The 58,709-nt window shown below is 41.6% G+C and overlaps 7 protein-coding genes and 2 long non-coding RNA genes across 13 annotated transcripts; 7 read left to right on the top strand and 2 right to left on the bottom strand.

Annotated features, from left to right (window-relative positions):
* The first annotated feature begins 4,916 nt into the window (after positions 1-4,916).
* LOC144529069 (homeobox protein Hox-A10-like) lies at positions 4,917-6,968 on the top strand. The gene is made up of 2 exons (XM_078268006.1): positions 4,917-5,778; positions 6,694-6,968. The coding sequence occupies exons 1-2, from the start codon at positions 4,917-4,919 to the stop codon at positions 6,966-6,968; spliced, it is 1,137 nt and encodes a 378-aa protein (XP_078124132.1).
* Positions 6,969-11,242: 4,274 nt separating this feature from the next.
* On the top strand, positions 11,243-12,404 carry hoxa9a (homeobox A9a). Its single transcript, XM_078267849.1, has 2 exons — positions 11,243-11,795; positions 12,160-12,404. Exons 1-2 carry the CDS (start codon positions 11,243-11,245, stop codon positions 12,402-12,404), a joined length of 798 nt encoding a protein of 265 aa, XP_078123975.1.
* A 3,712-nt stretch (positions 12,405-16,116) lies between these two features.
* LOC144528978 (homeobox protein Hox-A7-like) lies at positions 16,117-17,797 on the top strand. Its single transcript, XM_078267884.1, has 2 exons — positions 16,117-16,562; positions 17,479-17,797. Exons 1-2 carry the CDS (start codon positions 16,193-16,195, stop codon positions 17,790-17,792), a joined length of 684 nt encoding a protein of 227 aa, XP_078124010.1. The 5' UTR covers positions 16,117-16,192; the 3' UTR covers positions 17,793-17,797.
* Positions 17,798-22,641: 4,844 nt separating this feature from the next.
* On the top strand, positions 22,642-25,138 carry hoxa5a (homeobox A5a). The gene is made up of 2 exons (XM_078267549.1): positions 22,642-23,392; positions 24,016-25,138. Exons 1-2 carry the CDS (start codon positions 22,798-22,800, stop codon positions 24,264-24,266), a joined length of 846 nt encoding a protein of 281 aa, XP_078123675.1. The 5' UTR covers positions 22,642-22,797; the 3' UTR covers positions 24,267-25,138.
* Positions 25,139-32,532: 7,394 nt separating this feature from the next.
* On the top strand, positions 32,533-34,731 carry hoxa4a (homeobox A4a). The gene is made up of 2 exons (XM_078267845.1): positions 32,533-33,057; positions 33,591-34,731. The coding sequence occupies exons 1-2, from the start codon at positions 32,640-32,642 to the stop codon at positions 33,917-33,919; spliced, it is 747 nt and encodes a 248-aa protein (XP_078123971.1). The 5' UTR covers positions 32,533-32,639; the 3' UTR covers positions 33,920-34,731.
* Positions 34,732-37,427: 2,696 nt separating this feature from the next.
* Positions 37,428-42,344, bottom strand: LOC144528949 (uncharacterized). The gene is made up of 2 exons (XR_013502946.1): positions 41,842-42,344; positions 37,428-38,033 (listed from the first exon to the last, which is right to left on the bottom strand). It is a non-coding gene; the product is annotated as an uncharacterized LOC144528949 (long non-coding RNA).
* Positions 38,720-49,606, top strand: hoxa3a (homeobox A3a). 3 transcript variants are annotated; one of them, XM_078267841.1, is made up of 4 exons: positions 38,720-38,802; positions 41,028-41,088; positions 44,892-45,468; positions 48,223-49,606. In XM_078267841.1, exons 3-4 carry the CDS (start codon positions 45,009-45,011, stop codon positions 49,011-49,013), a joined length of 1,251 nt encoding a protein of 416 aa, XP_078123967.1. In that variant the 5' UTR covers positions 38,720-38,802; positions 41,028-41,088; positions 44,892-45,008; the 3' UTR covers positions 49,014-49,606. The 3 variants fall into 3 exon arrangements, with proteins under 3 accessions (XP_078123967.1, XP_078123966.1, XP_078123965.1); XM_078267840.1 differs by lacking the exon at positions 38,720-38,802 and adding an exon at positions 39,081-39,688; XM_078267839.1 differs by lacking the exons at positions 38,720-38,802; positions 41,028-41,088 and adding an exon at positions 42,513-42,903.
* A 621-nt stretch (positions 49,607-50,227) lies between these two features.
* On the bottom strand, positions 50,228-52,300 carry LOC144528950 (uncharacterized). The gene is made up of 2 exons (XR_013502947.1): positions 51,691-52,300; positions 50,228-51,574 (listed from the first exon to the last, which is right to left on the bottom strand). It is a non-coding gene; the product is annotated as an uncharacterized LOC144528950 (long non-coding RNA).
* Positions 52,284-55,537, top strand: LOC144528947 (homeobox protein Hox-A2a). Of its 3 annotated transcripts, none has more exons than XM_078267844.1 (3): positions 52,284-53,185; positions 53,675-53,876; positions 54,480-55,537. In XM_078267844.1, exons 2-3 carry the CDS (start codon positions 53,786-53,788, stop codon positions 55,202-55,204), a joined length of 816 nt encoding a protein of 271 aa, XP_078123970.1. In that variant the 5' UTR covers positions 52,284-53,185; positions 53,675-53,785; the 3' UTR covers positions 55,205-55,537. The 3 variants fall into 3 exon arrangements, with proteins under 3 accessions (XP_078123970.1, XP_078123969.1, XP_078123968.1); XM_078267843.1 differs by having other exon boundaries at positions 52,284-53,300; XM_078267842.1 differs by having other exon boundaries at positions 52,284-53,876.
* The last annotated feature ends 3,172 nt before the right edge of the window (positions 55,538-58,709 follow it).

Genomic DNA, 58,709 nt, shown 5'->3' with positions numbered 1-58,709 from the left:
GAGGTACACGCCCAACATATTCACACAGGTATATACACATATATATGCAGCGGGCCTTTTCGGTCTGATATTGATACTCATAACAGAATATTTTTCAGTCATTTTCATGACTCGTGATCCTTTGGTACTTGCAGTCTGAAGAAAATAAAAAAGCTACATTTTCAAGTGTGCTGTCAGGGCAAGGCTGGTCAGGGTCATCGCTTTGAATCAATTGCTTGGTATGCCCAAACTATTGTGTATTATACTATATTTCAAATAAAAAACAAATGAAAAGATCATTTAAAAACAATTTCTGCGTGGTCATTGTTGTGTCTGTCTCCCCCCCCAAAAAAACAAAACAAAAATACATTTGTTTGTTATTGTACATAAAAAACAACGTAGATCTATAGCGTACATTTGGTGAATATAAATACGCACATGTGAAACATTTTACGCACGCAAAATGAACACCTTCAATTTACGCTTGCAATAGATTTATCATAATCAGGTGCATTGGAATGCAGCAAACGATCAAAAAACGCTGAACTGCAGCAGAGCTATAAACCGTCCAACCTTGTAGATGCACACACGCAATGCAAACTAAACATGTTTTTATGTTTACATTTAAAAATAAAAGTTCATAAAGTAACAGATTAAATAGTGAAACTATCATTTTTTGTTAAAGGTAATCAAATAACCATAGACCTTTAATTATGGGCTTCGGTAGATTAAATTGAGATATTGATACAAACTAAAAAGAAATGGTATCATTCTTGTGATCTCATTGTTCGCGTTGTTGTGTTTTGCAATCATTTTGAACCCTATCTCTCAATATTTTGAACCATATAAGATTTTTTACAACTCTTGCATTCCATCTGAAGGAAATCTGTTCTTGAACCACATTTGTTAGCTGACAGATCCACCTTTATCTAGCTTCATAGCATTTCACCATGTACACTTGGTTTTCTATACATTTCTCACCACTTTGTCTCTCTCTCTGTAGTTTGTGTGTGTATGTGCAAGCTGTCATTTCGCTGATTGGCTTCGGAAACACTGCTCCAACAGCAGTCTCCTTTGGCAAGGGTCGCCATATTTGCTGTTGTTATCACTGTGTTAATGGGAGCTAGCCGCAGCGCATTGGCGTTCATATATGACAGTCAAAAGGGCCATAAACGCGGGGAGAGAGGCTGAAGTTTATGGTTGCCTCTCTCTGCCATAGTCCGGCCTTGCGCATCCTTTACTGCGCGCTGGAATTTCGTCCCTAATTACGGGACATCCTCCCCGTTGCCGCAGCAACGCGACCATAAAAGCTGTCTGGAGCATTTGTACCATTGGAGTGCAGTGCAATAAACCGTCTGAGACCCAAGGTTATTAACTGTGTTACCAAGGAGGCGAAAGCAACGACAGGGAGTGGACGGATAGGAAAAGCCTCTGCTTGCCGACTGCATCGACTTCATTTGAGAGGCTTTTCTCCCTCGTGTGGTTTATCCACCTCGAATCAGTTTAGTGGCGACGACTGCACTCAGGAATGGACTCTCCTCTACCACCGGGCGGCGATATTGAGACCAATGTCATGGCCGAGGATCTTTTCGTCTCAAAGCTCACCTCGAATGCAAGCAGGTAAAAGATGTTGCCAACACAGCCTGGAGCTTGAATAGTTTGCTCTGTTGGAAGAAGAAACCTTCTGTATGTTCAACCCTTAGACTTTGCTCTTGCATGCGATGCCGGTTAGTTTTAGATGGGAGCCGTTTTTGTGTTTAGTTTCCACATTTCTCTTGTGCTCACTGGGCCGTGCGGTAGAGAAAGTCTTCCTGGGGGCCCTAATAAGGCAACACATCTGTGCCAAGCATTCATGCTGCATGTGCTATTCATTTTGCTGAGCTTGAGCTTTTTAATGGTTGAAGTATAGCATGGCCGGCTTGTACATGGAGAGAGCAGCAACCCCGTCCTGTCTAACCACAAATGTTTTGGATTTGGGTAGAAGGCTGCCTTAATTATTTAAAATGTATTCAGTTAGTGTCTTAACAATGCAGCCGTTAGCAACGGGAGCTGGATACAAAACAAGTGATTTCATTTTTCTCATCTTAAATCCCAGTCTGCAGCTGTCTTGTATGTTCATTCTTCCTTGTCTTCTTTCTCTTCAAAGAATCCGCTAACAAAATTTGACGTCTATCCAAAACACATACGTGCCAAGTGGATCAAAGATGCAATTAGAAAAGCCGATTTGATTGTGATAGGGCAGCAATCGCGTCTCCTTTTCCTTCCTGTCATAGATACAGCGCTGCACTATGAGGCTATTCGGTGTCAGTCCGAGTGGCTATTCTGGACCCTATTGCGTGTGGACCAAGACTCTTTCTCCTTTGTCTCTCGTGAAAAATAAATGCTTCCGCTGGATGTAATAAAACACCGCATTATTGTTCATAACTGCACTCAGGACGAACATGATACGACTCAAACGGCCTCTTCGGCCACGATTATATGAGCCGGATCAAAGCTAGTGGTCAGAGTAAACCGTTTTGAGGATATAATAGCCGGGCAGCTGTGAAAATGAAGATTTAATAGCTACAATTAATAACTGTAACACAAAGACATCGATAGGCCCCCATGCCAGTACAACACCAAGAAGTGTGTGCAGGCCAAAACAAGTTAATTCTGGGCACACATAATTAATTGATGTATTTGGTTTCCTTAGTGGCTCATATGTCCCATCCGGAACAGGCCACTGTGGGGAAGAGTACACAGTCTTTGGACCCATTGTTGTTAGTTTGTCTTAATTTACGTCAACATTGTAGTGAATTATTTTGTTTTTTGGCGAATTTACTAAACAGGCTCAAATGCTCGGCCTTTGTCTTTAAAAGTCCAGCACTGCAGAAAATGCTCTTTACTTTATGAATATATATGTTTTTACAATGCTTTAAACAAATTGTAATGTATTCATACAGACATAAATAACATTCAACCAACTTCTAGTCATTTAAGTAATTTGAAATATGCGTTTTTTGAGCAGGAGCGATTGACAAATGTCCACCGTCGACGCAAAAATCTAAAGCCAGGGCACATAAATGAGCTGTCAATGACGGAGCGTTTGAAAACCTAAATGGGCTTAATTTACGAATTTCTCCCAAATTTCCTCATTTCAGTACAACAGGCTGCAAACAAACCCGGGGGGCTAGCGGCCACCTGGGCCTGGTAATGGCAAAGCTGGCTGAGATTAACTTCAACCTGGAGAGAGCAATAGAGTACACATGGCCAAGGACACTACAAGATGGAAGGAGAGTTTTATTGTGGATCTTATTGCCCCAAATTGGACCGACAGGATGACCTGTATGTGCAAGCTTTATGTCTGGCTTGCTGTGGCACATTGTGCCTGTTCCCTGCACAACGCCATGATCAATATTTTGGCAGTTTAAAAAATGCATTTTTTTTATACTGAGCAGTTTTATATGTTGATGCTTATAAGACAGATAGATACAACAAAATTGCATTTGCTTTGTTCTTAGAGCCTTTGAACAAAAGTACACGGAGGTTTTCACCTTTTTTGTGTGCTATGCGTAAAACCTAGTCGAGTACAGATTAACTCATTTTCATATCATAAATTAGTGAAAACCCCCAGAAATACAACCATTATTAATACAAATCCTAATTTCGAATAGATCTATGAAAAATACTTTTATGTTTTACTGTGAAATGTAAAATAATAAGCGCAAACGTTTTATATAGAGAAAATCTGGGCCTAATGGGCTATAATAAAGGAAGGGACTCTATATCCTGTTACATATGGTATTTAAATAATTTAACGTTTGAAAGGTGCAGTAATTCGTCTAACATTAAGACAATTATTTGTTGTATAGTCTTTATTTCGTTACTGTAACTTTTATTGCTTTTAATGACTAGTGACAAGGGATTGGTTTGCCGTTGTTTACGCACGGGGATAGCTTTAATAGTCTTGATGAATTTCACACCATTCAATATGTGTTCAACATCCTGAATTAAAAAGGGTTATGTTTGATGTAATCTAATCATTTGAGGAATACAGCAATACAGTTCAACGATGTAAACTTGATATTGACTACTTCAGAGACTTTCCCTGTAGAACAATAAATAAACGCAAATCGAAAAAAGTATGTTTGATATTTCACTCTATCTCCAGGCAGCATTACTTACCACCTTTGCTTTTAGTGCGGAAGAGCTCAGACTGCCTTGAGGCTAAAGGATGCGCCATATAAAACGGCTTTTTACCAAGTCATTTCGCCACAGGCGAATTCTACCTACGGTTAAAAAACACTTTATTGCTTTTAAGTTCCATTGCTTTGTTGTTGTATGTCTTTGTTGGTAGGTTCTGCAGTTCTGTATAATCTTAAACTTGATTTGCCACCTTAAGGTCGTATTTCCTTAATGTAGACTAGTATTTTAGTGTGTTTATAACGACATGAGTTGGATTTTTGTAGATTTGTTTTACTTCCCATCTGTTTTTCTATTATTTGAGGTTTTAGGTTTTATAAATCTGATACGTCTAACTGTGTTGCACATATTATTGAGCTTTGTGGTAAACATTTGACTTGCATATGGGAAAGGGGCAATCAGGGCTTTAGACATTGTTTGATGAGAGAGAGATAAGTGATTTGAAAGCTTGAAATAATCCATTAATGAAATGCTGCTTTTTTTTAAAAATAAATATGTATTTTTAAACTTTGTACCATGTTGGACCTTGCCCCTTCTAGGGGTAATGGTGGTGCATTAAGGCGAGGTGAGGGAACACATTGATTGCTCTGCTGCCTCCTTTCTCTGCCTCAGCTCCATGATAGATATCGCTCCGGCTGCTGCGTAGCCACAGAGTGGGAGGGACTGCCCATCTTCCAGCATTTCCATTGGTTTTACAGCCCGCACAGTGGAGAGGGGGGTGCCTCTAATCATATCCAGCATGTTTTGCACAAGAAATGTCAGCCAGAAAGGGCTATCTTCTCCCTTCGCCAAAATACACCACAATAATGTCATGTTCGGACAGCCCGTCAGGAAATGCGTTTTTAGTGGATTCTCTGATCAGTGGGCGCACCGAGACCGGCGGAGGTCACTACGCGGGGAGCGCGGTGTGCGTGCCTCATAGCAGCGCTACAGAAGTGCCTTATGGACTACACAACTATGGATACTTCCCAGGTATGGGTAAAAGAAGCGAGATGGGTCCCCAAAACATGGTTTCCGCCTCTGGCGCGTACATGTCCAGCATGGAGATGTGGATGGACGCGCAGAGGTCATGTCGAATGGACCAAGAGCACCCGGTGGGTCCCCAGGTCGCGCCCTGCTCGTTCCCCCAGAATATTAAGGAAGAGAGCACCTACTGTCTGTATGAGCAACCTAAGTGCCCTAAAGCCTCCACCGCCGAAGATCTTACATATTCGAGGTTAACGACAGCCGGCCTCGGCTCGAGTTCTTGTACAGTTACCGATGGCGGCGGCGGGGGCTCAGTGCCTGTGCCGGGCTACTTCCGCTTGTCTCAGACGCACGCACATTCTCATAAACTTTACAACACCAACGGCCCCCAGCCGAACCCTTCCCATTCTCATTTTGGCCTACACCCCATTGCTCCTGCTCGCTTCCATACGCCACCAACCTCGACTTCTGCTCCAGCCACGGCGCAAGAAAGGAGGAACACCGAGGAGCCCGTGTCCTCGGGAAACGCAGACCTGCAGCCCCACGCTGCACCGGGGACCGAGGAGGCACGCGAGTCCTCGGATGCAGAAGCCTCCTCAGCTGACGAGACAGAAGAGCATGACAAAGAGAGACCAGCAAAGACCACTAAAGGTAATCAGAGTTCATCATAGGTGTGTTCCAGTGCTGTTGTTTTGTTTGCATGCATCGCAGGTAGGGCTTTTACAGTGAATGGCACCTGTGAAGTTCCATCTTACTGGTTAGACTTGTCAAGTCTAGACACGGAAATGGAAACTTGACATTAAAATAGTATTGTCTTTTATATTATATAATATTATAAGTCTTTTGTATCTACGTTGTTATATTATGAGTGCATTAAAAGTGTGTATATGTGCATGAATACACCCCGAACGATTATGCGTAAAATTGAGAAAAAGTCAATTAAAGGGCAAAGCTAGACTTAGTTTAATAAAAATGATTCAGTGTTATAGAAAATGTATGAATTATTTGGACATACATAGTCTACATATAGTCTACTACATTTCAACTACCTATAGCCATTTAGCTAGTATTTCCTTTGCACTGCGTAAAATATAGGCTTGTAAATAGGCCTATATGCATTTGTGTATTTTTCTGTCTTTGTATTCTTTTACTCTTTATGATACAAAAACATGTTGTTCCTTTTCACTTAACTGTATAAAATGGTATCCATTTTGTTTTTTAAATATACAAACTATTACTGGCGTTTCAGCAAGTCTGGTTAGTCTAACAAAGCAGCCATACCTTACACACACACACACACACACACACACACACACACACACACACACACACACACACACACACACACACACACACACGTTACTGTAATATGTGTATAAAACGACCATAAACACAAACACAAACACTCCTAGATAGCCTCTCTCTCTCTCTCTCTCTCTCTCTCTCTCTCTCTCTCTCTCTCTCTCACACACACACACACACACACACACACACACACACACACACACACACACATAGCCCCCCTTGTTGCAGTGCGTAAAACCATGTATCTGCCATTTTCTTTAGGAGACACAAAAAGTGAAAGCTCGGCCAACTGGCTGACAGCAAAAAGCGGCCGGAAGAAACGTTGTCCATACACCAAGCATCAGACACTGGAGCTGGAGAAGGAGTTCCTCTTCAACATGTACCTGACCAGAGAGCGCCGCCTAGAGATCAGTAAAAGCGTCCACCTGACTGACAGACAGGTTAAAATCTGGTTCCAGAACCGCAGGATGAAACTGAAGAAAATGACGCGGGAAAACAGGATCCGGGAGCTCACCTGCAACTACGGATTTTCATGATGAACAAGGTGATCACATTGAAATAGAAGATAATTGGTGAAATCAATGGCACCCACCCTCTCCAGCCACCCCACCCTTCCTCACCACTCTGTCCACATAATGACTCATTTCACTGTGGGGTATACACTTTCTTTTATTTCCAGACACGCTTAAAGTCGATGCATCGTCCTCTGTGAGCTACTGAGAATAAGAAAAGGAAAAAAAATGAATGTTATGAGTTTCTATTTGATTGTTTTCTGATGTTGTGTTTTTGTATTGTCGACCTGTTTCTGTCACTTCTGTCGTACGGTTGGATAGTGTCGTCAGTGGAGTAAAATTAACGCAATTTAAAAAACACATTAACGGGTGACTTAAATTGTCCACCCCCCCCACACACACACACACACACACACACACACACACACACACACACACACACACACCGCTGGCTAATATTCTTAATCTAAATTTAGTCAAACAAATATAAATGTATTTTATTTTAATTGGAATTGCATGATTTTAAGTTTTCCTACATTTCATTTTAGTGATTTTAAACCACCCTGGAATATAATGCCCATGTTATCACCAAGGGAAGACTAATTCATCTTTGACCATTAGATGTAGTTCTACCTTAATATAGACCTATGTATGAGCTAAATGTACGAGTTGAATCTTTAATCACGTTGAGGATGTTTACACGACAACGATGTGCAAAGTGAAATAGGACTGTTTTTATTGTATATTTCTGTGTACATATGACATTGTGTTTTTGTGTAATGCTTAATAAATTATCAGCTCGCATTGAGGAGTAGCTGCTTGTATTTTGTACTGTGGGTTTATATATTATATTTTTGCTCAATCTATTCTACAGAAGCAGAAGAAAAAGGCATTGTTTGAAATCCAAAACAATATGGGCTCCATCGCTGGAGTCTCACATATTTTGTAAACCGACTGACAAATGTTTTTAGAGGCTAATGTAATGGCGATCGGAAATAATTAAGATATTAGGCTGTAAGCCGCCTAGCTACATGCCCAGCCGGCTATTGTAGAGTTTTATGACTGGCTGGTATATGAGCTTTCTCCCTCTCCTCTAAGAGCAGCTTCAGTCGTGGGAGAGCCTTTCAGACGGAGAGGAGGCCCGGCTCTCAGCTAGAAATGTGAACTGTACACATACACTGGATAAAACATAATGTTCTGCTTTAGTTGGGAATACTGGGATTAACATTTCTAGGACCGGGTAAGTCTATTTATCATTGTAAATGTGTCCATTTTGCGCCTTGTTGCACCGGCTTCACTATAGTGTGTACAAAACGGTTGTACTTTCTCAATACAGACGGTTTTTGGACACTTGATGATGGCACCGACGACCACTGTGCATTATGATATGGCTGATTGTGTTTCACTTGAGGCCCGGATCGACTGTCAGTGGTTTAGGTAGTTTCATGTTGTTGGGGTCCATTTCTAACTCTGCAACATGAAACTGTCTTAATTGCCGCAGTTCCACACATCGAAACCACAAGGAAGGCAAATCGGGGACATAAAGATGATGGGATTTGATTGAAATTGTAGAGACGTGTTTTGGAAGCATGTTCTGGACCTCCCTGGCTTACAAACCGGGGAGGGGTGGCTGGCTGCTGTGTATATTCTTAACCTGTCTGTTTTCTTTTGACTTCTCTACTTGTCTTTAAAAACCCGCGTGGGCATGTGTGCTGAATGTAAACGTGATCAAAAATGAGCTGCAGTATGCGTCGTGAGATTAGGATTAATGGTAAAGCCGTGAGTGTTTTCTGTGAGTAGTAGTGACGCAGACACGCCAGACAAGGCCTCGGTTACGACCACTGCAGTGGAGGGGAAGGGGAAGGTGAATGGGGCAACAGCGACCTCCGTGGGCAATGAGACCGGATGCTTCCGCTGCGCAATAGTGGCTCAGACAAAAGGAGGGGAAGGGCTTTATGGCGATATTTAGATCCGCCAGACAGGCTGTTATCTGCAGAGGCAAAAGAAGTGAATAGCCCCTGCGGTAAACTGGGTGAAAAAACACCCTGATTTAGGTTTACAGCCTGAGAGCCATTGGCACAGTGGCGTCTTTTCCTCCTCTGAAGGTGTTTGTCTATTCTAACTTTTAGTGCACAAATAGACGCACAGCCGCTCTTTTCCCCCCTCGGCTTGTTTGATGTCTGTTGGCCAAATAATGGGAAACTACCAGTGAGGTGATAGCTTGGAAGCAATGCACTTTTTTTTCCTGTGCTCCTCTTCTAAATGTAGGAGCAGAGTGCAGAGAATTCCTGCGTGTTGAATTGCCTGTGGCCTTGTGGGGTGTTGGCCAAGCTCTCCGTGTATTTGCTAGTAATAAATAAAATACGCAGCGTAATGTGCGAGAACTCAAGGTTGCTGCTTTTTAGACCTGATCTGCAATGTGGGGTTATTTAGGATGTTCTGGACGTTACACAGCTACCCGTATTTGTGAAATTCTAACTTAATATACTTTAAGGTTTTAGAGTGTTTCTGTAATATTCATACATTCTACGTTTTTTTGTTGTTGTTGTGAATATTGTGTTTCATCAATACATTTTCAACTAAATGCATTCTGTGCCAGTTTAAGATTAGAATTTCAAGAAATACAAAGTGAACATTTATGCATTCATTAAATGATTTTAATGCTAACGCGTATGAGGCAATTTTTTAACTGTTTATTAATTCATTAGATTTATTTTTAACATTTGTAATATCAATCTCCACCACATAGCCTATATTTTTAATGTGCTGTTGTCTCCTGGTGTTCGCAGCTGCTCGCACCATTTAACTTTAAAAGAAGGAAACCACAAGTACCACATTACGCATATGTTTAGCTCTATTTAAGTGTAACGTTACACCGATGCACTGGCTAGCAGGCATTAGAGCAACATATAAGCACATACAAGTGATAATGGATGTAAATAAAAAAACGTTTAAAATAGTGGTTTAAACAGAAAACCGGGACCCGCCAATAATGTTATTTCCATATTCCATCGTGAGTCAGTTCGGTGGAAAATAATACCTTCAGTTTTCCTTGCTCGTTTTTTTCTGTAGACTAATTCTATATTTGTGTTTTATTTTTTTTTATTTTTGTGAGCATCTTGTAACCCACCTATTACTTTATGTCATAACATGCAGCCATAAGCTATCCAGTAAATGTTAATTGTATTTGTTATAGACCAATGCATTTACACCGTAATTAAAATCAAAGTAATATTAGTCTGTAACTGCAACTAACAAGACAAACTTGGACCTGAAATAGTCCTATTTCTCCTTTCTTTTTGCTATCTAATTCAAAATAAAATCTTAATTCTTTAAGAAATATTCTCATGTTTATTGACTTCTTTTTTAACTATGAGAAATGCAGGCTACATAGTCCTGCATTGTCTTCGTTATATATGCTGTAATGTGGATTATTAGATTTTAGCCCCAACATATTGGCTATACTGACTTGAGTTATCCTTGTCTAAATTACGAAATGTGGTTATTATAGAAAAATAACATCATAAGCATTATGCTTAATGTTTAAAGTTATTAAATCAGCATAGGCCCACAAACAATAGTTATATAAACAAAAAATGACAATTTTATCCTAGTAGATATGACCCGCACATGTGTTTAAAGCTGAACAAAGGAAAATATACGGACACTGGAAGATGTCTGATACAGCTAAAACAAAACTAAAAAGAATGTAATTTGTATAGCTGCTGTTTGAGATCCAGAAGTTGTTTCAGCTTTGAGCTGCTAAGTTTCTTTAACATAGTGTAAAATGTGTTTTGGTGAACAGCAATGGCAGGGTGCTTACGTGTCCTATAAAGTAGCTCGTAAAATAAGGCCTCCAAAAACATACTGTATCGTTTTGGATACCAAGAGGGGAATTTCTTAAAGACAGTAGGTTAAGAGACTATAAAATATTTTTAACGTTCATATTTTCGTCTCATAGAAAACAGATCCAACTCATATCTTGATAATTCTTAGCTTTAATATTAAAGGTTGTTATAGGAGAGCGGGTGAGTATTTAATGACCAGAGGGATTGATTTATCCTTTATTGTTCAGCCTTCATGATCACGTGCGTCTTGCTACCCAATGGCATGGCAGCCTGTCTCCCCATTACTAGCCCACTGTAGTTCTCTGTGGGGCCGAGTTGCTACTTGATTTCTCCACATTGTTATTTTGTGAGACTGGGTTTACTGCGTGTGTGTGTGGTATGTGTGCGCGTTTTACTTTTGCATGTATCTGTTGTATGGCTGCGTACATGTGAACGTATAATTGTCCTGCCATGTCGACATCCGGAACACTGACTAGTTACTACGTTGATTCCCTCATTCTGCCCGAGAGCGAGGAGCTCTCTGTGCCGAGATACCCCTCCGGTCCTGGGCTCCAGCACCCCAGACAACCCGCTTCCATCAGCGACCACAGCGAGCTTGGGACCTGCGCATTTCCGTCCAAACCTCCGGTATTCGGGCCATCATGGAGCCACGTCCCCGCTCAGTTCCCAGGCACTGTGTCCTCTATGTATCATCACCACTATGGGCATCCCCAAGGCTCGGTCGGTGCAGATACAGATGGCCGCTATCAGTCGTGGCTGCTGGAGCCTATGTCCGGTTCCCTGCCCATGGCCGGATTACCGACGACCCATCATTACGGAATCAAACCGGAGAGTCTGGGGACGCGAGCTGACGGCGCTCTGCCCAGCTCCCACACGGCGTTACTGCTCTCTGATTACGCCAACGGAACAGTAGCGACGGCATCACCGGTGGAAAAGGACGCACTGTCCAGCCAGGCAGGGGACACGAGCGGGGAAGGTGAAGAGAAACCGGGCCTTGATCCAAGTAAGTCGCTACAGAGTCCTTTAGTCTACTATATATACCACATAAAGCTGTGAGGATTGGGGTGCGTGATGGGGGTGCGCGTCTGAACAGATGCCATTCTGAACGTGCCATTTCCTTATGGGGACTGTTAATGGCCCAGCTCCCATTGCTATATTAGATAACCTTTTGCAGCTTTTAAAGTGAACCTGAGCTGGGAGAAATAGGGGGACGTTTTATTTGGATGTAGCCGCGGTAATACATTTGTAGCCTTTTTCTTCTCATCAGAAAAATGACTTTTTTCTGAGGCAAATTATGAGAGATGTTGTTTTTGCATTTGGTCACTCGGAACCGGGCCCTCACCAATGTCGCACCCCACTCTTTCCAGATAACCCAGTGTCCAACTGGCTCCACGCGAGTGCCACGAGAAAAAAGCGCTGTCCGTACACCAAACACCAGATCCTGGAGCTGGAGAAAGAGTTCCTCTTTAACACCTACCTGACCAGGGACCGTAGGTACGAGGTGGCGAGGCTGTTAAACCTCACCGAGAGACAGGTTAAAATCTGGTTCCAGAACCGCAGGATGAAGATGAAGAAATTTAATAAAGACGGCGCACCGAAAGAGAGTGACTGAACCGTACAGTATTTAGGCTGTTAGCGAGCTTTGTGTGTGGAAGCTCTTAACTCTGCTGGACCTTGTTTTTAAACGTCATTGTCTTATTGTTCCATATAAAAAAAGTTATAAAAGCTATTAGGCTTATTTGTCTTGTAAAAAAAAAAGCATGTTGGGCTTCAGTTTGATGCGACTACCTTTATATTGCACAATTTTAACGGTGCCCACTCGTTTTGTATTTGTTATTTTCTTATGTTGATTTGAATTAATACCTCGTTAAAGTGTATCAGTTGGCCTGGTCCCTGTGCTTGTTAGTGTATGGATGTTTCTAGCTGTGCGTGTTCTGGTTTGTAGTTATATTTGTTATCTATCTCAGAGTCACCTGAACGTATAGTTTGTAAAATGTATTATTTTTTATTGTTGTTTATCCCTTACTGCTTAGAACTTTGACTGATGACCGTGAGTTTGAATCTAACAATCGAGGCGTATAGAACAGACTGATAGCATTTTGAAGTAGGTGCAAGAACCTCAGAAACCTCTTAAAAATGCTAAAATACAAATGTTAAATTAGGTTATAGAAGCTATATCACATGGTGTGACACGATTGACTACCTATGTCTTTCAACTACCTACAATAACCTAATTTTTTTTTTCTCGATGGCGGATTATAGTAGATTTGCTTGTATTAGATGCTGAATTTCAGGGAGTAACATTTTGAAAGTACATTATGTTTGTTAGTGAGAGGAAATTAAATAAAACACTGTAGGCTACTTATTAAATACCTCACGGTCTGCTGGCCGTCTGACCTTTGGTTCACAAATGTAATTTGTACTTTATTTATTAAATAAAACAAATTATATCTGCGAATGCATGCACGTTACATTCTTATTTCATTGTGGCCTCACATCGTAATGAATTACGTTTTTAATTCTTGGTGCTTCTTTGATATATATGAAAATATGAAGGTGACTGCCAACGACATACATATACACACACATATATACACGCACACATACACACACACAAACACACACACACACACACACACACACACACACACACACACACACACACACACACACACACACACACACACACACACACACACACAACAATACATAACAAATATATTTTAAATTAATTGAACACTAGTGAAAAGTCAACACATTTTTTACAGGATTCTCAAGCATTTCATTCCAATTAAAACCCAGACCCACATAGGTGAATATCTGTGTGTGTGTCTGTGTTTCTGGATTGGGGACAGAGCTGCATCTTGGCAGAGGATGTTGTTAGCTGTATACAGCCATAAAAGACAATTACCGCTATAACCTTTTATGGGGTGCAAAGCGCTGCGAGGCGAGAGGACACAAAACAAAAAAAGACGGCTTCGACAGCTGAAGCCCAAAATAATGCAGCCGATGGTTTGCTGTTCAGCTCAGATATGACAAGGCCGCTCAAACTAAAGCTCCGTCATTAGCGCCATGTCGACATAACCACTTTACAAGGAAGGAGATTTAGTGGATAAATATTCTGAAATATAGCAGCCCCACGAATTTTGGATTTGTAACGCAAAGTGAGTCTTTCCCAAATCTTTTAGAGAAGAGGTTTAAAATATGGCCTCTGCGTTTGTAAAGCTGGTTCAAGTCTTTGCATGTTGGAAAAAAAATACACAAGGAATATACGAGGAGCAACAAATCCACTGTGAGGTAGCTGCAGAGCTGCTAAGTCTAATGGTCGATCAGAGACAAACACGGCTCAGATACACCGGGTTATTTAGTTCTCATTAAAAGCTACACACAAACTGATAGATTATTGTAGTTAGAAGATAACTCGGACTTTGGTCTAACTGGGAGTGCTGTTGTGACGCGTTAGGGGACGCAGATGGACCCAAACTTCAAAGACTCGACCAGAGACAGTGCAATAAAACGCCTGGTCTGCTATACTGTCTGGCATTCCAGTTTTAATGGCTTTATGGCCGTCCAGACACAATTAGGCCGTTTCCAGAATGGCACCCATTTGTTTTTTCTTCTCTTTCTGTGGGGCTACGCTGCTGGACAAAAGGCCGAGCGGAAATGATCAGTTTTATTGGATTCTCCCCGACGGGGACGCGCAGGACTCACGGTTATTTGGAGCGATCCTTTGTTTCTACCTGGGAACCTTCCGCCCTCTGCTCCTTTGCTGGGCCCGTCCTAAAGGAGAAGGAGCAATAAAGCCAGCAGCTAGCTTCAAACGCAGTGGTAGGCCTTTAGATGCATGATGCTTTTTCATAATACATCTGGACAAGTCTGTTAAAAGACATCAGCGCTTTGCTTAAAATCACAACGAAGAAACATAACGTTACCTTTTGAGCGTCATGTCTCTTACTTTTATCTTGCATTTTATTCCGGATTGCAGGAGAAAGAGAAAACGGTTGCGCACTGCTGCCTCCCCACCCTACAGTGCCTGTAAGTCACCAGAGGATGGCGACACTGTTCCACAACATCACCCCACCACTTTAAACACTCCTCCCTAATGAACCTCACTGGGGAACAAACTGTAGTAACATTTTTAAGAGTCCAGCTAAATAATTTCACACCTTTTTACAGTGTCTCAGTGCAGAAGCTGCTTCTCCAGCCTGCGGCTCTGCGGGACGAATGAAACAGTCAGCACACTGACTGCTGAGTACTGCTTCTGTAGTCGCTCTCTGTTTAAAGGGTTTCTTACTCTCATGTTTTTATCCGGCTTTATAGACGCAAACTATTCGGAATTAAGTTAATTTGTTTGATAGCATAGTTATTAAAACTAACATAAAATATGTGCAGTTTTCCTCATTGCATTTATTAATTATTAATGTAGATTTTAATTTTCTAACTATATATATATATATATATATATATTGATTAAGTTAGGCTTATAAGCAAAACACAATCGGCTGAGAATAGTTTTCCATGTTCAGAAATATTGTAAGGAATTATTATTATTATTATTATTATTATTATTATTATTATTATTATTATCGTAGTTCTGTTTTTGTTTAGTTTATTTTGAGAATTTGCTCTTTTATCTTTGTGTTTCTATTGTTGGCATCGTTACATTAATTTATTGGACATTTATGGACCATTTAGGTAACATTGTAATGCAGTAAAACATCTTTGGAGGATGAATTGGACCTTATAATCATCATCGTGGATTATTATTAATACTGATACATAGCCTCTACGTTATGTATAATCAAAATAATGTCCTATATTTAATAGCCTACATATATTTTTATAACACGAGACCGTATGAAAGTTAAAGCAGGACAAACAACGAAATCACATTCTGTCGGATTAGTTATTTTGTAGTTATGATAACTATTATAGCCAATGACGTGCTGTATATTAGTGTAGCCTGTGATTGAGTGACTGTAGATTACCTAGGTTAATATATTCTACGGTGTATAAAATAAACAAAATATATTAAGCTTTTTTTAAATAAATGATTATTTGTAAAACAGTAGTACGAGAAGGGATAGCCCATACAAGCATGACCTTATATCACCTAACTTACCTCTAGATTACTGGGGTTGTGAGAATTTCTCCCTTGTGTGTTTGTGTGTGTTTGTATGTAAAGTAAATCCCACTCTGCAGCCCTGCGCCATAATGAAATTCATGTCTGCTTGCTGATTGGATGAGAGCGACCAGGCCTGAGTCACATGGGCAAGTTCTTTGGTCCAGAGTAAAAATGGGGTTCGGTGTAAATCTAGGGTGTATTGCTGTCATATATCACGCTACGTCGTAAAAACGACACTGAGGATTCTTGGCCAACAAACCAGAGAGAGAAAAAAAATGAGTTCTTATTATGTGGATGGTCTTCTTAGCAAATATACGGCGGGCAGTTCTCTCTTCCCAAACGTGGAGCGGGCTTCTTGTAGTATTGGACCCAGTGGAGAGGACTATGCCTCGACTCGGACTGCTGCGGCCATCGCGTTTGCACCGTCTCTGTCTGGAGTTTACAGCGTCAATAATGCACCAGTGTACCAGAGCCGCCCCATGTTTACCTCGGGATATGGCATGGGGCAGGACGCGCGCACACTGCACTGCAGCCTGTTTGACCAGAGCCGCCTGTTCACCGACAGCTGCTGCCATCCGGAGCCGGGTCCCCTCACCTCGCCGCCGGACAAACAATACCGGATGTACCCCTGGATGAGAGCATCAGGTATGTGCTGATACTGTTTCTTATGTGCTATTTCAAAGCCCTCAGGTCAATGCTTTTACAAAACATTGGGATACTTACATTTGGCCGTTAGTGGTTCAATTAATTTCGTGAAGCCATTGGTGTTGCATCGAAAGAATCGTAAAACTTTTATTGCGCAACTAATGAGTTCTGCAGCCATAAATTCATTTGGCCAGCTCGTCTGTGTTCAGTACGCAGAGACCTTGCCGCTGGGGGTTTTCTCTGCACTCCTATTACTCTTATAGCCTCTTCTCCCCTTTGTGGTTGTAAAAAAGACCGGCCTGTTGTGTAAATCAGTTTTCTTGCACTCTGCAGCTCCATTTCTAATTGGGTCTGCACTGCAGAGGCTCTGGTATTTTCTGAAACTCGTTCGTACACTTTGCTGAATCAATATGCACCAGTATTGTCTAAAACATAAATAAGTCAAGTGAATTAAGAATGCAAGCAATTTGAAACATTGGCATTTGTTCTTATTTTGAGGGAGAAGGTGTTGGGTCTGTAATCTAATTACTTATGGCTGCTTCGGTGCGCAGAGCATCGCTGGCTTTTAATTGAAAAGCCATGCAGAGTATCAAAGGAGGTTATGGGCCAAACATCCCAGCAGGACCACTTTAAATAGATGCAGAGACATTTAGAAAGAAAAAAACATCCCCTACAGATTTGAGTGTGAGGAGTGTGTTCTGCGAAGAAGTGCGTGTGTATAGGGATATTTAAAAAGAAAATATGAGCCACAATTAATTGTGCAATCACAAATAAATGAGTATCACAATGATTCCAACTACAGGTTTTTACTGTCAGCATTAATTTCAACACCACTTTGATTAGGTGTTGCATCACATTTCATGCTAAAAAAAATATGCATTTTTATTGCAAGTTATACACGTCTTATCTTCCACAGATCCAACCCGAAAGCGGGGGCGGCAGACCTACTCTCGGTACCAGACCCTGGAGCTAGAGAAGGAGTTCCACTTCAACCGGTACCTGACCCGCAGGCGGAGGGTCGAGATTGCCCATGCCCTCTGCCTCTCAGAGAGACAGATCAAAATCTGGTTTCAGAACCGCAGGATGAAGTGGAAGAAAGACCACAAGGAGGAACCGGTGTCGACCCCCGGGGAAAAGGACGGTGATATTCTGGCAGTGCCAGAAGCCGGAGAGCCCAAGGCTGGAGACATCCGGAGCGCCGGTTTGGAGTCAGAAACGGCTGCAAAGTAACGAAAGACCGGAACAGAGAATTAAATCAAAGAAACTCACTGTTTAGTATGAATACGGGATACATCTCAGATGTTTCTCATTTACCATTCATGCACTAAGAGCCTATATGCTGATTAATTGAATGACAGCTGAAGGCCATTATGTAATAAGCATTTAACAGTAGGCTGTGGGTCTGTATTTCACATTTAAACCCAAAATACATAAAGAGGCTCCAGCATGAAAGAGCGATATTGACTACCTTTCCAAACTATATTTTTATATATGTAATACGATATATGTAATTTCCCCTGATTGTACTACTGAATCAACATTCCTTAACGAAAAACTACCTAATATTTTCCTGCTAATATTAAAACACTGACACAAGGAATTCAACGTAAGTTGAAATTGACTGTAGGCTGCATTAATCTATTCTACCTATTCGAGTAATTCTCCTCCACAGAAAGTTGTCTTTTCTAAAGGTAACAATACACTATTGTGCGCAAATGTGCCTAATTTTGAGTACAGCCTAATTAAAAGTGAACTTTTTATTGGTTAAATGCCTCCAACTGTGATTTAGCTGCTTTCATAGATGTCAGTAAGTTTACCGCTGTATCGTTTTTTTTTAAATAAGTATAACTGCTTAACACTTAGAACTTGTTTTCGATACTAATTTACCTCTTATACATCCCAGGATTAACCCACATTTGTTTAGTTTCGGATGGTCTACCTCAGATTCCCAGAAAGTCAACTTGCTTATAATGTAAACCGGAATACCCATTTGTAAATGTTTTGAAGTCTTAGCCGTGTACTTTAAAATGTTCTTGTCTATTATATTAAGAAACAAATTCAGCCTCAAAATTTCACAATTGTATATGAATTGGCTATTGTGATCTTAAATGTGCAAATACTGTGATATATTCAGGTTCAGTGCTTACGTTCTTAATGTGAAGTACAACATGTGAACAAAATAAATATCAAAAGCCCCTGGGAATGTTTTAAATCTGTAAATAAAATAGCTTTTACCTGTCTATTTGTTTGCATGTAATATTTGCCTTCAATATTTTCGAATTTAATATTGTGTAACCACAACAATGATACTAACCACAGTCATTATAACATGCGCCGATTGAGTGACAATATGTTGCTCCCAGTCACCAGTAGGTGCTGTTTAACGTGGCCAAGATTGGGTGGCATGTAATGAAACATGTTGCAGTCCATTATCAGTGTTATACACTTAGGTTGGGGAATGTGAACTATTAGAAAGCGAGATGGGACAGGCTACAGATGAAGGAAATTACTGTTGAACTCTGCATTCCCTCTATCCTCGGTAAGATGGCGCCTGACGGTGACCTGCCCCCTTCCTTCTCTGTCTTCCCCCCCCTCTCACACCCTCCTCTTTCTCCCCATCTCTCCCTCCAGCGCTGGGTCATAAATTCTTTGTTGTTTATGAAAATTTACAACATGGCAATACAACTTTACGACCTGGTTCGTCCTCCTATTGGCCGCAGCTTATCACGTGGCAGGGAGCCGTGAACATGAACTTTTTATACATAATTTCCAATAGCGGAATAGAGAAGCCTTTCATTTAACGGTCTCGGGCTTCCACGCGGCTGTTTTCACCGCGACCTTCTACAATTTTAAACATTTTTTTGGAGTTTGGAGTGTTCTCTCGGCTCGACGCGTTGGAGGTTGCCTTGGGACATGACTGGATCGTTTGTGTGTCCTGCTGTCGTTCTCTTCACGCGTTTGGGCAAGATGCGTGGAAAGAGCCCCGGTGCGTCACTGACCCCTGGGAGCCCCACTTTCCGTCCGGTGACTTGGTACTGCTCGTCGTCACTGCCCGTCTGCACCTGCCAACTCCCTCCCCTCACCTTCCCTGTTTACAAGCAGAAACCTTCACAAGGTAAGACAACTGGAACTTGTCACGGTTTGCTATTTTATCAATTTGCATTGACAAACCACTTAAGCAAATAATAACCAGTTTCATTTGTTCTGTTCAAATTTTGAGGTTTAAATCATCTGAAAGAACTGGTTTCATTTTCAGTTTGTTTTTATTATGATTTGCATGGCAGATCCTACGTGGTAAATCTGATACATCTGGTATATAACATTAGTGTTGCTTTGATCTTCTTGGTTGGTTTTGCATGCTGTCAAGAGCTTTGTTTGTTGTTGGATTTGAATGAGGATGGATTTCGGCTGCAAAATTCATTGGGTGGATGGTGGCCAGAAGATATGCACTTTGACGCCCTCCTGTGGATGCACTGGGGGTATTGTGGTTGCAGTTCTGTCTGTTTCTGCTGAAAATGCCCTACGGTGCAGGCTGGACAGACAAGTTTACCTTTATTTCTACCTTTGTGTCCATGCATAATGCTTGTTATTCATACGTGTGCATGCAGGCCCTGGCTCACTGTACACTGAATTGTTAAATATGCTTGTTTTCAATGAACAAAACATGATTATTTTACAGTTCCAATGACCTTTACTTGATACAGAAGAATCTATGTCTATGGATGTTAGAAAAGTAAAATGTTTCTGTTCGAAAACATTATTTGCACTCTGTGTTTGCACATCGATGTCGTTCACGGTGATCCTTAAGATGGATTTAGCGAGTCTATTCGGCATTGAGACTGCTGTGATTTCTTTCGTGCGATAAATTATTAGTCGATATAATGCAAAATATGGCCGGATTTTTGCAAGATATCAAACGTGCAAGAGTGAATGCATCCGATATATGCTGTTCAGTTCTGTTTTGCTTTTTGCAAAAATACTAGTTTCACATTATCGTATTGTTGGAAAAAAAAGTGTTGAATTGAAAAATGTTTTAATCGTGCTACAGCCGTGCGTAATGATATTCAGACACATTATAAACGTATAATATTTTATTTGTATACTCTTACACACACGAGTGCTGGTGTGTGAGGGAGCCTGCAGAGTGCACTGCCCTCACTGCCTGTTTTTCTGCAGCAGTGGCCCCCTCGCTCCCAGCCCGACATGTTTGACACCAGTGCGCATTCACTTCTTTCATATCCTTGATTCTTATTTAGTTCCTGGGTGTGTCCCTGGCTCGACTCAGGGACATAATTTTCGTGGGAACTTTGTTGCCATTGGCCAGCCATAAATCAGCTGTTGGAGCATGACTGTTTAGCCAACACACACCCCGTAGGTATTCCCTTAGTGTGGGCCCACTGGATGTGGAGCCCAGTATTCACCCTTACTCACATTGTGCCTTTGGGGGTGTATGTTACCGCAAAGGGCGCACATACCTGGAACAGAATAAATAATCTATATCTCACTGTTTTTGTCAGTAACACATGATTGGGCTTGTGCTGGGTGAAGGGGCTGCTGTAGGGAAATAGTATGTGGGGGAAAGCAGAGGACATGCCGCTGCTTTGGAGAGACTAGGGTGCCATAAAAATTCCACAAGGAGAAAACCAAACGGAGGGCGCCGAACAAGGCGTCGCGAATCTGTTTAGGCTGCGTGCTCTGTGCGGTCCTCCTGTTTTTGTACGCCTGCTCAGAATTAACATGGACAATAGTAGATCGTCGACTTACACATCGTGTATTGGCCAAGTTACAATGAGAGACATTTCGTCTGTGTATTTCTAACGCATAGCCAACCTCCCAAAAAAGGTTGTTTAAATGTTTTGATAATAATCATCTTTACTTTGTCTGTCCTGCATTGCAATCGATCGATGCTTTGCAATTTTTACTTCTATCACGTAGAAAGTCTATAGATTATATTTAATTTTTTTTATAAGGAACAGGAAATCATATGACACTGTAGCCTAATGTTAAATAGGGATAGCTTATAGCACAATGCAAACATTAAACATATGAATTATCTGAATATTGTGGCTATTTTACATTCAATATTTCAAATGCACTATCCATTAATTGCTTTGAATATTCCTTTCTCAATTTAAAATATTGTCTATTGTTTCTGCAAAGTGACTGCACAGACCTCCATACTGGGTAGCTGCTTATAGAAACTGTTTTATGTTCTTCTCGATATTGTGTTAATCTTTCACAAACAGGCAATAATAAAAATGCTATTTAATGAGATGTTGACTGTTAAAAAGTCAATATGAACGATGGTTCGCCTTTAAACGACAACATAATAAAGTCGGCTCGCATGCAAAAAGCTTCTATTAATATCATCTGAGAGCTTATTGTTTGGAATACTTCTAAATGTCTATCCTAAAGTAGACAGTATCGTGGCTTTACGTGTGTTCATATATAGCCTATATTTAAAGTTATTCATTCTTCACTGTGTCATAAAGGACAGGCCTTGAATGGCAGTCTGTTATTATTCGGCAATGTTTGGCTTTTATTTCTCCCCAAAAAATTTATTCATTAGACTTTTTCCCCCATAGTAGCTTTTTGGTTGTTTTATGATTATAAGAAAAAGTGTGAAAAAAACGCACCCCAGTTTTGAAAGGGATTTTATTCTATTAACTGTGCACACTATTTGCACTTATCGCCTATCATAACATGCACAACAGCATGTCACTTGTGGTATTGTTTAGGAGCCCGTTGGTTTTTGCCGCAATGGTCGTTAACCTCCGAATGACCCCATGTGGAGCCCACGCCTCAGAAAGCGCCGCAGACAGGCAGTGCAACAGTTGAGCCAGAGGATGGCGCACCACGACAATTCAAAACACCCAAGCCGTGGCTCAGAGTTTGCCCTAGCCACGAGCGCATGGAGGCGCGCACCCCTCACATCCCACCCAGTATTTCCTGCGTGCACGAGTTTACCTCTGGAGGTCACCAAGCAGGATTTACGACTGGTCAACAAAAGCACGTGATACTCCGCCGTACCCCATATTTGGGTGCCTACGTAAGAGAGAATCAAGTCCATGTCCCACTCATTTCCATAATTCATCATAAATTGTGCAAGGGTGCTATAGGACGCGCTAAACCATAAGAGCCACAAATCAAGCACACAGGTCTATGCTATTTTACCTCTAAAATAATAAAAACAACAACAATACCTACAACGAGCAAACGGTGGAATTGTCAACAAATGAGCTCCTATTTTGTGAACTCATTCTGCGGTCGCTATCCCAATGGCGCGGACTTCCAGTTACATAATTATGGAGACCATAATACGGCAAACGACCAATACAGAGACTCAACAGCCATGCATTCCAGCAGGTATGGCTATGGCTACAACGGGATGGACCTAACAGTCGGGCGGACCGGTACCGGACACTTTGTGAGCAGCGAGCAGACACCGGGCTACTCCCCGAGTCACTCAGCGGCGACAACACCCTCGGTGGAGCCGGTCAGGTACAGCCAGTCCGCCAGCAGCACCGGGACATCGTCTCTATCGCCACCACCTGACTCACTACCGTGCTCCTCGGTCGCCACCTCGTCCCCGGTCACCGAGACTCAATCTCAACACCGAGCCGTGAAAAACTCTATAACGAACCCGTGCTCAACCCCGTGCTCGAGCTCGAACGGAGGTACGCTGCTGCTCAGCCGGGACTGTGTGTCCAAAGCTTCCCCTCTCGAGGAAGAGAAGCCTGCGGGAAGCGCACCAACAACTCCTCAAAATGTCACCGACTCAACACAGCCTCAGATATATCCGTGGATGAGAAAACTACATATAAATCATGGTAAATTGTTTTTTTAATGATCTTGTATTGATTTTATAGACCTAGCGTTGCTTTATTGTTTGGTAAAGGTTTTATTATGTTTATATATTTAGACGTTTTAACTATAAGCAAAACAGGCCGGAATTGGACGATTTTAGCACAAAATATATTTATTTTCAAAGGGGCCAAATGCGCCTCTCACCTGTTTGGTATACTATGCTACTGCTTTTCAGTGCTGTCAACATAAACCGCAGGTATACGGGATGATTTGATGATATGACATATTAGGTTTAAGTTAGTTAAAAGTGTATTAGATATACAGTATGCGGGATATACGCGTTTGTGTTTATTTGTTTTTAAGGTCAAATAGCCCACATTTTCATCAGTTTACTGTTTTAATACCTTTTCGCAAGGAGGTGCAGTTGAAAATGTGTCTATCTTACTTTGCTACTGGTTGTTTTTAATAATTTTGGGATCTATGAAGCCTCATTTAAAACTTAGTCGTGTGCCAACTTTTGAGCCATCTCTACCTGCAGAAACTAAACAGCCTGATAAAAAGAAATGTAGTCAAAAAAAGTTGCTGCACTTTAAATGTTTACATCTACTGCATCTTATATGTGTTTCCCCCTCTCCTTCTCTACAAGATTTGTCAGGACCAGAGGGGAAGAGAGCCAGGACTGCATACACCCGGTACCAGACCCTGGAGCTAGAGAAGGAGTTCCACTTCAACCGGTACCTGACCCGCAGGCGGAGGATCGAGATTGCCCATGCCCTCTGCCTCTCAGAGAGACAGATCAAAATCTGGTTTCAGAACCGCAGGATGAAGTGGAAGAAGGACAACAAGCTGAAGAGCATGAACATGGCGGCTGCAGGCGGGGGAGGCTACAGGCCTTAATATGCACTCCTCTACCCCTGATAGCGAGCACTCTAAAAAAAAATAAAACAAAGATTGTCATATCAACTTCTCCTCCTATTTGAAAAAGCGCGAGAGACTTGTGAACGGTCTGTGTGCGGGACAGGGGACACCCCATAGGTCCACTGTATGTCGAACCACCGTCCCATTATATTCCTTAATATTTCCTTTTTATTTCCACCGTGGTTATGCGTATGTGAGTAAAAATATGCATCATGTACAGTTCTGTCTAGATTTAGTAGAAAAAGAAACAAAATAAATGTTTGTTTAAATTATTTCTTGTTCAGACGAAAAAATTAAATAAAAACGTCAAAGCTTGAAATGCTACCTAACTACCGCAAAACAAAAACAAACAAAAAATCCAGTAAAAGTTGTGTGCTGCACTCAGAACAATAGGGTTGAGGTTGAGCTGCCTTTGTGTTTGGCTTTTGTTTTCTATGTATGTACTGTATGTATTTATTTGTTTAATGTATTGTACCAACTTGCTTCCTAAAGTAGAGCCAGCAGAGACGTAAGCCTTGTGTGGTTATTGTGTGCGTTGTATGGACAGAGGTGCCGATTCAGTCTTGTATGTACAGTAGCTGTGCCTTGCATCTTTTTTTTTCTTCTTTTGCTTCTGTTTGCGTTGTTTACCTGGGAGCAACATCTTTAGTAAAAGCGTATGTTGTCTTTGTTTTCTCTAGCTGTTTTTATGTGGAGGGTCCCCACAGTACATTCCATTGCCTATACGTATAACTCCATCGTGGTTAGCTTTTTGTAAATGTTTTTGAAAGACTGGAAGTCAAGAATATACTATAATAACAATAATGCTGACGATGATGGCCATTATAATAAACTTTCTACTGGAACGGCAACATTACATTGAGTGTTCGTTTTTGTAAAATATTCAACAGAGTCAGAGTTTGCGGTTTGGTCTAAAATCATTAAGCCACCTGTATGAGCTCTCAAAAAAATATCTAAGTTTCCTCAAGTTAAATCTTTGAATTCAACAGGTCCCCCTTGAATTAAAGCTTCATGCTTTACTCACCTTGCTGTGGGGTGGGGAGGGGGGGGGGGTGGGGGGCTTTGGGGGGGGTCCTTGGCCACTCACCGGCTCCAGTGGCCGGGCGTCCCCTTGTGTACAGGCTCCTGGGCTATTCCCGGAGAATCAGCTCGACTTTTCAAGCTGTAAACTTTATTAGGGCCGATCCTGGCTCTCTGACATTTGGGTGCTAAATGAATGGGGGGTTTTGTCTATGAATTAGATCGTAAAAATCATCCGGAGCGCGGCCAGATAGGCTCACTGGCCATAAACGGTCACGTGGTAGCCATTAAAGTAAGTTTTATGGTTTTGGGGAGTTGACAGTATATTGCACATAACATATAATCGCACTGACGGCGAGGCTTCGACTGACTCTCTCTTTGCAGGCTGTAAGTGTTACTTGACCGGTACAGACTGTCTCTATTGCTCAGTCTGCCTCAGTATGGACCGGACGCTCTCCAGGATTAGGACCGCGTCTCTGGGTAAGTTTCTGCAGACTATCCGGTAGCCCGAGAACAGCCAGCCTGTGTTAAACAGCCTCATTATTGTATTCGCTCCCTTTATCTGTCCCTATTAGTCCATTACGCTAATTTGTCAGTTGTGTAGCGCTGAATACTGGTCTCGGCAGATGTTGCGCAGGGTTGGGTCCGGCTCATGGCTATTTAATTGCTTCCTTCCCCGCGTAACTTGTTTCCCTCCATCTGTGGTGTAACTCATAATCCGTTTTTACATGTTGGATAATTATCTCTATGTCCATTTCCACCCCCACAAACTTCTAGTTGTTGTCGTTTTATTACACTGGAGGATTCACAGACCGTGAACCAGAAAGTTTCCAAGGGATGTTTGGAGATTTCCTTGATAAAGTTAAGCGCTAATGCAGGCCTACATATTTACAGCTAGCTCCGTTTGATTGGATTCTATATGTGCTGATGACTTTTGGAAGTTAGGTCCATCCCTGAAAAAAAAAGTTGCAGTTGTTGTTTTGCTGATCGCTGTGCTCCACATGTTAGCACCGTGAATGGCTTTAAGACGGGCTGTAAACAGTGTCAAGTAAACACAACATGGGAACAAACAGCAGCAGGGAGACATTTGAAAAGGAATTCCGTTTTGTGTCAGCCACCTCGTTTTGTGTTTGGGGTTGAAAAGTTCAGATGACCTCTTAAAAAGTCACTCTCGCTTTGTGGTGACCTCTTGTCCCATCAGTGCCGAGGCGAAACCATGTAGCAGCAGACCTTGATTCCCAAAAAACATGGACTGAAAATGGGGGGAAAGAAATTTCTAATAAGTTTTTTTTTTATTTTTTTTTTATGTTTTTTCAACTAAAGTAAAAGTACTCGATGCGCCCGTTTTCCTGGCCAAATATTAAAACCACAAAAAAAAAAAAATATTTATTTTGTATTTTTTGAATATAACTATTTGAGTCTCATGAGTTTTGGTCAGCAAACAAACTTGCAAATAACCATCCAGCTTCTTTTTTTTAAGTTATTATCTGGGCAGATTTGCAAAGGTTACATTGTCCGCCAGCCATCATAACTTGCATACCAAGTTTTATTTTGGGTGTAGAGAACTACACCATAATATCTAGAATCCGTACAGTTATTCAACGTAAATCTTTCAAAAACTTCTTAAATCCATTTTCACCCAGGCTGGTTTGGAATTTAAAATCTGGTCATATTTTTAAAATAAATTCCTGCCAGACTAGGTGGAATTCTACAAAAAATGATTTGATGTTTTCCTCTTCTTCAGCAAACATCATGCCGTTTTTGGGCAGCACTGATTGTGAATTCGCCAGAATAATCCATACTGCTGATATCCCTCGCTTTATTATACATTTTGCTCATTGTTAATGCAAAGAATCCGCATCTAAATAAAATACGGGGTTTACACTCTTTCCTGTTTGGTTTTAGACACTGGAAATAGAACAGGACACACAGATAGTGCGGCTATTTGGAAATTAAAACCCATGCCAATATTTCAAATGGAGATATTTCGACAGGGCCCCATGTGCGGCATACTGCCAGGCAGAGAGAGAGAGGCGCTGTAGGTTCATCTGGAGGTCAGCCACAGCACCAAGATAAATCTGCATCCTCTCAGAGCCACCAGCAGAGCTCGCTTTAGGCCAAGTTCACTGTCACACTGCTGTATGGAGAGAGGGAAACCACTCACACATCCACGGTATACCGCGTGCACACACGCCTTCACGTTAATGACACGTTTGCCTAAAGCAATAATGCGTATAAATGAATTTACCGAGGGACACAGAGCCTGTGGTAACATCCTGCACTGGAGGAAAAGACTATGTGAAGAGATAGAGGGGGTGTCTAACTTTAAGTGTTGCCTCCAACAAAGACTTTTGGCTGCTTTGGTTGCTCTATAACGTTAATGAATGATTTGCATATTTTACGGCCCTATTAGTCTTGAGTGGGAGCCTATTGGATTTATTTTTTCACTCCCTCGTTGGAATCATCATAAAGCCACAATTGCATTTTAGTTCTTGTGCTGGCATCTTCTGTAATTATGAAATTTGGGGAAATGATCATCGTGATGGCAAGAGATGCACATTGTTCAAATCAATTTTTCGTTTCGAGAGGGCAGATATCTCACTAGGCTGGGACAGATGAGAGCGAGATAGCTGCAGAAGAGGAGGAAACATTGGGGTCAAAAGTTTACGCGCTGAACAAGTCTCCGTCATCTGTTCACTCGGAGCTTGATGCCAGCCTTATAATAGCGATCTTGACTCTCCACACAAAAGACAGAATAGCTTTGAATTACATATGTTGCACGGTGCACTCCAGGTGAACCCTGAAAGCGCTGTGACCTCGCGTTTGGGACCGGGGGAGGGGACCCCCCACCCGTCCCCAGCAACAAGATTGAGTGGCTGGCGTTTTATTAGGGCGGTTGATTGGTGAATTTCCTTTGAATAAATTGCATTTGATATGTTTAGGGACGAGGGCAAAATTTGCATTTTGAGGATTGATACTCTCGACCCGGTCACAGGGTAATGGGAAGGCCCACAGTCCCCGATTTGAGCCCCCGGACCCCTTAAAAAACATTTAGCCCCTCTCTTCCTGATCCGCTGAATAGAAACCTTTTCAGAAAACAGAAATGGCACAGATGTTTCTGTGAATCGCAGAAAAAAAACAACATTTTTGGTAGCAATATATAGGCTACTAGGCCCTATGTTTTTTTTACTGGGCCTACTGTATTTAACCTCTTTGGAAAATGCAGCTGTTTCTCAAAACAAGCTAACATATTGAACCTTTGGTTGTAGGTGTGAATCCCTCATGCAAATAAAAGTGAAAAATTGTATTTATTATTTTATGCTTAAAAGCCAAAAACTGGCTCTCCGCTGGCTCGCAGAACTTCTTATATGCAACCGGCAACATAACACACAGGATCGAACAACAGTTTGTTTAAAATAGACTCTTTTTCTTCAATTTAAACCTAAATAATAAAGATCCCCTTGACAAAAATGACCAACAAAATCTGACTATATTGGCACTTTCGATTTCATGAACTTTCTATTGTCATCTTAACAGAAAATGAAGAAACTTTCAAAATCATATTCTATTTGTAATAGCCTATATCTAGACTTATTGTAGACGCATAACACACATTGCGCGGCACAATAGAGGTTTTTGCACTTTGTAAAGTGTTGAAATGTCTAAACAATGTTGAATAAATTTCACAGAAGGCGATTTATTTCTTCATTCCCAACTTTATTATATTTAAAAGTAAAAGCTCGTCGATGAAGAATGGAATCGACCCGATAGACAGCAAGCGCTTTCACACAAAATCAAAGCGCTAAATGTTATAACTTCATACAGGGTTATTTATCATTTTAGACAAAAATCATAATTTCATATGTTTTAATTCAAACGATGGCAGTCTGATTATAGTCCACAATCCAACTTATTTAACCTTTTAATAATATATAACTTAAGTCAGACGCTTTAGCTTTTGTTTTTTGGAAACATTAGTTGTGTCGTTCTTGTCTGGAATATTCTGGGACACAACAGCCTCTTTACGTAGAGGAATAAGGAAGTTGTCCGTGCACTTTCTGAAGGATGTAGCTGCTTTTGTTCGCCTCTTTTAAGCATCGTTGAAGGCTTGAAGGTCACTAGTGGTGTAATCAAAAGCTTGTAGCTGTAGATGAAAGCCATAGCCCTTTGTGAACGCTCAGTCCTTGCTGTAAAGTGGTGGAAAGGACACTCAAAAGTGACAAACTGTAGAAAAGAAACATGTTTTACCATATATATTACCAGTGCTTACCTATATCAAAATGTTTCCATAAAGGTATGAAAGGTGTTTTCTGGCCCGAATCCTTGGCACATCTTGAATGCAGAGAGGATTTTTTATCCCGCCGTGAGAGCTCCGTATGGAGCAGAGACCTTGTGAGAGCCATCTGCAATCTGTCACTATCGTCACACCACTTCTCTGATAATATAAATTTACAGTAAACTGTCAGCATGATGTATATTGGTTAAATAGACCTTCACCTCACAGTTTATGTTCTGAAAGGGGACACCGTGATCTGGCTGTTAGATTATTATAAGCTAAAATACAATCTCTAACAAAAGGCTGCAACGGGGTTTGTTCACGTTAAGAGCAACATGGGTCTTTACATTTAGTGGAAAATTAGTTAGATAAGCTAGTTTAAAATAGTTTCCTTTTACTAAAATGGCCAGTTGGAGGATTGTTATCCTATTGTACTTTGTGCGTCTTGTATTGTTCGAGAGATTTCCAGATGCTTTATTGCATTCAAACATACAGCTGCACCTTGCAGGTCTGGACTAGATAACGGAGGTATTACCAGGACTGTTATCTAAAATGCTTCTTTTTGTTGCACTTAATATGAGTCTTGTATCATAATAATATGTATTAATGAAGTTGTTCACACATGAAACATAGAAGAAAAAGTAGTCCTAGCAACAAGTACAATGAACTGTAAAGCAGAGTAAGTGGATAATAGCTAAGCTGATCTGGCCCATATTTACACAGGGCCTATAATAGAATGACAGCAGACTGTAAATTTAGATATGATGTGAAGTCGTCTTACCGCTGACATTATGTTGACATATTGCCTCTCAGGTGGTCTCTTGGCTTGAGTTAGGTGCGAGAAAACCTGTAAGATACACAAGATAGTAGCAGGTCTGCCTCACAGCAACAGTGTGCCAACATGAAAAAAGTCAATTTTTTTTAGAGGAAACAACTGAGGCCTGCCTCTGGTTGCTGTGGGAAAAAAAGAATCCACCTGCTTTAAGTCATCTGCATCCGAAAACTAGAGGTTCAGTGGTGGAGAGCACTTCAAAAAAATAAAAAATCTAATGCATTCAATATTAAATATATGAGCCAATCTGCAGCAGGTTTCTATAGATGCAAGATCCCATATTCCACATATCCTAACACATAGTTCGACGTCTGATTTTCTAGATAGGTTGAAGTTTTTTTGCACATTTTTAAAATCCTTTGGGAACCTTCCTAGGTGCTGACCCACGCTAAGTGCTCCCCCAACTCCCCAGAGTTGAACAGACCCAGCAAAACTGAAGTCCAAGTCCGGGGTGAACCCGAGGTCACTGCGTCTAACAGATATGAAAATGTCGCCTCTTTGGAAAAAAGGGCACGCCTTGTTGTTTAACAAAGACTGTCAATGGGCAAGATTAATCAGAAACAAAATGGAAACGGTGTCACTTTGGGGTCAGGCAGAAGTTATCTCTGTTTAGAGGAGCGAATAGAATAGGGGGGGACCAGAAAAAAAGAAAAAAGGAGAGAAAAGAAACCTTTCAATATTTCCGAAGTTTGGCCTCTTGTTTCTTCGTGCAGAGGCCTTGTTGACGTGGACAGTGTGGATCAGCTTTGTGAAGAGCTGCTGGGACACATATACAGTGTGGACATGGACACCTCGGACATGGGGAGGAAACAGGACCTGGACGTGATGGCTGATGACGAGGAGCACGGTCAGAGACTTTATATTTTCTCCCTTGGAAAGATGCAGGTTTTTTTTATTTTTATTTTTATTAAATATTGACATATATATAGGCGTAATTACCTAAAATAATTACATTAAATAATGTTGATATTGCTATGCTTTATTATGCCTTAGAATATTTTCTCCTTTACATTTTTAGTACCCCCTCTCATCAAAACATATTTTAGTTACAACACATAACAATGTTATTGTCTTGGTTGTTTTTAATAAAGGAAACGCAGGAGAGACATATTAAGATATTGCATATTTGTATTGAAATGTTGGAAAATTGTTTGTAGATTTATTTAATACATATTTCCAAATTTAATCAGATTTGGAAAATTGTATTGGATGTGATAGTGTATGCTTTACAGGGCAATTCTGGTATGTCTTACTGTCAATTGTCTATGCTGATTAAAATCCTACGCTTTGGTTTGCATGTGGCTTTAATGTAAGGTACGTGTCCTGAAAGTGTCTGGCCAGTGTTTGGATGTTCTTTTCAATGGAAGTTCACATAGGAGAACTGATAATACGTGATGGCCGTGCGATCAGAGCCAGATCACTTTGATGTGGTTCAAACACAGAGCAAAAATAGCTTGAAATTATTTCTATGTCCTGGCAAATTGCAGAAAACAACCGTTTTCACAATTCCACTCATGAAATGAGGAACAAGTGGCATTGTGCATACGCAGGCGTGCAATGTGAGAGATGAGTGTTTTCTGTTGTTTTTGTCATAAGCGAGTATTCACCAGGTTTCATTGATGCACAAGTCATATACTTTTTATGCAGGCTTGTCTGTCCGCAGAGCAGCGTCTCGTCAGGGCACAGTTTTCTTTTTCGATCATTTGAATAGGCTGATGTACAACATTACAGTGTCTACTGTTGTGTTGGCAGTTTTTGTTTCCATGTTCATCTCTTTATTAGGATTCATCCCGTTTAAAACTCCAAGAATCGATATTGACGTCACTAATACAAATATTCCTTTGTTTGTGATAACCTTTATTTTGTCAGGGCTTGAATTTCATATCAAGTTTCTGTTATAGAGGATGTTTTCACATGCAGTAAAGCCTCACCCAAATAAGTTTGGCCCCATGCAGTAAACAAGTTAGTTGATTGGTTTTGCTTTATATACTGTGATTTAATAAGGAAAACATCAACGTAAGCCAGTCCGAGCAGTGTTGGTGGTACCAATGCCATGCTTTCCATTGGTTCCTGTTTACATGATGCCCACAGGACAGGCTGTGATTGGTGGCGCTCCACACGTGACCAGGCAACTTTGTACATTTGACAGGGAGTAGGAGGGTTTTGTGGAGATCAGAAAAACGACAGCGCGATAAAAATTAGTATTGTTGCACTTCACAAATTAATGACCATGAGTTCCTACTTGATAAACTCCAACTATATCGAGCCTTCCTTTCCTCCATGCGACGAATATCAGCAGAGCGGATACATCCCCAACCCCGGTGATTACTACGAGCGGCCAAAAGATACGGGCTTCCCCCTTCACGACGAGCCATCCTATCCGAGGTCAAACTATACGGAATCGGGCTACGATTACGGAAACGTTCCCGCCACCGGACTCGATGATTTCGGCGAGGGGCATCACGCCCAGCCGCAACCGGTTCCACAGAGCCACGGTCCTCGCCTCACCGCGGCCCCAGACGGTGGCGCAGGGGCAAACGCCAGCAAAGACTGCAGCCTCGCCAGTGAGGTATATCCCGGCGTAGCGAAGGGCAAGGAACCGGTGGTCTATCCTTGGATGAAAAAGGTCCACGTTAACAACGGTGAGTTATCTTCCCGGTTAAATAGCAGAACCACTGAGAAACAACCACTGGAACATACGCAAGCCTATTGAGGCAGCACTAGTAGCACCCCTTACAACAGCAATTTACGACTATCGAGCAGCAGGGTCGGTAATTAAGGACCCTCGTAAATTTTATTGCCTGTGTTTGTCTGTCGGGGCCATGCGCCTTTGTTGCTTCTTAACCCAAACTACCTCCACCACTGGAGCCGAGCCAAACTGTAATACCCAACCCCGCTGTTTTGTTAATCATATCTATGCTTGATATGTCCCTGGATGCGAGTGCTTGTACATTCGGCATCTCCACATTAAGGTCATGTCCGTAAACTGTAACAAGGCAGAGAGTAAAACAAACAGAGCGGCTGTGATTTCCCACTAAACCCAGTAATGTTATATCGTTTTTCAACCTTTTAATGTGTCCATTGGAGGAACTATGGGTTTGGGATAAACGCTATCAGCCTGCATGTAACACCTGCTTGCTTGCCTGTGTATGGCTTTTTTTTTTTCTTCCTCCAGTCAATCCCAATTACACTGGAGGAATGCCCAAGAGGTCCCGCACTGCCTACACCCGCCAGCAGGCTCTGGAGCTGGAGAAGGAATTCCACTTCAACCGGTACCTGACCCGGCGCAGGCGGGTGGAGATTGCGCACACCATGTGTCTGTCCGAGCGCCAGGTCAAGATCTGGTTTCAGAACCGGAGGATGAAGTGGAAGAAGGAGCACAAGCTTCCCAACACCAAGATCCGCTCCTCCAGCTCGGCGTCGTCCTCAGCCTCGGGGGCCCAGCAGCAGCAGATCAAAACAGGCCAGCAGCTTGTTCCCACGCCGTGCACCGCAGGTCTATAATAGTGCCTGAATGAACTCCATCCCACAAAAACCCAATCCAGACTGAGATGGCAAATATCACAAGTGGAATTTGATGGACCGATACTCAGTATTTTACACACATGGTGTTCTCTCTTTCACCTTGCCTCTGCCATTGGGCCCCTGTCACGTCCTTTGTACCCTTTCCCTCTCCGGTCGTTCTCGCCCTCTTCATATAAGCTTGAAATCCACCTTTATTTGCCAGGGTGGCAACTGAAGTGTTTATATATTTGTTTATTATTATGAAAGAAGGATAACGCACATGCAAACGCAGGACTTGGATCAAAAATGTATCATTACAGTTTAAATTGAGTGAGGTAAAAGTAATTTTGAACTCATTCTTCTATGTTTTTTGAGTATTGATTTTTTATTTTATTTTTATTGCTCATGAAAGGCTCTAATATACTTGAAAAGGATATTTAGTGAGACTCTAGATGCCTGTTAAAAAACCAGACGGCTGTTTTAGAGGTATGGCATCAGTCAGAGTAACTGTAGTTTGTGTGTTTGAGTGGGTTGGTTTACTGTTGAATGTAGTCCAGGTGACTTATACATTTAATGTACATAGGCAAATCATAATGAAGGCACAATAAGGAAAGCATTACGTCAAGTAGAATTCTGTTTGTTAGTGTTGTAAGGTCTAGGTTTATTTGTGCTAGTCCGTCCCATGTTGTGCTGTGTTCTAAACTGTGAATATTTGTGTGTGTTTTGTCTCAGTAATGACCGTTGTGATGTAGGCTAGTGTAGGCTCAATCTGTCTTTGTGAAATAAATATGTCCTTCACTTAATAAGGTTGACTTGGCTTTGGATATTTTGTCATCGCAAATACTGATTTGATTTTTGAAGCAAGCACGTATTAACCATGCTTTCTTAAAAAAATAGATTCCTAATTTGGGGGCTTGCATTTTCAAACTCGGACATTTTATTGTCATGGTGTTTGTTTTCATTACACTACGTGGACGTTTTTAAAAACTTCTATTTAAAGCATTTAAATGAGCTATCCAATGTTTGGAGATGCGTGCGTAAAATTGTGATTGTGACTCCGAGCATTGGACAATTTACTACGCCACACTCATAATACTTGTCTTTTTTTTTACTTCATCTGAATATAATGAAAATATATTTGCTATATTTGAGGTTATTTGCAGAGATTATTACCTTGTTACTCAGTGCGCAAAGTTGCGCAGTATCTCTTAAAGTAAGATTTACACAGAGGGAAACCGTTCCAACATTTTCAGGTGGGCAACCTATTCAGAATGAAGTATGTCCTACAAAACGTTCCCCCATCTGCAACAAAATGCGTAAAATGTGAAGATGTTTCTGACTGCATTATGTCCTTTAATGCTCAACTAACGCGCGCATTTTCGTTGGAATTTAAGAGGCAGATATCAGTGTTGCAGGCTTTGCTTCTGAGCCGGGAATCAAATACCCAAATTGTTAAATGTATCCGGCCTTGCATATTGTTCTTTCTCGCCATTATAAGGAGATCTCAGCCAACCTTAGTGCACCAGAGTGTGAGTGTTGGTCACTACCTGCTATTTCCAAACAATAGAGAGTTCAACCAGGGGACACTGCCGACTCTGGCCAATCACCGGCTCAGAGTACTTCTTCTGACCCCTGACCTTTCGACACACAATGTTCAGATCATACATCAGTGCTGAGACCTCCGCGAGCTTTTTCTTCTCATTTAAGATTTACCCAGAGACCGCGCGTAAACAAAAACGGTGTTTAGGTGTGAATCTGAGGCATGAATTTCCCCAAACTTATTTTAAGAGACAGCTACTCTGCAATATATCACAGAAACACCCCTGCCAGGCCGTGTAAACAGGGCAGATATGAGCTGAAACATGCTGGCTTTGTGCATGTAATTTAGTATGATTTTCAATATATTTACGCACTGATGGTTTCGGTTATATATATGTCAATAATAGCATAATTAATATGTTTGCAATGCATTTAATAGTAAATTAGATAAAACTGACATTAACCAAAATTCCCACAGAAAAAGCCAGAGAGTGACAGACACAGTCAGAATTTACACCAACAGTATTCTATCCTTGTTGGTACAGTTTTTGTTGCATCTTTCACGACACTACTTTGTTTGCATTAAAAAAAAAAAGAATCCTGCAGAAATGTTAAACCTGTCTTTGCGTATACTCTTCAGCCCTCTGGTCAGCACTTGCTGCAGACATGGAAGCTGTGCAGAAGATGGCGTTGAAGCTGATTGGCACAGGTTTTGCGCAGACTCCAAGAAGGCCAACTGGTTAAATTACAAGATTTTAAGTCATTTGATTCGCGAATAGAGGTCACTTCCAATGTACTGAAATTTTAATTCGCCTGTCCACGTGACTTGTTGAATAATGAATACCCCGGGGTCAGAAATAGATCTGAAAATCTGCCTTATTTTCATTTGAAGTGATCCTCTGCAGGGTGCGAGTCAGATCTCTTTTCCCCTGACAGAACTCTGTCCGCTGGACACAGACCGTCATGACTTGTGAGTAGATTTGGCTGTTTTTTTTACCTCTTAAATTTAACTACAAAAACTGCTATAAAATATCCCGGAAGTGCAAGTTCGTTTCATGTTTCTTCTGGTGCATTTGTCCTCCAGCTATTTCTGCAGAGTTTTGAGCTTGCTATACAATCTGCTTATTAAACTCAAACAATCTTATTTTTTAATTTGATTGCAAAACACTTAAATCTGCATAAACTATGTACATGTATTACATATATGTATGTATTTTGTGCTTAAACGTTAAACCATACTCAAACTATGTATCATATTGGACCTCTCAGTGAATATGATACAGGACAGCAGGTCAATTTTTCCATAACTTTTTAAATCTTCAAACCAAGACAAATTAGGATGATAAAATGTAAACTTCATTTAAATGTTTTAAAAGACTAAATCATTTTGCAAATTTGTTTAATATAAATGTCAACTTTAAGTGATTCTATTACACCACACTCAGAAAAGTGTCAGCTGCACCTATTTTTTGTTTTGTTTTATCTCTGCAGGGACATGTTTAGTACCACTTCATTTTAATAATAACGAAAAGAAGCAACAGTCTGGATTTATGTTTGCAACCTTTACCTCAAGAACATGGAACAAACTTTCTTGCTGTTTTATGGATTTTGACAGTGGGACGTTTACTATGTGTTAGCAAATGTACTAAATGTAATGTATTCATGTATTCATTTCACTGTTGAATATACAAATGAGAGTACGTCCTATTTAAACAACAGAAACATTGCACAGGGCTGATCTGTTGCTTGAAAGAGCCTTTCAATGAGAGTGAACACAATAGTCAATTTAGCCACAGGTTAAACATTAACAGAAGTCCTTATATGTGCCAATGTGTATAATAATAATAATAAGTATTAATGTGAATGGGCTATTTTCCACTTACCTCCAAAATGTATCTGACAGCTATTGAACAAAAGCCTATCAGGTATGATCAGAGAACAATTTCAGTCATAAAAAAGAGCCAGGAAGTTCAACTTGTTAAATGCTTTATTATAACCACCTTTACGCAAACACGTTACGTTGTCCTAGTCCGTCTGCATCCATTAGAGATGTCTCCAAATCGGCTTAAGGCGTTGCAATTCGCATTAGCCTTGATCTTGGCCGATGTAAACCTCGCAGAAAGAGTTATCTTCGTCTAAGTAACCCGGTAACCCAAGCCTGGCTGTTAAGAGCTCAAGAGTCAACAGTGTGGTGAGATATGGACCCATATGGCCAACATCCAGACGTCTGCGCCTCTATTGATTTGCCTTGATTTGTGTAAATAACTCTGAAACATTTGTTTTATGCGAAAACAGTTGAGATTTAAAACATAATCAGTCAGCTACTACTTTTAAGCAAAGGGCAAGTCTGGAAAAAGTGAAACAAAAAGTAAAAAAGAAACAAGTAGGCTACTAGCTGAGGGCCTTTGGTTTCCATCTTCTCCTTGTTTTTGAACCCAAAATAACTTCCAACTCGACTCTCTATGCCCCTGCCCGGGTCAGGGAAAAGTTCGGGTGCCGTGGCGAAAGGCAACCTAGGGTTATCTTCCAGTGCACGGCCATGTCCAGCCATAAAATCCCAGTGACTGCTCCACATCTGTAATTGTAAAAACAACAGGGAGAACAAAATAACATCTTACAGACACAAACATTGTTTAACAAAAGATAGTCTTCTTTTCGTAATCATGCCTCTAAATCATGTGCGTAAAACTTATTATTTTAGCCCTGATCATTAATATTCCTCCTCTTTGTTCAGTTTTAGAAGTGTTGAAGGTGAATTAATAAGAGCTGGTCTGCTTCCGTTCCTGTCTTTAAAAGTTTACCGCTCAAGTTGTAGTTTGAGAAGACAAAGGCTGGTGTGGGTGTGGGATGCTGTCTATGTCCGCCCCGAATGATTAATAGTTGTGGTGGGATTTTTCCACGCCCGCTGCTCGGTGTTGACGGAAAACAAGCGCCAAACGGTGCCGAGAATAGAGAAGCTCTTCCGGGCTAGGACTTTTGGCAATACCTGGAGTGGCAGCTAGATATCTACCATGACACATACCACGCTCTTCAGATAGAAATAGGTTTATATTATGGTGGTTTTGGCAACCAGGATTAAGTCTTAGTCGGCACTTTTGCCATTATACCCCCTGCCCCCTTCCAAAGCTCCAAAACTCTTCCTTTGCACAAACCTATAATTTCCAACATAATTCAGATGGTCATAGGAAACGCGTAAGCGCATTTAGGTCGAATGGGGGTCCATGTAGTGATCAGCGGGGTCAAGCAGCCACTCTTTGGTTTCCTCACCTCCACTTTCCGCTCACTGCTGACTGACACGCACCCCTCACGGCCACCAGGACGCGCACACTCCTTGTTTAGGACAGGTAAATGTGTGACATTTTATACCCATTTGGCCATCGGCATGCAGGCTTATGCTGACGTAGAACCAAATGCTGATTAAGTGGTAGGCTACTACAACCAAACTGTGGGATTGTGGACGGCGGGGGCGATATTGAGTAAAGCTCTCTATAACCCTGGTTGTGTTGTAAGAAAAAGGGAGAAGACGTTTGCTGGAGTGATGAGTAATCATTATGCCACTCTTAAATGGTATGTGTAGGGAAAGCCCTCTCCATCTCACATAGTGCGAATTATCACGCTGCAGTGCAAACCATTCTGGTTTTTAGGCTAGCTCTGAGCTGTGGCTGTACTTGAAACTCAGCATAATACAGGCAGGATTAGCTCTTTCAGCCGCTAACAGGCACCAAATATATGGCACTTTAAAACTGTCTTTCCCTCTGAATGGGCGACACGTGGAAAAGCTGCTTCTCTGCGAGAGACTTGCTCCTCTGCCAGATACATTGCAGTGTCACATACCCCTCTTTTTTCTCCCTCCAAACTGATCCGTTTCTCCTCAGGGGCAATGACTGCCTCCATTAATGATTCACGGGCTCAAATAAAAGGGATTTAAGTTGACGTTGCGTCACGTGAGCGGGGCGCATAATACTGCGCGATGTTATGGCACGGGGAAGAAAACTGGAGCCCCGGTCTGGCCATATGATGCTGATTATATGCGGGTTACCCCCACTTTCCGTGATGGGAGTCCGGGCTTTGTAGTTTGTTTATCGAGGGGAGAAAAAGAAAAGAGAGGCAGACTGAAAGAGAGAGGATCCCGGGTTTGTGGATGTATTATACTGCTGTCACGGACGGATATGTTTTTCCACGAGGACAGAGTTTGAGCCCAAGCTTTGGGAGGATGGATTTTATTTTGAGGTATTTCCGCCGATTGTTCATTACTGTCGTTAGTTATTGCTGAGCGAATCAGAGGTCAGTAAAATAGGGGTCCAGGGTTTCTGCAGGGCGAGAAAATGGCATGTACCAAGACGCTATCGATATTCACCTATCTGTTAATGTCTAATATATTCATCATAGCTTATAAAACGAAACTATAATAAATATGCCTTCAGAATATACACACACAGCATTTATAGGTAACGATTGAAGGATTTGTCTGAACCGTTACGAAATGGGCATTGTAACATTGTGTACTTCCCAGGCTAATAAAGCCATTATTAGTTTCCGTGTAAACTTAGAATAGAGCAGCAAAGAATAAAATATTTCCGTTTTATTCATATGTTTAATAGCATAAGCAGCCATTTGGAAAAATAGGCCTGCACAATCATTTGTAAATAAAGCGGCCATTTAAATATTAGCTTCCAAGAAAAAACCCAAACAGAGCGCACGGCCGCTCCAAGATGCAACCGGTCCTATAAAGCCAAACATCTCGTGTCTTAACATGGTGTGTTTTTGCGTAAATGATACATCAAGATGAGGTCCATAAAAAGTAGGGGAAAGCGGTGGGTTGTGTCGCTCCGCCAGGGAAACGAGGATATAATGGAAGACTGAGTGCCATCCAGGACCGCGCGGCTGAGCTGAGGTCACGGCGCTCCTGCTTGATTTATGGGCGCAGGGACTTGGGGAAGATGGTGCGCGAGAGCTAATGACTATTCGATCCGTGTGTGGAGAAAGTGCTTACCGGCCAGCAGGGAAACAACAAACACGTTATTTGCATAGGCCCATTTTCATGTTATTAGTGATATTGCGCTGATAGGCAGCAATATTTGGTTGTGATGTTATTTTTTTCTGAGGAGAATTTTTGCATTTTGCCTTTTTATTCATGCAATTTTGTTGTGGTCTTGTTTTCCCTACAGATTAATATACGTTGGATAATATTTTGTTGCAAAAAACTAAAAGGAATCTAGATTTTAATGATTTAATAGCTATAAAAATGTTCATTTAAAACAAAGACTTGGAGCCTGCTGCTAAATCTAAAAGTTGACCCAAATAACTATCTTGAAAATGTTTGCATCGAATTTTACTAGACTGGGGTTAGCCTATTTGCCAGTTCTTTTCTTTTCTTTGTTTCTTTAATTTTAAAATAAGGCCTAAACAATTAGGTAATAATAACAAGACTTATTATTTATAATCACATTTTCTAACTATATAGGTAGCGCCTATTCTACAATAAAACCCACACTAATATATTTTCCTAAACAGATTAAAAGGTTGTATGATCTTCTGAAAAATTGAAAACGTTTATTCCTCATTGCAGAAATCCAGCCAAGTAAATCCAGGCCATCGCACGGTCTCCGACACACCTTGAACTGCCTTCGGTAAGTCCATATATCTTTATTGATTTGTGTTATGAATGCTTGATGGTGATATCCTTATTCAATTTCTAATAAGTACCACACACGCCCACCAACGCACTCGCAGGGATAGAGAAGCAGCCTATGGCTTGTATATTTCCTTGTAGCAGCAATATGACCAGCCCGAGAGCAATAATTCCTTCTCTTCCACTTGTCTTTGTGGTGTAATTTGTCACAATAAAAGTGACGAGTGGAATCGCAGCTCTTGGAGCGGTGCCTTATTCCTTTCAAAAACTACTTTCAGTGAAAGCCATCTGCTTGTAGATGCTATAGTTTACTGCACTGAAGTTTTAAAAATGGATTTTCTTTCATCAACATTTTAGATTTTTTTTAAGCCTTATTATGCACAGCATTATACGTCCACCACCTCACTGACATTTCACCCTTAGCTCAGGGCCAAATTAAAGAGAAAGACGAATCAGCATTTTAGCAAAACAAAAAGAAGTAAATAATTATCGATGTGACTACTCTGGTTTCAAAAAGAAAAAGCCGAGTTGGCTAAAAAAAAATCCTCACGCGTGAATTTTTGTCCCACTCACCCTCCCACGCCGTCCGTGTGTTCTATCTTTTTAATAGTGTCATTGAATGTTGTCCCAGAGCCTGAAAGCAGCAGAATGCTTCAGCTCTGGACGTGTTTACAACCCGGGGAAGCTGAGATGTCATAAATCTATTTTTTTCTCCCCATTCTTTCTTTTGGCTGCAAAAGAGCAACATTACCATGCAGAGGGATTCCCCCCGCTGCCGGCTCTCTTCTCCCCTGCTCCTCGCTGCATGTCCTCCGCTCTGCCTTTTGGTGATGAACCTTCTTCCCATGTTTCACACCCTGCTCCTGGTGGGGTTTTTCCCTTGATACGCATCGAACGCAGCTTTGATGTTAAGTTGTTGTGCTTTCTGATCTTAAAATAATATGGTGTTGTATTCTCCGTACAAGAAGCCATGCAGGCAGTAGTATACCTGGTGCTGGAATGAAAAGGAATGGCGCGTCCCTTGTTCCAAAAGATTAAGGACTATATGCAAAAATGTGGGTTAATGATTAAACCGCGGATAGAGGCCCTTTATGTGCCATGGAAATTGAAATGCAGCATGGTCAGCGGCTGATTATTCCTTTGTATTCTCCCCATCTCATCCACAGGGCTCATAATTCCACTGCATGAAGTGAAATAAATAATAACAACAAACATTTTTTTAGAGATAGTCTTCCATGCTATTTGTAACGATGCATTGTTTTTTCTAGACACACTACCTCATTTGGTTGGGGGAGGAGGAGAGGCAGCCACTTGATTTGAACTGGCTTTCCAAGGCGCTACTTATTTGCATAATTTTTTTTTGTCTATGGTGACGCTCTGGTTCGGGGCAGTTCACTGGTGTCTGCATGGTACTGGTGAAGGATCACATAGTCTGTCATAGCCTTGGCTGAGTTTAATATTGCTATGAAGCCCTGGCCATTGCTCTACAGCATGACGATACATTCAATCTTAAGGCCAGATAACTCTTATCTCGCTGACCCGACTGCTCACGTCTGCTTTCGTAATCTCGGTTTACCCATCCACGTCGAGTAGGAAAAAAAGACAAGGAAAAAAGGAAAGGGGGTTCTCTAGGCTCTTCCCTTTTTTGTTGTGGCTGCTAATGCCTGGTGCATGGCAGGGCGCACTCAGCTGCTGCTGCTTCACCCAGCCAGCCCTGCCTTTTAAACTTTTCTCTGGATTACTGCTTTGATCGACTTCGTCGCTGAATGAGAGAATATCGCTTGGTGCTCTGCATTCTTCGTCAGAGGATAAGGTAAGCAGGCCAGAAATAGGCTCCGTCGGTTGTAAATGGCCGAGTTTGTGTGTCGCGCGGTGATTTATCACCGTATGACTTAGATCGCGGTTCAGGAAGAGTTCACACACATACAGTCAGGCAGCAAGATTTCTCTAACGTGGAGCAGAAGGCTGCGCAGAAAGTCTGTCATTTGTCTCTCTTTCTCTGTCTTTTATGACTATCGCAATGGCTCGCCTGGAGATATAGCTACACCTCAAAGCTTTCTGATATCTTTTCCAGGTCATCGTGAGTGCAGATACAGCGAAGACACTTTCTTTCACTCTGCGGTTTAGCTGCGTTGAGGACAAGCTCAGTGCTCATTTTATACTGATTTGCTTTGCACGGCTGCACAACCCCAGAGTTGGTCGACATTTGCTATTAATTTCTTTGCGCTCAGTTTATGAAAAATGAATTCCAATTATATGTATGCTCCGGAACTATAGCCTACACCTAAGTGATGTTAAATCAGTCAGCAAGACATATTTTTTATTGCAGCCTACAGTAGGCTATTAACATCGTTAATGTTGGATCACATGTACTATCAAGACATATAACACCAGGGCCTTATAGTTTCAGCTGTTAAAATGTGAAGTTAGGGTTTCAATACAATATTTTTGATTGAGTTTTTATTTATTTTGTTTAGTCTCCAAATGATCTGCTTCCTTGATCGGGTCAAATCTAGAGTGCAGACAAAAGAACTCCATTATTTTACAACCAAATCTAAATGAATAGGGCGGGTTAAAATTGTATTTGTATTTAAAATGATGTACTTTTATTTAAAGGTATTGTAGCGTATTATTATTATTATTATTATTCGCCTATTATTATTATTATTATTATTATTATTATTATTATTATTATTATGCATTGTACTTTGCTGTTTTTAATGGCAATGGTCAAAACCCCGGTAGTCCACATTAAACATTCCATTATTACATTAGTAATGTCACATCATAAAAGATATCCCCAAGATGACCCGTGGATCTGTGTCTATTATGGTTTATAGTTTCCCCAATAATCTTTTAGAGGCTGATCCCCATGGTTACCTGCGCGAATTATGGTGGTTTAGCAGCAGGCTCTAGCTGTGCCATGCCGGGTTTCTGTCCGCCTGAGTACCGGGCTTGGCTGCTCGCCGGGCCTCTCATTCCGAGCAGGCCGTCCCGGCCCACTGACCCCCATATATCACCGCGACGGGCCGCCGCGCAGACAGCACCGACAGCAGCCATTTTTATGGGCCTGCAAGGAAAGGTTCACACCGTGGTCATGGAGATGCACGGATGCCCGCCCGGTTTTTCAGGTTTCCTCGTGGCCCTTTCATTTATCTTGCAGCATGCAAAGAGAAAAAAAAAGAAAGAGAAGAGAATGCGATTGTTAATGCTTTGCGTCAGGTGTCCGGGGAGGCACAGCACATTGAGGTCTATCCTGTTACTAAAGGAAGATTTTTTTACTCAAAGTGAAAAACAAAGATGGGTTAAAAGTTTATGGGCCACATGGAATGAAACCTGCTACATTGCAAATTAGATATACTGTTGACAGCCCTGTTGGTAGAATAACAATATAACAGAAATATTATTTTCCTGTGTGGTAACCCGCCAATAAGATTTCCTTACAGCACCCTTTTACCTCCAGCATTTTCTCTAAAAGGCGTTCCATAATTCTATATTCAGTCGCATTGTTAATAAGATCAGGGGTTTAAAATGCCATACAGTTTATTGTTAGGTCCTAAAATTGATTTGGCAATCTGAAATGCTTTTGAAACGGTTTTTGTTTTGATGTGGTTTGGCACAGATGGTAATACAAGGTTAGTGCGTGCCTTTGTGCCCTGTGTAAGCCATAAGGTAAACGGTAATAGTCTACAGAACTGTTGGCCCTATCTTGCTTCCATAGTCTCCACTGTCAGGCCTGTATTGAAAAGTAAGATGGATCGCCACCATTTCTTCTCCTCACAGTGCTTCTTGTAACCCTAGGTTCACCCGAGGAGGCCATTGGCGGAGAGGCGTCACGTGACCACGGGGTGCCAATGTTATTCTACAAGGGTGTCAAGACCCTGTCAGTTTCTGAAATAAATATTGGGAAACGGCGAGATGCAAAAGGCAACCTACTACGACAGCTCCGCAATTTACAGTGGCTACCCATATCAAAGCGCAAATGGCTTCAGTTATGATGCCAATCAGGTCCAATATCCCCGGGCCTCTCATGTGGAAAGTGAGTACCATCGACCTGCCTGCTCCCTGCAGTCTCCTGACGGCTCCGTGGCTCTGCAAAAGCCGGGGGAGATGGCGGAGAGCTGCGACAGGACCACAGCCATTCAGGCGGCGCAGTCCAAGGTTCATCCCGAAAGCAATCAACCGCAGGTGCCAGTGTCAGCCCCACCCCCTCCCTCACAATCCCCCGGTGCTATCAGCCAAAACACAAGCAACGGGTCCAACCAGCCCAGTGCCAAGAACGGCTCGCCGACCTCTACCGCACGCAAACAGATCTTCCCCTGGATGAAGGAATCCCGTCAGAACACTAAGCAGAAACCCACCAGTAGCTCCAGTTCAGGTACTTTGAACCCAAACACTACTGACACGCACATAACATGATAGCCTCTGACCAGAGAGTTACATAAGTTTTGTTGAGGGTGGGTGGGCAGGTAAGGGGATAGGAGGGAGGGGTGCAAACCGCAACAGGACAATCCCCCTGTGAGGGTTTAAATGTGCCGTTTTTGTCTGTGCCAGTGTCAGAGAGGTGTTCATTTTTCTCTATAATGTTCAAGTCAGTGGTTTGTGGTATTGCATTATATGTATATTTAGTTCCCTCTGGGGATCCTTACATTATTCAGGAACTGCCAAAAAATGGCCACAGAGTTTAATCAACACCTCTGATATGCGGTCAGAGTATATGTACAAGTGTTACTTTTATCACCTTTATAACTTTGTCTTCTTGGAAGGTTTCCAACTTTACATATTGGAAATTCTCCAAAATGATACCCCACACTGTAAGCTACATATACTATAAATACAATATAAGATTATAGACTGCAGACGAAATACGTGCCTCAACATTGGAAGTTGATTCCACCATTTGTTGTCCTTGTGGCCTGCAGCTGACCTGTCCCTACTGTAAACACGCATCACTACTGATCACATAATGTTCCTGGAGGGACAACAAACAAACACGCACAACAGTTGTTTCAGTTTGTCCTGCTGTTTTGATTAGAGGGAAACTTGGTGAGTCAGAGTGGGGGGTTTGTGTTTGGGGCTGTTTATTTACAAAGAGCCAACCTAAAAATTCAGCAATGCTCATCTTCCCATGACCTTCTTATTTTGTGAATTCTGTGGGTAATATTTCGGTTAACGTAGGTCCTACATATAGTATTCCACAGTAAGAAATTGAGTTGTGCGGCTTAATTTTAAATCATGTTATTTATCTCTTAAGGCACGTTTTAGGCACATATGCAAGCCAGTTCCTGCTGTTTGGATGACAGGAAAACTTGATGGATCAGGTTGGGGAGTTTGGCGTCTTTCTTTACATAAACTCAATTTAAAAATTGAGAGAGGCTCATCTTCCAATTATCTTTTTTGTTGTAAATTAAATAGGTTAGTGTCCTATAAAGTTCAAAATGCAAAGCAAGGTGGCGCCTTTAATTTAATTTAATTATAATTTATGTTAAGGGAATGTTTTCCATTAGTTTTTAACAGCATGTTGACATTATAGCTATGGAAACCCTTTTTACTTATGTATGCAGGCCATATCCTGCTTTAATTGCAGGAAAACTTGGTGGGTCAGAGTGGGGAATTTATATTTGGAGTGTTTGCATTAGAGGCTCATCTTCCTATGACCTTTCTATTTTGTAAATTAAGTGGGCAAGTTTTCAGTTACCTTATAAGTAGTGTCTACAGTAAGAGCTAAAATGCAAAGCAGTGTGGCGCCCTGTATTAATATTTATGTTGGGAAGGTGTTTCCATTAGTGTTTAACGACTGATAAAAGTGCTAGCATTTAAAATCATTTTACGCAGGCTTTACGCACGTATACGCAAGTGCAGATCCTGTTGTTATGATGAGAGGAAAACTCGGTGGGTCAGGGTGGGAGTTTGGGTTTGGTCTTATGCAAATAAACACCCCCAATCAAGAAATCAGAGCGCTTACCTAATAATGGCCCTCTCAATATTTTAATATATATATAGGTAAATGTCTAATTAAGTTATATGTACCCTTCTGCATTAAGAGTTTAAAATGCAAATCATGTGTGTCGCCCTTCATTGTGATTTATGTTTGGGAAGGGGTTTTCATTAGTTCTAACAACACGTTTAGGGTACTAACATTTATGAAAAGCCCTTTTACGCAAGTTTTACGCACGTACGCCAGGCAGATAACAATAACCCTCACTTAACACACGTTTCCCAGATCAGTCTTTTAGCTTATAAATCAAGTTAACTAGACTTTTAAAAATGAAATCATAAGCACACTAATTAGTGACTGCCCTACATACATGGGTATTCCTCGTGTTAAATTATCTTTCATCTCTGTTATAACCTAATTAGTCAGGTTATGTCATGCTGCATTCCTTTTGCTCCAAGTTTGGGCGACAGGTAGTGAAATGTATTAAGTGTTGGCCGCCTGTCATAGCGGCGAGTAGACCAACACCTTGCTACTCTACAGCCAAGCTCCAGCTTCTTAGAAGAGGAGGCTTATCAGTGAGGGCAGGGCCAGCTGCTTTATACACCCTGTGGAATACATAATGCTTGTGTTTGTATTACGCGTGTGTTACTCTGTGACTGCGGGGGAAGATGAGGGTCAAAATGTTTTACTAGGAAATCTGAGGTTACCTGGTTCCATATCAGATATTGACCTACTAATATTGACCTATTATTCTTCAGTTAGGCCTACATTAGTGTAGCGTGCACACAGACGCTGTGCCCAGACACAGTGCATAGACTGATTGTTAATTGTCTTATGGAGCCCTCATGATAACCCTTATGCTTTGCAGGCAGCGGATTTATGTTTGTGTTTGCAACACATAAACACGCGCACGTAAAGAGAGAGGAGGAGAAAGAAACAGTCGATAATGAAACCCCCATTAAAGTAGTGGAGCAGGGCATATTTATCTAGTAAACCCCCTCCTGATGGTTGGAAGTTCTGTTATCAGCTGTGTGCGTGTTGTCAGACGGTTTTGCTTTCCCTGTCCTGTATCTGCCTCTGTACCTCTCTCTCTCTCTCTCTCTCTCTCTCTCTCTCTCTCTCTCTCTCTCTCTCTGTCTGTCTCTCTGTGTAATGGATTAATGATTGACATCCTCATCCCTTCCTCCCTGACAGTGGAGAGTTGCCCCGGAGACAAGAGTCCTCCGGGGTCAGCAGCATCGAAGAGGGCCCGGACAGCTTACACCAGCGCCCAGTTAGTGGAGCTGGAGAAGGAGTTCCACTTTAACCGGTACCTCTGCAGACCCCGGAGGGTAGAGATGGCCAACCTGCTCAACCTCACCGAGAGACAGATCAAAATCTGGTTCCAGAACCGCAGGATGAAATACAAGAAGGATCAGAAAGGTGTTGGAATGATGCCTTCCCCTGGCGGACAGTCCCCTCGGAGTCCCGTGGGCCCGGCCTCTGGCGGTGGTGGTGGTGGAGGATACCTCAACTCTATGCATTCTCTTGTAAACAGTGTACCTTACGAATCCCAGTCGCCGACGTCTTACAATAAACCTCATCAAAATGCATATGGTATGGCTACGTCATATCCCCCTCCTTTGAACAGCTCCCTCAACAACTGCCCGCCCTCCCAGAAGAGATATGCCGGGACCGACTCGGCCACGCCCGAATATGACGCGCATCCTCTCCAAGGCAATGGCAACTACGGGACTCACATGCAGGGCAGCCCTGTTTATGTCGGCGGAGGTTACATCGACTCAATGCCCAATTCTGGGACCTCCGTTTTCGGTCTGACCCATCTCCCGCACCCTCCGTCCGCAAATATGGACTATAATGGAGCAATCACAATGGGCCACAGTCAGCAACACGGAGTGTGTGATCCGACACCGACGTACACAGACCTAACGTCGCACTACTCTCAGGGAAGAATCCAGGAAGCGCCCAAACTGACGCATCTGTAGCGGTTGCGCTGCCCGGATCACTCCGCCCATTGTCTTATCCACCTCCAGACTCCAGACACATTACTGCTTTGTTTCTTCGCCTCCTCACGGCTCCCACTTCTCTCTCTTCTTTTGTTTATGTTTTCTATAGTTTAATGTGTGAAGTAGCGTAGGATAAATAACCACGACTTGCTTGAATTTTTCTCTATTTGCTCGTGTCATTGTCTCACAAAGACCTTTATATGGGCTGTAGGACGTCTAGAGTGGGAGGGAGGGGGGCACAGTATAGGCCTATTTAATCTTTTTTTTTTTTTAAATATTGTTTAAAAATTGAAACTCAAACAGGGTATTATGAACATATGTTATTCATTTTTAATGTGAAATTGTCCGTCTTTTTATTTATCCGCAATTGATGAATTATGTTTTGCATTTTGTTGCACTTGTGAAAGGATCCTTCTAGAGCCACGAGTTGGGATTATGAGGAAAATACATTTTCAGAAACAAGGGTCACTAGCTTACACGCAACCTCCCTTGCTTGTGTTGTTCTATTGGACTTTCTAATGTTATTTATTTTGTTCGGTGTTAAGATAAAAGAGTCCTTTAGTATTATTTGACACCTCTGCAATCTTTGTGTGGGGACAGATTGGTAGAAAATTAGCGTCTCGGCTTCTTTCCAGCCCATACATGCCGTCTGCAGAAGCTCCTCAGCAGCAGCAGCAGCACATCATGTTGCTATTATGTTTCCATTTTTTCTTCTCCGAGGTGGTGTTTTTATTTTCTCAGCAAATGTAAAATCAATCAGTCATGCAATAAGGCTGGAAAGAAGGACACACATTAGCAGTTTCTTTGTTGAAGAAAAAAGAAACCCGACATTAATTTTCTTTTTCGATGTCATACATTCCACGCTGCTCCAGTTTGAAGAAATAAATAAAATAATTGAAATATAATTCAAGCAAATATTGCAGTTTTAATTTAGACACATCAGAAGCATTTCACATGATCACAAAATTAAACACAATACAGTTTTCTAAATAAAAATGTCAAAATATATTTCTAGTTTTGCAATTCTTACATATCAGTATTCTTATAGCCTATATTTCATGACGGTAAATAATTGTAGTAGAGGTAATAACAAAAAGAAAAAGAAAAAACATTTTTAGACAATTGGCAATATAAGAGACAATACAATGTTAATAGTTAGGCTAAATAATGAACCATGGTTGATCATTGCTAAATCTATATATTGGTATAATATTTATGCATACAAAACAATTTAAAACCAGTAGCTATATTTCATATTCAATAACAGAAAGGGAAATGCCCGCAGATACATTCAAATATTAAATCAAAGCTACTTGTGAAGGAAACACTCGGGTGGCCTTCTTCCCTCCTCTCATCTGCGTGGGCACATCCATAATAATAAAAATGTCACCGGGCCCTTCTGAAGATTCTGCAAGAAGACAACAAGCTAAATGAGAAATCGTTTGAAAAATAATTTCCTGATATGTTTAGTCAGTCAAATGCGGTCAGAGAGGATACAGGCTGAAGTAGAATCGTAACGGGGCTGATTTGTCTCATTATATTACATATTTGCAGATGCCAGCGTAAAGCTAGTTCAACACGAAAAGCCCCGGTTGTGTGGATGGTTACAGCAAAGCAAATTATCAGTGGAAAGCTGAAAAACGGCAGTGAATTCCTTTGTGTATTTTGTTAAAAATGAAGGGCCTGCATTAGAAGTGATATTTATATTTGAATTATTAATTGTTTGCAGTAAGTACTAGCATTGCTGGAAAAGTAGAGTACATGCACACATGGAGCTAAAATGCCTATATTGTTTTGTCTTTTTTTCAGGAAAAATGCTAATGTTTTCTTTACGGTGCTCAAAGACTTTTTTTTTTACTTTTCTCATCAAATTACCAAAACCTTTTTGTACCATGTTTACACTTTGTGATTATGTTATTCCTTTGTGCAACTGCAGTATTATTTGTTCTCACAAGAAATAATTTTCAGCCCAATGTGATTGATATGAGAGGGCATGAACATTACTACCCCTGACATATGGTTAGCAGGGAAACCTAGAACAATTGAACCATGGTGTGTCACAGTAAAAAAAAAGAAAAAAGAAAAGAAAAGCTGATGCACTGAGTATTTCTGCATCCAACACAGACACACACATACACACACTCACTCACTCACACACACACACACACACACACACACACACACACACACACACACACACACACACACACACACAGATACACTCGCACACATGCACACGCATACACAGCAAGACACTGATTTGACCCATATGCGCCATACACAGGTAGCACATACAAAAGTTTTAACTGAACCAGAAGATTTGTATCTTTCATTGCATTTCCATCCGTGGGAAAGTGGTCCTAAATCAATCCTGCTGTAAAGACAAGAGTGTAGAACAGGCTGGGGTCCACTAAATGCCGCCACCCACTCTTTTCCTTGCACACAAAGCCTGTGCGTAATTCCAAAAAAAGCCATCCATCTCTTCTCCTAGCAACTCTGTCCTTCACCACACGGTCTGGTCTGCTCATAAACCTGCATGTCTACCAAAACGACAAAAATACATTTACATGTATTTACAAAAATACATGTATTTTTGTAAATGCATTCACAATTCAAAGATAAAAGGCAGGTGGAGAAGCTGCCTCACCTTACTCACCATTGGCGCATTACAGTTTCCTCAAAAAGGAAATGGTCGCATCTTGTGTAGCTGTATTCTTATTTATCTTTTATAATATCCCTCCAGCGACAGCCCGGCTACAACTGCGAGGAGAAACTGGTTCTAATCTGAGTGGCCAGTGTTTCTCGCCGCTTCCTGGCTGCATTTGATCCGGGGGAGAGTAAGAAGCCTTAAATGTGTTGTGAGGGCACCGAGCTGTCAGACCTTTTGGCGAGTAAGATTGATCGCGCACAGGCTTCCAGGACTCTTTGTTTGGTATATAAGCAACAAACTGAGAGAGGCCTACCACTTCTCTTCTTCCTCTCTCTTACTCACCAAGCCATACTATTTTTTGGAATGAAAATATAACATGTACTGCTTAACGAAAAACATTCCAAATGTGGCTTTCACAGAACATGCTGGAAGGTCCATAAACCCAAACCCTGCAGGGAAGCGCCATTCAATAACAATTCCACTTACATAATAACTCTGCAAATGGATTCATTCTAAATGGTCGATTGGAAACGTGACGGCTTTTGCTTCATTGCAGTTTCAGGTAGAAATGATGCTGGCAATACAGTGAGATGCCTTTCTCAGCATTGTAGCTACTGCCCTCCAAGTAAACCTTGGTTTAGCCTTGAGGTTGTCCACTCTTAACATAAGCATGAAACCATTCTAAATAGTAAGATCATATTTAAAATAAGGTACCAATTATATCAGCTTTTGGTTATCGAAAAATGTGACTATTACTAATCCCAAAAGAAAGGGTTTTTGTGTTTAACCTAGTGTTTGTAGGTTTGTGCACGCACATGGGCGCGGATGACCTCGTTATTAAAGCTACCTTTTGTGGAATAAACGAAAATTCCATGTGCGTATATAGCATATCTATAGAGGCCACATAAATAGCCTATAAAAAAAACAATGTTTGTGAGTGCACATGCATACATGCGTGTGTATCTTTTTACATGTTTCTGGACCGGATCTGTAAATGTTAAACAGCTGTTACGGGATGAAATGGTGTGAACGTGCCATATTTGTCAGTATTAACTTAATGGATGGGCATTTTATTGTAACACATGTTAATGGATGCACTGCATATTTCATTGTTATGCATCTTTGAAAAATCACATGCACTCAGGAGTCCACACTCACTAAGCAGACTGTGTTGTTATGGTTTGTTTCTGTCTAGAAGTCTCAATATCAATTTTTGGGTTATGGTTTTTTTTCACCTCTGAAGCCTGGATCTTGCCTATATAAAAGCTACTGGAATGGTGTGTGTGTGTGTGTGTGTGTGTGTGTGTGTGTGTAAGTGTGGTGGGGGCGTTCTCGACTGACATCCTCAAACAATACGAGAAAGGAGTGCACGAATCCGCGCACCCTAGGCTGGGCTCCTTCCCTGTAATAGTGAGCGTCAGCCATTCTTAAAAAACACATTTTGTAGCTTAGTGGACTGGACTGGAAGGGCGAGAGGAGGATAAACTGAGCGGACAAATATGTAAATAAAAACAGTCGTCCTCCAGCTGAGCGAGGCGTTCTTCATCAGAGTTTTTGGATCAATCAGGCAGACAGTGGCTCCTTTTGATTAAACCCCAAATTGTCATTGGGCAGAGGTAATCATGTGACAGGCAATTCGGTCCAATTTCAACCTTGTCTCCATGAATTCAATAGTTTAATAGTAGCTCGGTCCCCATACGGCCGTAATCAGTGATATAAGAAAAACCACCAGGAGATTTTTTAATGATTTTTTCTTTCTCGTCCTCACTGAGCCGCAACATTTATAAAAATACGCGTGCAAACTTTCCTCGGCTCTCAGGGAGCGGAGATGAATTACGAATTCGAGCGAGAGAGCGGTTTTATCAATAGTCAGCCGTCGCTTGCTGAGTGCCTGACATCTTTCCCCCCTGTCGCTGATTCATTTCAAAGTTCATCAATCAAGAGCTCGACGCTTTCACGCTCGACACTGATTCCTCCTCCCTTTGAGCAGACCATTCCCAGCCTGAATCCGGGCAGCCATCCGCGGCACGGCCGGCCCAGACACAGCCCCGACGGATGCAGCTCGCTGCCCACCGCCTCCTTACCCCCGGAGTACCCCTGGATGCGGGAGAAGAAAGCCTCCAAAAGGAACCACCTGCCGACCTCCACCGCTACCACCATCTCCAATGGACCTGTGTGCTTTTCTCCAAAAGGTGGGTGATTTCAAAACACGGGAAGTTTACTGTGAAAGTGTTTACTATCTGTTGCTAAATTGTAGCTCAGTGCGCAGGCCTTTCCTAAAAAAAGGAAAACAAATAGGCTTAGACACGTTTTATTCTGATAGATTTATGGATATTCTGTGATAGTGTATGAAGCAAGAAAAAAAGTTTGGGTAAAGTTTGGTGATGTAAGATGATTTATTCCCCTAGCCGTAGCAGAGTTTTGATGTGTGACAGTAATGAAGAGTGATGGAGTGCCGTTGCCGAGGAGGGCAGCTGGAGCATTCATTAGTATCCCACACCAGCCTGGACCTCACTGCCTTTAGTGCACTGTGTTTGCTTCACACTCATGAAGGACGTTATTTTATGTGTAAAACAATCTGATGAGTATCTTTATGCTGTAATGATTTTTGGATAAAAGGTGTACAGGCTACAAGGTTGGGTCAGTAGCTCCAGCGGCCATTTTGCTGCAGCATATTGTGAGCCACTCTCTAGTGTTTTGTGATAGCCATAATGTGAGATTCACGGCCAGCGGGGTTATGTAACTGTTGATTCTTGCGTTTTTAATCCCATGCTACCGTGATGCTTATTTTCCAGGCTCGCCTGAGATTGTTGAGAGTGCTGGGGGAGGAGGGGGCTCCCGTCGGCTAAGGACAGCGTACACCAACACACAGCTGCTGGAGCTGGAGAAGGAGTTCCACTTCAACAAGTATCTGTGCCGGCCAAGGAGAGTGGAAATAGCGGCCTTGCTGGACCTGACCGAGAGGCAGGTCAAAGTCTGGTTCCAAAACCGGCGCATGAAGCACAAGCGACAGACCCAGAGCAAGGAGAACCACAACGGGGAGGAGAAAGGGCCGGGCGCCGAGGACTGCATCCACAGCGACGAGGAGGACGAGGGCCCCCTGTACGAGCGGAGCGGGGCCCTGCTGGAGAGAGATACGTGCTCCTTTCAGAACAACTCTCTTAGCTCCACACAGCAGCTCCACAATGGCGAGTCCATGAGCTTTGCTGCTGCGCCGCTGAACAGCAATGACAAAAATCTGAAACATTTTCCCAACCCGTCACCCACTGTTCCGGGCTGCATGTCAACAATGGGCCCAGGCTCGGCATCTGGCCCGGACAATAGCGACAGTCCCCCGGCCCTGGATGTTTCTATACACGATTTTCAAGCTTTCTCTTCGGATTCCTGCCTACAGCTCTCCGATGCAGCCTCGCCGAGCTTGTCAGAGTCTCTGGACAGCCCCGTGGACATTTCTACGGACAGTTTCTATTTTTTCTCGGAGTCCCTAACCACAATCGACCTGCAGCATCTGAACTATTAACTGAAATCAATCACAATAGCTTTTTTCGGGACAATAAAGATCAGGCTACAATGGTATTAACTCTGATGTTATTTGTATATTCGGCACATTTATTCTGTTGATATTTGACTTGGCGATTAATACAAGGTAAGGATGAAATGAAATCACTGAAATAGCTCTACTCAAACGTGGCTTGGAATTGCCATAAGAAATTGATCTCTTGGAATGGAAATTATGAGTGTATGTGAATAATTATACAATATTAGGCCTATGGAACCTGGTCATTTTATTTTTGTATAGCTTCCAATGTCTTGGATATTTTTGTTAGAATACAATTAACTTGCTACAATCCTTTTTTTCTGGTGTTTTGAGTCGTTTCTTGCATGCTTGACACTGCATATTTTTGCTTGAATTATTCATAGTGAGAATATGCAAAATAAACGAAGTAGAGCAACAACAACAAAAAAAAGATAGAGACGTTATGCAAATTTCACAACAGGTTGGCAATGAATATAAATAGCCTAGCCCGCGTTGAGTTGTGAAGACACACACATGATTCAAATGTACTTTTATTGTAGAATTTATTGTCAACATAATGCGGATTGTTTTAAATAGTTTAACTGAAACATATTTTTGCCTTTTTATGAATTTAATGCAATGGCAGTTAATTATGTTATTTTCAAACTTTGATCTAACTTTTTAATGTAGTAAAATTACTTTTAAATATCTGCTAATTAGCAGTTCATTAACTAATTCTTCATGCAAAATAGCAGCATTTGTTTTGCTGAAAATACTTTAGATTTTTTCTTTCTTTAGATTTTTTTTTAATAGATTTACACACTATTTCAAGCATGCCTACATAAACCCTAATGCAGATTATTTTTTATCTTCACCTTCAAACATCATACTTTGGAGAGTAAAAGCAAACACTCCAGCACGGATCTTAGCATGGCAGGGCTCTTAACATTGTGTGCATGTTGCACAGGCAAATACCCGAGCCATGTTTGCCTTCAGGAGCTCATAAATCACTCCGTGGCATGAATGAGACGGACATTAAGGAGACCAATTGTGGTGTAATGTGCACAAATAAAACCCCACTCACATTTTCATACAGGACTCCCCAATTCCTGTGCTAAAAGAGGGCTGAGTCTCTGCATGCGTTTGGTAATAATTCATTTTTATAGCTTGTTTAAACACGGCTCTGGCTCGGGGACAGCGGCAGCATGCAGTAGCAGGCTGCTCAGGTTATGAGGCTGCACTCTTTCCCCGTGCGTTAAAAGTAGCCCAAACTCAAAACAGACTACTTCTGGACTAGATGTAATTTATCAGACACACATTTACTATTTATAGCTGCAGAGAGAGGAGCATTATGCAATATCTGGCTTACTTTATCTGGAGAGTTTGTGAGTTTTGGGGAGATTTTACAACATTATTGAAGCAGTTCAAATGAAGTCTTGAAGTTCAATATAGGGATTATGAATGGTCTTGCTCTATTGTATTGCACTTGAGATGATATATGTGAATCGGTTATTAGCTCATGCACAACTTGACTCAATATCCGCTTTAGCAGCTTTGTGTGTGAGAACAGCAAGAACAACCGGGCTGCACGGATCGATTCACCAACTCTACACGTGTGAAATTCATAAACTCGAGTGTTCAGTGTGGGTTTATCGAATAATCTGGAAGCCATAAGAAGCCAATCGACTGGTTTAACATTAGCCTACTGGGCAACTGGAGTGTGTGTGTGTGTGTGTGTGTGTGTGTGTGTGTGTGTGTGTGTCAATGTGAGTGTGTGTTTAAGAAAGGGGGTATATGGGTAAAAAAAGAAAAGAAGAAAAAGGAGGGGTGGGGGGTCCTCTACACTCCTGCAATCCAGCGCCCAGTGACTAACCACAGGGTCAGTAACCAAATCATTCCGAGACAGCGCGCCTTTTCTGCTCACATGTGTTCACACAAAGAGCCAAAAAAGCTCCAAGGCCTGGCGAAGTTTCCACAGGCAGACAAGGCAGGATCCACTGCGCCCACTCACTACTGTTGCAGAGGCAGCTGGGAAGACAGAGAGGAGGGGGTGGAGGGTAGTGTTGACCCCACTGCGCTTTTTTCAGTGGTGGGAAGTTTGCATTGCCTCTTTACTTTCTTTAATACTCCATGAGCTTGAAATACCTGAAAACTTCAAGTATCAAACTTTAAAGAAGGACTATTTTTAGTAGACTACATATTTTTAAAACTCATTTGCAGCTATATCTAAAGGCAGTGGTGGAAGAAATATTCAGATCCTTCACGGAAGTAAAAGTAGCAGCAACACACAGTAGAAACACTTTTTTCTCATCACAAGGAAAGGTCATATTAAAATTTGTACTTAAGTAGAAGTATTAGCAACTAACTAAAAGTATTAAAAGTAAAGGAATGCCTTTGATTGTAGGTAATACTAATGATTCTAATCATGTGGCAGCAGATGGCCCTATCAGCTTAATTGGCATATCACATATTATATTATATATTCTATATATTAAATCAGTTTATTATTACTAATTACATGTAAGCAGCATTTTAATAATGCAGCTGGTCGAGGTGGTGCCACATTTAACATTTTTATATACTGTTGGTATAGCTCAATTTATAAGCTACAATGTAGACCTATAATTTTATCAAGTGGTTGTGTAAAATCTTAATCTGAAAAGTAATAGTAACTATTAGAAATACCAAGTACAGTAAAATGGAAAAAAGTAAAGACAGCAAACTATCGGCACACTGAAAGACATTTTGGTTGTTTGACCACATACGGCCAATGGGGGCGCTGATCCATCCATGTGATCCTCCGTGCCTCCTTCTCTCCTCCCTTTTCTTTTCCTTCCTCAGTGAGAGGTTGGCTCTGCACGCTGCTATCGCTACACCACAGCACTCCCACGCATACTCTCCCCCTGTTCTGTCTTTTTTTCGGCACATCTTTTCGTGGCCATTAATTTCAAGCAATAAAGCAACAGCTTTATTTGATGAACTTACCAGGATAATCAGCCCACAGACGCACCTCGAGCTATATGGGCGCATTAGCTCCACGACGGGCCTCGCATTATCAGATCATTTGATCACTATACATGCATAATGAATACGTGTGGGAGTGAAATCAGAGTAGATAGCAGACCCTATGACCCTGGCAGAGAAAAAAATAATACTACATCTTAATGTTTAATAGATTTTCTTGTCGTTACATCACCTGTGACCTCCCAGCAAGTACTGAAAAGCAGCCAAACATTTCTAATGCGACCTTGATGGGGAACACAGATATTGAAAAGCTCTCTTTGACTTAAGTCAAGTACTTTTTGCTTGTGTCAGGAGTGAAACCTTCCTGCCTCTCCCTCACTGTCACACTGTGAAAATATTTGCTGACCAAATCCTTCACAGTGTTAAAGCGTGAAACACTTCGCATTGGAATGGGACACTGGTAGCCCACATAGCCTGTGGCAGTGGCACACACACACACACACACACACACACACACACACACACTGAGCTATCCATCCATCCA

Source organism: Sander vitreus, chromosome 14 (genome assembly GCF_031162955.1).
Source record: "Sander vitreus isolate 19-12246 chromosome 14, sanVit1, whole genome shotgun sequence".
NCBI classification, from domain to species: Eukaryota; Metazoa; Chordata; class Actinopteri; order Perciformes; family Percidae; genus Sander; species Sander vitreus.
Note: the sequence above shows the minus strand (reverse complement) of the source record. Positions and strands in the feature narration are given on the sequence as shown.

Bases quoted from the DNA above. Each gene is read 5' to 3' on its own strand.
- LOC144529069 (XM_078268006.1), top strand. From the start codon at position 4,917: ATGTCAGCCAGAAAGGGCTATCTTCTCCCTTCGCCAAAATACACCACA. The intron at 5,779-6,693 runs GTAATCAGAGTT...CATTTTCTTTAG, and splicing joins ACCAGCAAAGACCACTAAAG to GAGACACAAAAAGTGAAAGC.
- hoxa9a (XM_078267849.1), top strand. From the start codon at position 11,243: ATGTCGACATCCGGAACACTGACTAGTTACTACGTTGATTCCCTCATT. The intron at 11,796-12,159 runs GTAAGTCGCTAC...CACTCTTTCCAG, and splicing joins GAAACCGGGCCTTGATCCAA to ATAACCCAGTGTCCAACTGG.
- LOC144528978 (XM_078267884.1), top strand. From the start codon at position 16,193: ATGAGTTCTTATTATGTGGATGGTCTTCTTAGCAAATATACGGCGGGC. The intron at 16,563-17,478 runs GTATGTGCTGAT...TATCTTCCACAG, and splicing joins CCCCTGGATGAGAGCATCAG to ATCCAACCCGAAAGCGGGGG.
- hoxa5a (XM_078267549.1), top strand. From the start codon at position 22,798: ATGAGCTCCTATTTTGTGAACTCATTCTGCGGTCGCTATCCCAATGGC. The intron at 23,393-24,015 runs GTAAATTGTTTT...CTTCTCTACAAG, and splicing joins AAAACTACATATAAATCATG to ATTTGTCAGGACCAGAGGGG.
- hoxa4a (XM_078267845.1), top strand. From the start codon at position 32,640: ATGACCATGAGTTCCTACTTGATAAACTCCAACTATATCGAGCCTTCC. The intron at 33,058-33,590 runs GTGAGTTATCTT...TTCTTCCTCCAG, and splicing joins AAAGGTCCACGTTAACAACG to TCAATCCCAATTACACTGGA.
- hoxa3a (XM_078267841.1), top strand. From the start codon at position 45,009: ATGCAAAAGGCAACCTACTACGACAGCTCCGCAATTTACAGTGGCTAC. The intron at 45,469-48,222 runs GTACTTTGAACC...CCTCCCTGACAG, and splicing joins CACCAGTAGCTCCAGTTCAG to TGGAGAGTTGCCCCGGAGAC.
- LOC144528947 (XM_078267842.1), top strand. From the start codon at position 53,513: ATGAATTACGAATTCGAGCGAGAGAGCGGTTTTATCAATAGTCAGCCG. The intron at 53,877-54,479 runs GTGGGTGATTTC...CTTATTTTCCAG, and splicing joins TGTGTGCTTTTCTCCAAAAG to GCTCGCCTGAGATTGTTGAG.